Here is a 68,563-nt window from a genome sequence, read left to right on the forward strand (position 1 = left end):
TTTAGATTGGCTTCTGCGCGCGAATGAGCCCTGGCTAACTAGAAAGGCATTCTCAAATACTCGACAACTCAACTCAACTCGAACTTGAACTCGATTTCGACTCCAACTCGAACTTCGACTGGGTTTTGAGATTTTTTTTCAGAATTTATTAAAACTTAGGCCTTCGGCTGATCAGGCCCACAATGATCCAAATTCTAACAGAAGCCACCATCTAGAACTCCTATTCTGACTAATGGTATTTGGACCTTAGATCTGCTTGTTGTTGTCAGTGAACTTAGCAAATGGACTAAACGAGGGGCGGCAATACCAAAGGTTCCGGGTTCCGGCAAGGGCGACATGCCCAATATGCCTGCCTCCCGCCTGCATAACCACCTGATCTATAGCCATATGCATGATATCATATCCCAAGTTCCAAGTATATATACATACACACACCAATTATCATCATCAAACTCAGAAGCACAGCAGAAGTGAATCACTTACACAGTTCTACTCCTTACTAAGGTCAGCGTCCATGCATGCATATCCCTCTTGTTTCAGACAATTTTGTGGATTACTAATGTGAGCATCGATCAATTGTTGTTTGCAGATTTAAGTTCTTCGAGAGTCTAATAGTTAAAGCGAAGGAGAGATGAGCAAGACGTCTTGGCCGGAGGTGGTGGGCTGGCCGGCGACGGCTGCCGTGACGCAGATCAACGCCGACAGGCCCGACGTCGCCATCGAGGTTGTTCCGGCCGGCACCACCGTGGCCCCGGGGTTCAACGCCGAGCGCGTCCGCGTCTTCTTCGACGCGGGCAACGCGCGTGGCCCCGTCTTGTACACGCCCGTCGTCGGCTAGCTTAATTAGCCCCTGGCTGACCTTGCTGCATGCCAGCCCGATAGAGTTCAAACTGGAGACATAAAGCGCATAAAAAGACTATGTATGCTTGAACACAATAAGTTCTTGCAGAACCCAGTATAATAAACGTCTCGTTTGATTTCAACTAGAGGATCATTATATTATTTTTTGGGAGTTTTTCTGGAGATAATGGATCGATCATCCTCTTTTCTTTGCATCAGACAACTAAATTTTATTCGAGCGACGACGAGGAACAGAACAACCATATGACGACTAAAACAATTTTTTAGAACAATGATCTGGTTTTATTTCATAAAAAAAATACACTAGATCGACACAATTAAGACGATGAACATAAATAACGAAGATCCTTGACAAAACCAAAAGGTCCATCATGGTCCTTCAAAGTCAACGACACTACATTAATCCTTCCTATCTGACACTCATCCAGCTATTCGATGACGAAATTGAAGTACACCATCCTTGCAGAAGGTGGACTAACTTCATAGGTATTGAGAAGCCGCATGAGTTGCCCAGCTCAAATAGTGGGAACGTAAGATCATTGAACACAGCATAGCCGGGACACATCTCTTGCAAGGCAAGTTGTGAAACGGAGTAAAGATTACCAAAAACACCGAAAGGTGAGCCACGAGAATCATTGACTCCATGGAGTAGGCCAAGACGTCGACTACACCAGAACGATGACGGAATCATGACAACAATCTTCTAGACGATGTCATTTTCATTGTCAAGATGTCACCACGAAGAATACAGAGACCTAACAAAAATAAAAAAATAGATCCAAACGTTGATCCATTGTCCCTTCGCCTCTCAACGCCGGGTCAGCTGTCAGAGACGAGCAAAATCAGCGGAGATCAAAGCTTTCCTCAAAGACATCGGCAAGGGGATCTATGCCCTCAAGCAGTCAAGCTACTGACATTAAAATAGATAGTAACATACAAGTCTTCAACAAAACCGAAAACGTCTTCACTAAAACGAGGAAACCTTTTTTTAGAACATAAAACGAGGACACTTGTGCGTAGATATTATACGGGCCCAGGGCCCAGCTAGGATTGGGCCCCGTAAACTTTCCGAATTTTATGATCCGTATAAGTAGTCTAGGCCAAGTTTTTTTTTGTGACGGGCTAGCCAGGCTAAGCCAAGTTTTATGGGTTCATTTTTGCATTTTGCCCTAGGGGCTTACATGAAGCTGGTCCGGCCCTGATATCATGGCCCACCGTGAGCGACACTAGGGGTATCCCAAGTCCGAACACACCTCACCTGCTGCCCTTTCAATCTCTTTCCTTCCTTCCTCTTCTCGACGTTGCTGCCGTCAGTCTCCAAACGTCCTTGGGCAGAGGAACTGAGAGGATCCCTCGCATGTTTGTTCCGGGCAGAGTACCCTCAAGGCTTCTGTGGAAGCAATGGTATACGGAATACTTGTAATCTGGGTTGAAAATCAACAGTGTTTCGTTGGGTGTACTCGATCGATGGCTTACAGTCACAGGCATATCATCGATCCAGGCCTTTTATCTCTCGGAACTCTGATGGGCTCACATTTTATTCCATTTATGTTGTGACGCATACAAGGCCACTATTGCGCGCATGCCGCGATGACACGAGCCGGCGCGTGTCGTACGCTCGTACTAGCTAGGTCGATCGACTAGCCGATGACGGGGGTCTGGATGACGACGGCGCTGAGGTTGATGAAGACGCGGACGCGATGGTCATTGTAGTCGGGCGTCAGCGGCGCGCCCGGCGGGAGCACCTCCACGGCCACGTCGGGCCTGTCGTGCCCGATCTGCGTCGCCGCCGCCGTCGCCATCACGCCCACCAGCTCCGGCCACGACGACTTCCCGCTCATCTCTCCGTAACTGCCTTTGTCTCTCACGTGATTACCGATTTTTCGAAAAGGATATACGTAGGAGTATTACTTACTTATTCATGGTATATACTGTATGTCTCGTCTCGTATTTATAGGAAGGAGACCAACGCGCGCGACAAAAAAGGGCCATCGGCTTCGTCGTCGCATGCACGTCTGCACTGATCTTTCTTGCCTTGTTTGGTCAGCTCGCTTCTTTGTTAATTTTGCTGATGGCGCTAGCAAAGTTAAATTTTCGGGGGCATCAGGACAAATTACCGTCATAGGATTGGCCGTCGGAAGGTGCTCCGAAGAACAGGCAATCAGCTTCGTTGGTCGACCACGGACGTAAACACTTCAGTGTTCTTGGCTTCTGCAGGCGTTAGGAATCAGAGGAGTCCGGAGGGTTAATCATGTGAGTCGATCGTTCTACCTGTTTTTCTTCTTCTGTATCTGTATCTGTATGTTCAAAAGAGGGGAATATGGGATCAGCTAGATCAAAGGTTTTAGGCTAGTTTGTGCTCTGTGGGAATTCTGTTTGCCCAATCATGCTCATTTAGACCGATCGTTTGCTTCGGAAAGCCCTTGGGACGCAGGGGCTCCCAAGATCTCCGCTTTTCAGGCTGGCTCGCACGACGATCAGTTCTATGATCCCCCGTGTTCTGGAGCTGCGTGGATCTGCAGCAACGAACATTTAAAATAACAATTTTTACATGATATATATATGCCATTTTGCCGTTCTTGTATGCCTTTTATTCTCAGGATATGATGATATGTATGCCTTTTATTCTCAGGTCTTAAAAAAAAGGAGAGAACAACGGAAGCAGCACCCAATGACCCAAGCTCGTTGTTGGTGAGTGCCTGAGTGCTGAGTAGCACCCAATCCCATATTCCAATCTCTCCAAAGTCATAACTCAGTATCCATATCCATCCATATACAGGCCCAGAAGGTCCCTTCTCCCAGCGTGTTCCTTCCCGCGCCTTCCCCCCTCCCGCCTCTCCGGGAGCTCTCATCTCCGGCGACCGACTGCCGCGCCATCTTCCCTCAGATCAACGAACAACTCATCGCCCCTTGCTACCATACCGACGGCCACCCCGTCCTCTTCGCTCTTCCTTTCGGGAGGCCTCGGCAGATCTACGGAGGCGGCGACGCTCTTCCTCGGGGGGCCAGTACCCTACCGCCGGTCTTGCTTTTCCTTGGCGGCCCACTCTAGCGCCGGTTTACCCTGGTGAGTTCCTTGTCCTCTCACATTCGTATATACCCCCTCTCGATTCCCATTTCCTTGTACACCTTTTCTTTTTTGCGGGAAAACATTTCCTTGTACACCATGTCCGCCGAATTTGGGTAGACAATGTGTCCACGATACCAACACGACTAGGCCGATGAAAGGAAAGCTGGGGTGTTTTTTTGTTGTGGATTAGGTAAGTTGGTAGATTTAAGAATGAGAGTCTCCTTTCCAAGTATAGGCTATTATTTACTGCTGATCATATTTAAGGTATATTTCCCATTGTTTTCAGTTTATACTATTTCAGCTTAGCATGAACATATAGAAAAGTTACATGACATTTGATGAGAGTATATACAGCCGTGTCTGACTAGTCGGTATGTTGACGATTTTTAGAAAATGACGAATACCCACATATCATGATCTCGTCCATGGAGAACGTATCCGGCGTACCTAGCCTTGTGGTGTTATCCGTGCAACATACAGTTAGCAGTTAGTAGCAACAGATAGGCATTAGGCACTGGCAGCAAGTAGAACCCATTCCCAGTTGGGTTGGCACTCTGCAGTGACTTATAAGTCACATGGGTTGTTCTTGTTCGGCTATTGAGATACGCAAAGTAAAACTTAACCATATTAGTAAAATGGCACCCATTTTGATTTGTCTTCGGGGAAAAAAAATATGGCCATATTGTTTCAGAATTTGAATTGCAATCGGTAAATATGATATTTGTGTTAACTTTGACAAGTATTAATTGCCATCACCCTATTGTAGTGTTTTGGTATTTGCCAGTAAAAACTTTCTTCTGAATAATACATTATCCAATAATGCTAACTCTATATTTACTGAAGAGATCAGATGCACACTTAAGTGAAAATGGGCAAATTAAAGACTGTCGACGGTCTCGATATGTGACTGTGGCATTATTTTACCTTTCGATTTAGATTGCACGCAAGAACTGGGAAGGTATTATTTGACCAATCTATAAAATAATGTAATTATTTTACAGGAATCTTGATCAGGATGCTGCAGCTATCTCTGTAAGTAAGGAACGGTCAGTATTCTGGCAGTCAGTACCCGACCTTTCAATGGCACGGCCATCTGCTGGAAAAACGCAATCAGTCTATCTGTACATTCCTAATATCATCGGTAAACCTCCAAATGGTCGCTTGTTTATATATCAATATGTCACTGTGCACCATACTTACTGGCAAATGCTATTTTAGAAGAATTATAATTTCTTATGTTTATTAAGGGATTATATAACCCCACAAATACACATTCAATTTTGTCGGGTGATTCTATAATTCTATTATTGACATGCTGCTAGAAGAAATACTATCACTTTTGTACCACTGTCTTTTCTACCTCTTTAATCCAAGCTCTTATATCTATGCCATCTCTGTTGTACTATTGATACCATTTTACAGCAAGTGGCAATTGTATGGAAAACTAGCAATTAAATATAAAAAGTTGTATCATGATAGAGTAAAAACTAACATGGAAGTTTTCGATTACAATTATATTTGTTAGCATGTGGTTGAGAAGTGTATTTTGAACATACGAGAACTGTTATGTGCAGGATATTTCAGGATCATCATAAACTTCATTGCATTTGGTGTGTGCTATTCCAACAGACCACTCTTCGCTGTACTGTACTTCTTCAGGCTGGTGTCATAAATTTATCTATGGATCAATAGTATTCATTGTCGTATGCAATTGGTTTATCTCTAGAATTCTAACATACTTGGAACAATATCAGCTTTTTGTGTGATGGCTTGGATGGGTGGTTTGCACGGAAATTCAATCAAGGTAAACAAGTCACGTCTCCTTTATGTTAAACTCATGTAGCTTGTCCTTCTACAGAGAAGGGTAAATTGTTTTGTGTGTTGAATGCTACTTTATATGTTAATGAACTTTTTAGAAGGCAAATGGTAGAATTGAATATTGATCACAGGCTCACAGCCTAAATGTTTTATGGCCTGGTTGGATGAGTTGTGTTGGTGGGTGGTGGGTGCGTATAAAAGATTTTTGAAACATATGACCAGTTTATCTCATCCTGTGTATCAGCATCAACATTTGGAGCTGTGTTGGACATGGTAACCGATAGGTACTCCTTGAATAAATATTAAACTCTGTATATGCAGGGTGTAAACATTCTGCAGCGCTAAACTGCTTTACTTCTCATTTTGGTTTATTTCAGGGTTAGTACGGCTTGCTTATTGGCGCTTCTCTCCCAGTTTTACAGGTAAATCGACAAAGAGCCCAAGGCACTTCTATTATTGTATTTTTTTACCAGACTATTATTGCATAAGAAATCTTAATATCTTTGCTAGAATGTATGAATCACGATATCCGCCTTAGCTTCTTTTACAGACAACATTGTCTCTTGAAAGTGCTTCATCTACAATTTTTATTTTGCAGGCCTGGCTTAGTTTTCTTGATGTTGCTTGGGTTAGACATTACAAGTCACTGGTTTCAAATGTACAGGTTGAATATCTGATATCTACCATTTTGTTCAATCCATGCCAGTCCTTTGTTTCTCCTAGTAGCACCTCATCCTGTTTCATAATTTCATAAAAGTTACATAATAAATATAAGCACCAAATGCTAATTGTGTTAATACTCTGTCATGGTTTTCTGATGCATAAATTGTCTCCTCATTGTTCAAGAGCTGCTTATGTTCTATTATGTGTTGTATCTCAGTTACTTCTAAGCCAATACTAACTGTCTGATGACACAATTTATGTACTAGTTCTTTCTTATCAGGTAAGAGTAGCCACAAGGATGTAGAAGACAAAGGCAATTGGCTTCTGAAATTATATTACAGATATCGGCCGTTCATGGCTTTCTGCTGTGTTGCTTCTGAGGTACTCCCTCCATTCCCTAAAGGTGGACAGTTAGTTTCGTCCTAAGTCAAACTTCTCCAAGTTTGATCATGTTTATTGATAAAAATATCAACATCTACAATATCAAATCAATACCAACATGTTCACCATGAAGTATATTTTCCTAGTGTATTTATTATGTATTGTACATGTTGGTATTTTTATTAAACATAGTCAAACTTCAAAAAAGTTGTCTTAGGACAAAACTAAGATTTCATCCTTTAGGGAATGGAGGGATTATGTGACTACCCAGTGTCCACACTTAAAATGGCTTGCATGATTTACATCTAATAAGGAAATACAACATGAGTGTTGGTTGGTGTGAGCCGAACGATAGGGCGTAGGATGAGTGAATGTGTTTTTTAAGGGCTTCGTACATGACTTGTTTCTGTGAGCGAAGGAAACCCAAGGAACGAGTCCATTTTGCATATACAGTTTTGCACATGGAAGTGATATATAAAATGCTATACAGCCATTCTAACACCATCTAACACCATCCACAGATCCAGCACCTTTGTACACATCTGACCAGCTAGTCCTATATATTCCATCTTATAACCTACAATGTTTCCAAATCGCAGGTTCTGTACATTGTCCTTTTTCTCTTTGCTGATGAGAAGTTCAAAAGCTTGCTTTATGTAAGATGACATCATCTCTTTAGTTGCTTTCTCGAATTAAAATGCAATTTTCTTAGCATCTAGTATCTACGCATGCAACAGGTATGCAGAGGTATTATGAAGCAAAGTCCCCTCATTATCTTGGTGTTCGTTGCAAGTCTAGTTGGTTGGGCACTGAAACAAGTGATCAATGTCATTCAGGTATTCAAAAACAAGTTTAGAACTTCCATGATGTAGAACAGCTATCGATCAAGTAAATGTCTTTTTACACAGTTAGGCGATGACTGGTCTTATTTGTGGATCATAATGTCCTACAAATCGCCAAAAGAAAGTGATGGGTCTACGTGTGTTGCTAGGACAATGGCTTATTCTACATTGTTCTGACAGTAGCAGTAACAGTAACAGTACCAATAGATTTACTTCAGTATGAAGCTCAAAACTTACACGCTTATAACTTTCCTGGTTGCAGATGAAAACAGCTGCTGATGCTTGCGTTATGTTTGATCCGAAGTGAGGCAAGTGAGCAGAAAGGACCGAGGTTCCGTTCTTGTTTTTCCAGGCATATCCAAGAAAATCATACTGTCAGGCATAGGGCACATATAACCTGTTCATGTATCTTCAACATGTCTAAGATCCAAGGGTCTGACGTATTGTGGAAAAGCAGCATGAAAATTAAAAGGGAGAAATTATTTGAGGAAATATGTAATCTGTATGTCTTTTCTACATTGATGACGATTCTATGTCAGCGTGCTGTTTACTTACCAGCCAGCAAATACAGGAAGTTTGTGCTGGCCCGGTCAAGCCGGATGGTGGCTACCACTCTACATGGTCAATAGTTACGTGGTTGTCTTTTTTCTACGAATATTATTTCTCTACAAGTTTCATACATTTTTGGAGCATTACACCACGTTGAAATTCTTGCATTTTAAGCACGTCGCTCCATCCAGGTTCTCTGTTTTCCATGTTGGTTTCGTCCATTTATTTATAATTAGTTCCATTTGTTTTTCATATGTTGATTTACCATGATACATGCTTATGTAAATTATGCACTTTGAATACAAGTTTTCTAGTTCGAAACTTATTTTGTAACTGAAAAAGTATACATCGTGCTAGTGCAATATCAGGAGATTTACTAGTAACACTAGCCTCGTCAATGAAATTGCTTGATGACTGTCTTAACAACATGACGTGATAATTTTTGAAGATAAAAAAAGGACAATGGAATCCCGAAAAAAAGAACTTATCAAGTAAGCATGCTGCTGCTACATCCAAATGAAACACAAGCTGTAGGGCAACACAACATGTCAAATATGTCCACTGGGAAGACAAGATGTCTCAGGTTTTCATTGCAGTAGAAGATGGGGTACATGACCTTGCGATTGTCATCATGTTGGTCATGAAAATAACCAATAGATTGCCTCGATTTGAAGCAATTCACAGTGCTTTACATTAACAGCTAGACGAAAAGTTAAAAATTAGTTGTGCAAGGCTTTTCCATGTTTGCAGAAGTTAATTTCCAGCTAGTACACCTTTCAACCCCATGCCATCGATGATGCGTAATTGACCACCAGCTGCCCATCGATTCCAAAGTTCTGTGATGTAAGAAAAGTAAAATGTTTAACCACCTTTAATCGCATATCACATTTCAGTTGCTCGGATAATAGGTAAGGTGCGTGTGCTAAGTTTGTTTGCTTGACCACACATATACTCCCTCCAATCCTAAATTCTTGTCGTTGTTTCAGGATCAGAGGGACTAGAACGGATTGCGAACTTTGCAAGCACACTATTTCTGTACTTCTCTTCGAGACTGATAAATAGGTAGTTGTGGAAGGTCATGATAATATTGCAGGGAACATAAAAGTAATAAGAGCATTGGATCTTCCACTGTACAAATCATTTATCAACTCATCTGGATTCGGTGAAAATACACTGTTCACGTAGAGAAACTGTGGCAAAACACAGAGAGATTTATCAGTAAATTTCCAAGGCATGTTGGCTCTACAGATCCACTCCAGATGAAGTACAATCTTACCACTGTGTCCTGGTGAATTTGGCAGCGAAGAAACTCAATTACCTTTGCGAATTTCTCATTTCCACCAATCTGAAACATACAATCAGGTTAGAAAAAGATCACCAAACCGCAAACACACTGCAAACAGAGTCTGCCAAATTTTCATATTCAGGTTGCATGAACCATGACAAATTAGTTTATATCAGTAGCATTCATTTATTTATTAAAACATGGAACAGCATAGAACTCCACCAGATGACGAACTTAAGGGCAAATTATCTGGTTGCCAAACTAGAGCCTTCCATAATTTGATCACAAAAGGTAGTGTCTGAAGAACCAACAAAGACTAATGCATCTAAAGCTATGATGGATTCCAAAACTACATGATGTAACCTTCTACAGGGTATAAACATGTCTTTCACGCAAGACTAGTTAAATAGTTAAAAATATCGCCGCAATCCCTGGAAATAATCTGATTTGACAAACTAGAAGCTACATTGTCGAATTACTTCAATGTTTTCTTTTCTGCAGAACGTTTCAATTACTCTAGGTGGAAAGGGAGTACTAATTATGCAGGGTCGTGAATCGTGATCCTGATGCCTTGGTGTACACATGCTTCTTGTTGTGCAGTTCTAATGTTGGTGCTACGACATCAATCGAAGACTTCATGAGCCAATCACACCCTTTTTTTCTCTTCCGTTGGCTTACAATCAAGGAGACGTTGCTGCAAGACAGTCCCAACCAAAACAACCAATCGAGGTCACCAAGCTAAACAGGCCAGCACCCTACATGAACGCGGGATCTTTCACATGATAATAGACTGGGTGTAGATGGCTGAACTTGCTGGTCGCGCAAGGAAAGCAACGGCGAGAAAGACCTAACCTTGAACTTGGACTGCCGCAGCTTCGGCGCGTTGGCGACCGACTGGAAGTTCACCACGACTGCAAATTCGGAACCACGAGAGCAGCAAACTGAGAACAGAGGAAGGAGGGAGGAGGAGAAGAAGAAGAAGCGGAGGGGAGAAGGATCAAACCTTTCTTCTGGTTGGGCTCGGCGGCCATCGACGGAGGGGAACGCACGGGCACGAAGCAAGGAAGGGGGAGGAAATTTGCGTTCAGGCCCCTCGTGAGGTGGACTCTCGGGGATGAGACCCTCGAAAGCGGGTTTCGTTCGGAGAGTTGCGTGCGTTGGGTACGTGCAGATCTTGATGGATTTAGTGTCGTTTCTTACTCCCTCCGTTTGCCAGGCGCATTAGGGTATCTCCAATGCTCGATGCTAAGCAGGTACCAGTCTCACGTGGCAGAGAGATAGCTATGTGGTGGAGAGATAGCTATGTGGCGGAGAGATAGATAAAAAAGAATAATATGCGGGAACCAAGAACAAAAAGAGGATGAACAGTAAGTTTTGGATGAAAGTACTCCTACAAACGCCTCTTATCTAGTACCGTTGTCAGGCTAGATTATTTTTTGTTGCCCAATCAGCTGAGCTCAGTACGGCATGCAGCTGCTCTCAGGCTAGGCAATGCATGCAACGGCAATAGAATGGGACCTAGAAAATGAGAGCATTTTGGATCCTCGACTGTTTCAGAAGAGGTGGGCGCCTGCAATATCGGGACGGAGCGTTTCAAATAGTACGCCCGTTAAAAGAGAATAACTTATAATGGATCTTGATTCTTGAATCAATCTGGTCCGGGTAATCTTTGGCTAAAGAAGTCGTTCTAATCATATTATATAATATAAAAATAAAACGAAAAAATATAATTACTCCTCTTTTTAGAGAGGGAAATCTAATATATTTTTTAGAATAAACTGTAACTTTATTCAAACACGAAAAGTATTATAGGATGGATCAAAAACTTTAGAAACTAGTACAAGGTAACTTCTATAATTAAGAATACAATGAAATCTCTCAAAAACATCTTCTCCGTGATATCATATTTTGCAACGTGAAATTCTCTAAGACTTCAACATAGAGACTGCAATCAGACTATAGCATCAACATCGTTACTGCTATCCCTGCACGAACTTGACTACCTTTAAAGGTTTCGAAAAGCCTCTTGAGTCGCTCATCCAAAAAGATGAAAAGCCATGAGCGTTGAACGTACTTGGGTCGGGGATGATCCCCTAAACGTGCAGGTCGTCGAACCGCAAGATCTTCACCAGAACAGCAGAAAAGTATCCAAAATTATAAAAGATAAAACCAACAAAAGCACCATGACACACTAACAAAAACTCAACAGATACGTATAAACGAATCTGCGGTACACAAACCCAAGATCCACAAGATCGGATACACTAAACCCACAGGGATTAAAAATCTCTAACTCCGCAACAACGCCAGTTGAGGCACCACCACAGCAGAGAAAGAACCAAAGTACCTTTATTCGCGAAGGCATCACAACCTCCACCATTGCGTTGCTGATCGAGACCAAACAATTGAAATATGCAAAATATTTTTGGATACTCTTGGGAGGAACCGAGGTGAGCAGAACGCTAAATCTTCAACGGTGACGGCTAGGGCAGAGTTCTCGTGGAAAAACTAAAAAACGCAGTTATCTAATTACATGTCGTATGACATCTGATGTACCCGGGCATTAGGGCCCAGGCCTGGCGTCCTAGGTTGGGCTTGGGCTTCACTTTTCAGCACGATGTCGAGTCCAAAAGCCCAAAATGAATAGAAATAATGAGTTTTTAAAAGGTATAAAAATATTTGTAAATTTTGAAAATGATTATTTTGATAGCCAAATTATAGTTAAAAATGTAGTCGCGTTCTGAAGTGAGTTCTAGATTTAGAACTTATAGTTCCTTATGTTTAGGTATGGTAACTCAAACACAAATTGTTTTAATTTTGGATTCAAAAAAAATTATCGACATATCTAGCTAGGATCATGTTTTGAAATGGTAAAAAAGAGAGCTCAAAAGGCCTGTAAACAGACAAAATTGGCAAAAGAAGAAGACATGCACAAGTTCGAATCTTAAAGCATCATCCACTTTCTCGGTTGCCTGAGAATTAGCAAATTCGATTGAATATACGGTTTCTGCCATCATTCACATGGACTGGTTTTCCTTATTTCTCCTGTTACCTTACTCCATTTTTTTCGAAAAAGGGTGGAAGCCCCGGCCTCTGCATCGAATTGATGCACACATCCATTTTTATTGCAAAGTTATAAAGAGTAGGTCTTACAAGTCAACAACAAGCGATCGTGGATACAAAAATAAGCCATCTAAAAACATCAATCATGACGAATCTATAATTGAAGGCGTCTAGTACACCGACAGCCAACCCGGTTGAGAGACCGTCTACAACCGTTTGCATCCAATCCATAAGCCCCCGCAAGTGCGCAGGAAGCAGGAAAGCCTAAAGATGGATCCAATGCGTAACTTTGAATATAACCTACAAAAAAGTTGGAAACTCTGGATCGATTAAAACCCGCATCATTTCTGCAATTCCGGATCGCCCAACAAAAAGCCGAAAACTCCTATCCACATGTGAGTTTTAAGTTTTTTTTCTACCCATTAAACCGGTTGTCAAACAAATTAGTAATTACCTTACTCCATTTAATCACATGCAGGTTGTACATGGACTATTACAAAGACATACATGTGCGCATACATGCAAATACACTACTACAGCATCCTCAGATGAGGCACAACGCACGGCTGGCATATACTGGCATTTCGTATAGCACCGACCTACCGTGTTCTACGAGCATCCAAATAACATAATTTGCAAAAATCTATTATATACTAAAAGTAATATGAGGGGTACTGAGAGAAAGCTCCACGTTGATCCACATAATCTATATTATTACAACCGTTTGGATCTGAGAGATCCTAAGAGTTCTAGAGAATGTTACTTGTGTCACGCTGCGTCACACTGCGTTGACAAAAAAAATAACGTGCTGGCTGCTAAAAGGGAACAGAATCCCGGTCCAAACAAACGTGTTAGCTTTTGGTAAAAAGAAAAAGATACGACGAAGAAACCGAGTCCTCTGCTCGCGTCGCCGGTCGCCCGGCTCCTTCGATCGGCTCTACTGCTACGTGCATATCTGAGTAGTAGTACACCTCGGCGGCTGCAATAACGTCATACGAAACAAAATCTTGCATGTATGTTCAACACCAGATCAATTAACACCACACCTAAAAAAGATCAATTAACTACAGCTTTGCATGTAAGTTCTTGCGGCCAATCTCAAGGCTCTGCGTCGCCACCGCAGCGTGCAATTCCGCCGCGGCCAGATGCAAGCCGTCGCCGCCGGTCTCTTGCTCCCAGCGTTTGGAATTTGTGGAAGGACCGCGAATTTAGGTTGCTTCTCGTTCTAATTTTACTACCTAAAAAAAATTATTTTTCACATAGATCACTTTTAGATCGAACGACCAGAATAATTCTGAATCTTGCAGGTATGTTCAACACCAGATCGATTAACACCACACTTCAAGAAGTTCAATTAACTACAGTTTTGCACGTTCTCTGACAGAGATTAACACAAATCACGAGATAGATTAACACCACGCGAACGAGAGGTCTTCCAGCGAAGATTCACATCCTCTGCGTCCGACAAATCAATCAGTAAATCAAGTATAATTATTTTCTCACTGCAAATTTGAACAAAACTAATAAGCAATGTTGATCTCGGGTGGTATTTGATTTACTATTTGCTTCTTCGCTAAATTTGTACCGAAAGCACAATGAGGTGTACCGAAGGAAAGCTCTATGCTGATTCACACCATCAGAATTATTTAGACCGATGGATTTTATGTTTGATGCTTAAGATGTAATGAGGTGTATTTATTTGATGGGCTAGGAGGAATGAAAGTAGTTTGCGGTCCACATAGTTCAAATATGCTACGAGAATAAGCCAAATATTTGTTTGCATGGTAGGCACAATATGGCACGAGAGCCTAATATTTATTTGTACGGTGTCAAATGCAGTATGACACAACATATTTGTGTTAGATGATAAATATGCAACGACATGAAAAAATCATTATTTTTCACGGATCACAAGAATTTTACGTAGCAAACTCACCTCAATTCGTCATAATCTATATTTTTGCATCACATATGAGCGACTCACTAGATATTGAGTAAAAAACACTTAAGAATCAAATATCAACCTCTAAAAACACCATATATTTCATACTTAATGTGATTGGTTAATTTTACTTTCTAGATGTATTTTTTAAAACTGATTCCTTTATAGAGACCAATCTCCGAACTTTATCTGAATGTAATGTATATATGTATTTTCGCCGTGACGCATATTTTAATTTCTTATTTTACAATGGTCTAATAACACATACAAATGGCAAACATCTATTATCAATTTAATGCTTCTAAAATATTAGAGTGATACATATATCCGTGAATCATGATCTTAAAGAGTGTCCCGCTAGTTCAATTCTAATTTCAAATAGTTTTCAACAGCTAAGCAGAACCAAATGGGCGTAAATGATCAGATACCATGGTGTAAAGATTGCCGCTTTCTGCCCTGGCTTCCGTTCCCACGGCTCCTCCAACAAAGAGCACCTGCCGTGCCCGTGCTAGCTCTCATGTAGTAGTCAAGTCATGGAGTGGCAGCTCACCGTCCCATCTCGATCGCGCTGACTAGCAGCTCCCCCAAAGTTGAAAACCTGCCGCCCTCTGCCCCGCAGCGCGAGTGATTTCTTTCTTGGCTCGCCCACGCGCGCGGCAGCGTCAGGTGCCAGCAGCCTGATGACCGCCTGCGCCGCTGCTTGCCTGCAGGGCTCTGCTGCTGCCGCTGCTGCCCTTAACACTGGCCGAAGTGACCCATCCTCTGCGCCTGCCACCCCCCCTACCTCACCTTAATTCCAGCGGAACCCCACGCACTGCCCCCGCCTGACGCGCCCTCAAGTGTGTGCCGCGTCTTTCTTTCCGCTGCTGCTCCCCAGCCCACCTCAGTCCTCCTCTGACACTCCAGCACAATGCGAGCTGTAGTAGCTAGCCACGAGCATTAAACACCTCACGCACAGTGTGAGTCCCTCCTTGAGCAGCAAGAACGTCTGCCATTGCCACTGAGACCTGAGCTCTTGTAACACTTGTGCTGTGTTTTCGGTTGAGGTTGAGGCCGGAGATCGAGATGATGCTGAGAGGGGCGCAAGGCGGCGGCGGCGGCGGCGGGAGGTGCCTGTTCACGGCGTCGCAGTGGCGGGAGCTGGAGCAGCAGGCGCTCATCTACAAGTACATGGCCGCCGGGTCGCAGGTCCCCCACGAGCTTCTCCTCCCCTTCCGCCACGCCGCCGCCGTCGACACCGCCCCCTCCCTCGCCTGCTTCCCTCCTCCTTCTCATCCCTCCCGTACGTTACTTCCATACACCCATGCATCATCTTGCCCACAACACTAGTACACTGTCCTCATCTTGCTTCTTCTTCTAATAATAATAATGTTGTCATGGATAAATGCAGTGGGGTGGGGGTGCTACGGCCCGGCGGCGATGCAGTACGGGCGGCGGGCGGAGGACCCGGAGCCAGGGCGTTGCCGGCGCACGGACGGCAAGAAGTGGCGGTGCTCCAGGGAAGCCTTCGGGGAGTCCAAGTACTGCGACAGGCACATGCACCGCGGCAAGAACCGTTCAAGAAAGCCTGTGGAACCCCCAACTCCCCCTTCCTCCTCTTCTTCTTCCTCCTACCGCCCGTCCGCGCTCTCCATCTCGCCGCCGACGCCCGCCGACGCCGCGCCCAACAGCAACAGCTCCTACGGCCACCAATTCCTCCGCCCCGGCCCCTCCAGCGTCAGCCCTCTCCAGCTCCACCTCGACGCGCCGTCTCCCCCGCCGTCCTACCACAGGTACGCGCAGCCGCAGCCGCCGCAGTACTCCACCTCGTCCTTCTTCCCGGCCGGCCACGGGTACGGGTGCGAGTTCAAGCCGGCAGCGATGCTGGAGCAGCACGAGGAGGCGTTGTTGGCCAGGCGCCGGCTCGGGGCCGACCTGAGCCTGGACAAGCCGGACGCGGCGACGTCGGAGGGCGAGAATAAGACGAAGTCGCTGCGGCGGTTCCTCGACGAGTGGCCGCGCGGGGATAACAACGGCGACGGGCGGTCGTGGATGGACGAGACGACGCAGCTCTCCATGTCCATCCCCGCGGCCTCGTCCCCGGCCGCCGACCTCGCCATTGCCGCGTCGCGTTACCACCACCACAACGGTACGCACGCACGCAAAGAATCGCCGGCAAAAGACGGCAGCCTTTGATTACCGCTTTTCTCGCTTAAGAATGCACGTTGTTCTGATTGGATTCTTCTCGTGGTGCAGGAAATGAATAAGCTGCGCGCGGCTAGAGAATTTGGTTTGAGATCATCTGAAGTCGGAAACCAGTGAGTCTAGCTAGTAGTCGTAGGGTGCCCTGGTTTGATCTTGTTTGTTGTTGTTGTAGACTTGTAGTCGATCTTTATCCGGTCTTGGGGTCATTTATTTCCGTGTAACCGTTTCGTTCGACGACAAAGAAAGAAGAAGAAAATCCGACTCCGTCTCTCTGGCTAGTTTGGAGATGAACCCATGAGGGCAAGAAAAGCAAGTTTGGTGTCGCTCCTGCTGCATGCATTTCTGTTCTTTCGATTTCAGCCTGGGTGCGATTGGGATCCACTGCGACTCCTTCCTCTTTTCTTCATCCTGCCTGCCTTGGGTAGCTAGTAGCTTGTCATGTCTACGGATTCGATACCATCACTTCCATGCAACGCCATGTCCCTCTGATTAGTGATGCCTATGAATCGCTCAAAGACAAGCACCAATATATTTAAAACTGCTCCCACCTTGTGCAACCAAACGAATCCTTACTGTTTGCAGAGCCTGTAGGCTGTGGCTGCCAGCCAGTGAGTAAAAAACGAATCTTTATTAATCGGTTACTAACAAATTTTAAAAATTGCCAGCACTCAGTTTTAAAAGGAATGTTAGCGTGATATCTAGTTCCTAATCCTATACTGCAGTGGTTAGAAAAAGGAAAAACAAGCATCAAAACCTTGCAGGTTTGCACGTGAGGCAATGCTTAGCTGCTGTCGGGGAGCGGCGTGGCAATGGTACAGTGCGGGTCAAAAGGGCTAGCTGCCTTGCGCAGGTGAGGCCATTATTCCACTGCACCACTGAGGCACACTGACGTCGATGCTTACCGGCAGGCAGCAGCCTGACGCAGCTCAGCAGCTGGGTACCTTTACCGTAGGACATGTCGCTCGTGTCGACTTCTCGTGGGAACCGTACTACGGATACACGAGGCAAGGCAGGTTGACGTTTCCTAGGCAGACTGCGATAAAGGTCGGACAGTCGTGCAGTCGTGCTTGAGATTGCATCTCCGCGCGCTGCAGTCTTTCGTAGTTTGCACCGGAGGACGAAAATGCGACTGCTAACGGATGCGCTTACACGGATGATTTAGATGGAGAAAATTTCGGTGCGGTGCAAACTTGTAAACTATTTATATGTATCATCGGATCTAAAATATGTTTTTCGTATCACGACGGTTTTCATTTTTGATCTGCATCACATGTTTTAGATCTGACAGTCCAGTGGTAATTTGAAATTTTACCAAATGAAGGTTTACAATGGTTGTCACCAATTTAAAAAAGAAGAAGCAAATGGCACATTGTTTTAGATCTGATAGTCCAGTGGTAATTTGAAATTTACCAAATGAAGGTTTACAATTGTTGTCACCGATTTAAAAAAGAAGAAGCAAATAACACTAATCAAAAAGCACGCAACTGGTTTCTCAATTCATTTTCGTATTTACATTTCGTCCATCAACGGTTGAATGGACGCTAATGGTACCTTACCAGTGCAGAGCGGTATTAGCGCTCACGTGTCATGATTTTGGTCTCGAAATAGCCATGTTGACTTAGTTTCTTTTGGGATTTTTTGGTGAAAACAAATTGACTCGAGGCCTAAAAACAAAATGGTGCCGACTTGTTAGGCTGACATGGCACTTTCGAGGCGAAAACCTTGACATGTTGGCACTTATACCACTTTGGTTTGTGTGAGGACAACTGATGTCAGATTTTATCAACTAAGGAATGAAAAATATACGAAAAAAGGATGAGAGATCATTTGCTTACTTTTCATCAAGTTGGGGGACAAAAAATATACTCTTTTTTATAATTATATGGGTGTAGCTATGTCTCAGATTTTAAGCAAAATGGTTAAAACTTAGTCGACTTATCGGAATCATTAGATTAAAATCTAGGTGGCATTACCCTCTCCCTTCTTCCATGCCTTGTAGTTGGATAATCCTACGGCCAAACATGCCGACCAATATCTAACTAAAAGACATGCAACTTTTCAATAGCAAATAGTAACTATACTTAAAAGTTTGTACAAATCTATATGTTTTTAGGTTACTTCACAATGTATACTATGCACTTGTAAATTTCTGTGAAGAAATATGATAACTCGTGATAGGTGTCAAAAGTCGCAAAACATATGGTATCTACGCATGGCGTCATGGATAGCTCCTTCTTCTGTTGCGGACGGCTCTGTGTGCTCTATAGCTAGCGTTGAGTGCGTGGCAGAGGTATGGATCTGGCGCGGCGACTCTGGTGGTCCGCAAAGGTGGCAATAGGGTCAGGTTTTCGAGGTTAAACACATTTTCGATTGGAAGAGACTATATACACTATAGGACGGGCATCCATGCATATGCATATTTCACAAATTGCAATTGTGTGTGCACTGCAGAAAAAGACGAAGACAACCACTCTCACATTTTCAGTTTATGAGGTCCATGTATAAAAGGAAGAAGATACAAGCAGTATCCCGCATATGTCTTGCTGCTAGTCCAACCTACAAATTTTCAATTTGAACTTTAAGTAAAAAAAAATGAACTAGCAAGTCAATTAATTTGGATCTCACCCTATGAAAAAATCATATTAACCGAGAAAAATCATAGTAATCGAGAAAATCATAGTAACCGAGAAAGTACTGGTACACCATGTTTTAATGAAAAATGCATCTGTATGGCCTTCCTTCATGCATTTTTAGCTCAAAACTGTAGATGCAATCAATGTTTGCCTATTTTCAAATCGAACAGGTCTGCAAACTTAAAATTTGACTATTAAAACAGACCTAGTAAACTAAAAAAAGAGAAAAGTCTCTGTTTCAACCTCCACTGTGTAGACGAAGTCTAAATCAGACCCTAACCTCTTGATCCCTGAATTTCGGACCTCAACCTTTCCAATTCCGATTAATTCTAACCTACATTCACTAAAATCATGTTTGGAGGCCTGGGTTTGCCTGAAGTGCATGGGATTGCCGAAAGAGCACAAGGAAAAGGCATAAGGATGGGATTTTCTACCTTTTTCTCTCATTCTTTTTGGGCGCGCTCCATGAAAATTACGAGGAGAACAAAATCAAGATTGGATCAGGGAGTGGGAGGAGAGCGCGCTACCAGTACGTGCGGCCACGCAACAGAGGAGGAGCACCCTCGCGAGGACAGCCTGACCTTGAAGCGACGGCCCATGACGGTGTCCACGACAGTGCCCATGGCCTGGCATGCAGGGCGGCAGGAGGTCCAGAGAGAGGATCTCTGCCGCGACGGCGACGCTGCTCTGAGGCCGCCCATGGAGCACGGCGCCCGTTGGGGCGTGGTGTGGCGCGAGCAGCAGCTACGACCACGACGAAAGCATTCGGGAATTGGGAATTCGGGATCTAATTTGCGACCAAAACTATGACCATGGCTGGATCTGAAACCAAAGCTCAACTTCCTGCCACGATTGCAAGCACGAGGGAATGAGTTCAGTTGAATTCTTGATCGAAATAGAGGAAGGAAAGAGAAGAGAGATTTTTGCTCTTTCTATGTTTATAATCAGCGATGCCGATGCTGCCCACGACAGCTAATCCCGGATAACCAAACACCATTTTCGGGATTGTACGTTAGAATTGATCGGAATTAGAACGGTTAGGGTCCGAAATTCAAGAATTAAGAGGTTATGATCTAATTCAGACTTCGTCTACGAAGTTAAAGGTTGAAGATAGACTTTTCTCCTCGAAAAAGGGTTTCTCTACCAAACGCGTACTATCATAATTTAGTGCCAAAGCAACATGTCACATGCATGACCCAACGATAAGCTAGGAGGTTTCGAATGTGCTCACGAGTATCTGTATATTTTTTTTCTTCCCAGGTGTACACCATGAATTCTATTCGGGACAGGTGCTCTCCGCCTAGAACAAGAAAGAGGAAACAACGTGACAGGTGTATGGCGCTCCTGGAACCCAAAAAGGCTTCCGTGTGATGCAATCAAAAGCGGCGGGGGCCATTCTCCCACAGTCCCATGGCGGGCCCACCCCACACGGATGCCATCGTGTCGAGTCGAATATACTACGGAGTACTCTACTAAAAAAAAGAACTCTACCACGCCGCCACCGGCGTCCCTTCTCTCGGCCTCGCGATCCAGCCCACGCCAGTCGTTCCATCACTCCCCCGCTGGTTCCCAACAACGTCGCGATCCAGACCCATCCAGAAGCTTCTCGAACCCACCTACCCCCGCCGGCAACGACCTACCGACCGACCGCCGCGCCGGCGCCGAGCGGAGATGGGGTACATCGGGGCGCACGGCGTGGAGACGCTGAAGCGGTACAGGTACAGCGGGCAGGACCACTCCGTGGTGGCCAAGTACGTGCTCCAGCCCTTCTGGAGCCGCTGCGTCACCCTCTTCCCGCTCTGGATGCCGTGAGTCCCTTCCCCCTCCCCGCCCCCCTACTCTGCTCCTCGCCCGATTCCCATCTCTGGTATGTAAAAATCACTGGTTAGTGGTTACTACTACGGCGAAACGCGATTGGGACAAACTGCTGCATAAACTGTACAGCGTGCAAAATTGCTACTAGTAATTATAGGAAGGCTGAGGTGACTGAATTCTAAAATTGTGTGGATCGGAAATTTATTTTGTATAGTTACCTTAACTTGTCATGTCACAATAGTCAGTAGTGTGCCATGGCAGTTTCTCCACACAGAGAAAATTTAGTTCCATGCCTGCTTACTTTAGAGTTTAGAGCGTTTACGTTTCTTCTGCCGATGTTGTGAGGATTATGGTAGTCAGGATTTTTGTTAGTTTGCAGGTGTTGCAACTTGCAACAGCCTTTTCCTGGGGGCTGTGAAAGTGTTTTTTTCTGGTCGTTTGCCGAGTCTATGCTGTTGCCTGTTTAGGTTGAAACACCTATTCGTTTGTTTTCATTTAGAGGAAATCACATTGTTGGTCCATTAACTGGGCAGGTGGGAACACATTAGTCCAACAACTTGAAGACACTGCATTTGTACCCCTAAACTTGGCGGGCGGGAACAATTCCGGTCCAAATCGTGGTGTGCAACTTAATTCTGCTGACGTGGCATTCGCGAAACTATGGACGGGAGTTTAGCTTGTTTTTTGTAGATTCCCCCATGAAGACTCCTTCTCTCCCACGGTCCATACGTCATACCATCTCAATTCGCCTGCCCGAGACCTCCCAATTCCCCGTTCTCAATCAAATCCCTAACCTTATCTCCTGTGTGACAGCCTCTGGGAAGCTTTGGGTCAACCTTGATGGTAGTATAGGGTTTAGGGCCAAATGAGGCCGTCGTGCGTCGGAGTGAGGAGAAGACGAGAAGGTTTCTAAAAAACCCTCCCTCCTGCATGTGCGTTGTTTGGTACGCGACAGAAGAACAGAAGGTTGCGCGCGGGGGGGGGGGGGGGGGGGAGTTTCAAGCTAAAAGCTTGCTAAACCCCCCTCCAAAGTTTCCACCTCAGCAGAATTGAGCTGTGAAACGCGATTAAGTGTTCCCACCTGCCAAGTTAACGGATCGCTGATGTGATTTCCTCTTTCATTTACTGTAAGATCCTGTTGTTGATGTTTTTTTTAGAAATCAGAGGGCAAATCCCTCTCTTTAAAAAAAGAGTAACGCATGCTTCATTTGACGGTTCAGTTTTATGACCAATGGCCTGGTGGTTTATGCTCAAACACCTTGTAGAAAGCATGCAAACTCTCAAGACTGGTCTTACGTCTTCCTTGTGCTACATATCAATGATATATAGCCAATAGGACATTACTTAACTTTTTCTCTTGTGCAAACAGCAAGTAAAGGCTTTCCAGTTCCATTTTTATTTTATTTTTCACGAGAACTCCTGAACTAATTTATAACTTTCTACATTTGCATGTATGGACTGACGTATAGGCCAAATATGGTAAGTGGTTGATCAGTATGTTGTCAATTCTTCCTTGGACATTTCATCCGGTGCATCGTCGGTGATCGGTCCCAAAATTTCAGATCACACTCACAGGATTTGTGTTTCTAGTTACATCGGCTCTGCTTAGCTATGTGAGTGCCCCATTTTGCTTTATTTTGTTCTAGTTTCAGAGAGTTGTTAAATATGTTTGCTTCTACTATCACAAAGTTGACACCTTATTATGGCAACGTATCAGGTGAAAACCTTTATTCGGTGAAAAGTTCTAATCCCAACTACTAGATCTAAAAAATATGGCTCCGGTAAAAGGTGGAACCTCTAATCACTAAGAGGCGGATTATAGGTTTCACCTTTTGTCTCATCCGTTTATTTAAGATCTATTGGCTAGGATTGAAAGTTTTCAAGTTTTCACTTAATAGAGGTTTTCACCTGATACGTTCCCTTCCTGTTTAAGGTGATATTTTTTCTTTTCTTTACTTATAACTATGTATCACTCTAATTTCACAGATATATTCACCCCGCCTCAACACAGCTCCACCTCGGTGGGTCCATCTTGCCCATGGATTACTTCTCTTCTTATACCAGGTATGTGAATTAAGCTTGAGACTCCAAATGGATCACTATCGCTTGTTGCGATATTTGTAATTTGCCATGTTAGATTAAAAAAGAGTACTATATTGATTTCTTAAGCAAGAGTGCGTTGAGATAAATTTTGTAATACTTTAATTATTTTTGACTGTGCACTGCTTTAATTTATTTCCATGACATGTACAATCCACAGGAAATACAGAGCTCACGTTGTTATTCATATTAGAGTTCAGTATTTGTGGCTGGATTTTTAAGAAAAAAGGCATAGCTGCCTGCTGTATAAATTATTTCTCTAGGTAGTTGAGTCTAGAGCTATATGCCTACTGTGGAATAGTTTAGCTCAGTAGCAGATGCATAAAGTTTAACCTGTGTGATCAATTGCATTTGAATCCTATTTGCTGAGGTCATTTCCTTATACTCGCACAGGGTTCTATGTAAATATCAATGTGTACATGGCAACCCCTTGTTTCGTATAGCAGAATGAGAGAACTACTCTTAGGGGGCAGCTTCGTTTAGCATTAAGCCTGTCATATCTCTACAAAAAGTTGCTTCGCTCTGAAGATGTGATCGGAACAATGAAGTATGTGATTTGTAAACTGGTTTATCCAACTGATTGAACTATTCACGAAGCATCTGCAGTGCTAATATCAAAACCGTTATTGTTTTTCCATTGTTTTTTCGATAGTTCTCTACCAATGGACGGAGTTTTAAATAGTTTTGATAACCATAACATGTTTCGAATTGTCCGATGAATGTTTTTGCGCCATGTTGCTCTGTTTTTCTTTATCACCTGTATGAATTAACCCCACATGTCTAGGCAAACTGGAAATTATTATGTCAGCTAGTTCACTGTTCTGAATTGATCAACTATATTGTACTAGACTTTTGATGCTGTTGATGGTAAACAAGCAAGGCGCACCAGCTCGTCAAGTCCTCTAGGAGAACTTTTTGACCATGGTATTTGTTTTTCCATGCTTTCTCTCTCTCTCTCTCTCAATGATGTCTCCACCTTACAATGTGCAAATTTGTCATTTGGCAGGATGTGATGCCCTTGCCTGTGCAGTAAGGATTTTTTTAAAGCCCTTTCACCTTGTCCTCCTCCTTCACCAAGGAGATATTTGTCTTACCTACCTTGACTGGGTTCATCCTTATGCCGTGGTTAGTTTGAAGCCTTGGCCCTTGGAAGCACATTGATGTGTGGAAGATTGACGTTCTGTTACTGGGTAGTTGCTGCTGTCCCATTCTATCTCGCAACATGGGAACAGTAAGGCCCTTCAAACTCATTTATTGTGTGCATACCCCATGTTAAAAAGTGCTCTATTTTTGCCCGAGAAGTTTTTTATTATTTTCTTGGCCATTTTGTTACAATCTTGCGTTCTTCCTTAGGTAATAACTTATTCAGATTTCTGGGTAAATAATAATGGATTCAGATTCTGTTTATGCTGCAGCTTTGATACATCATGAAGATATATTTAATTGGACAATACAGCTGAATCTTGTCTGTGTGATCTTCTTTATATTAGGGATTCAAGTGGAGCCGGATCATCCCGTCCACCTCTGATTTACTATCATCCCGTCCATCTCATTTACTAATGCCCGCTGGGTTACCAAATTCTCCACCCCCCTTTAAAAAACTGTCCACTGGGATTAAGATTTTAAGTGGGCTGCGCCCACTTATCCTGCCGGCTGGCTTGCTGCTGCTTCATTTGTCTACCAGCTGTTGCTTTTTGCTGCTGCTGCTGCCCGCAAGCTACAGCTCTGGGATGCCCTCGCAGGAACAAGAAGGTGGCGAGTGCTTGCGGCGTATGCTTGCGGTGGCTGTGAGTGGTTGAGGCGGCGGCGACGCCCTCCGTGTCTGGCGGCACTACGTCAGGTGCGGTGATGTAATAGCCTAATATGAAGAAGACGTTATAGGTGGGTTCCCGGTGGATTTAGTGGGCTTGTCGCCTTGTCCACTTCGGCCCGTTCGGAACATGTGGGCATATCTAGGTGGGATAGGTGGGGTTTTTCGGTGGGACGGGAGACGGGATAAGTGGCAGGCTCATCCCACTTGAATCCCTACTTTATATGCCACCGAATGTATGGGTTACATGTGGGTAAATCTCAGTGAGTCATTTCAGAAAGGTTTGGTGGCATAAAATGGTAGGTGTAGCGTGAGTTTTGAGCAACTAGCTCGTAATGTTTTCGATAGTAGACTACTTTTCTATTTATGTGTGTTGACCATACACCATTGTAACAGATACCTTATTAGTAATTCTTGTTATAGTTGGGGACCGAGTTGGCATATTACATGCGTCCATTTGCCTATCACTCAGTTTATCCTATCATTTCTTGTACTAAAGTAAATCGTTATGATGGCCAATGATTTCACATAAGAAACTTAGTGGCTCAGCTTAAACATTTGCTTCCTGAACTGTCAGACTGATATCTTCTTCACATTTGCTAATCCACTTATCTCTTTTTTTAAGAAACTAATCCATTGATATCTAGAAAGCTCTGCTCGCTGTTTATTGACGCTTGCAGTTCTTATGTTGCCAGCTACTTTACAAATACGCTCATTCTTCCTGTCATAAATGGACCGACAGAAGGCCTGATGCTGATCTATGTCTCACACTTTTTCACCTTTCTTACTGGTAATTTCCCTAAGCAAGGCCTGATGTTCACAAAGCTTGCTGTTTCTGTCGGTTTTATTACATTCCCAGAAATAAGCATTTATGTTCCCCAATCCAGGTGCTGAATGGTGGGCACAAGATTTTCGGAAATCATTACCCCTTGTTAATTTGGTTCCACTTCCATTTATTCCAGGTATGTTGCTTTAGAAATGTCCAAAGGCCTTTTCCATGTTCTGTGAATAGGATTGCATATTGATTATTTACACAAATACTAAACATGACTACAGAAACTGTTTCTGATTTTCTTGTTTACACTTGTATCAGAAATCCCCCTGTACGTTATCGTGCTGATTCTTATGATCCTGTTTGCTGTGATCCCGACAGTTGGATCCAAGTGAGTTTAAATCATTCATATTTTACTTTTTGAGTAGCTTTTGTCACAGTTCCATAACATGAAGTTAACAAATGACTGTTTCTTATGCCTATTGTGCAATCGGTTTGCGCCTTTATTACCCAAAACACAATGCCAGAGCAATAAGCCAATAAGCAGCACGGTGCTACATGTCTTATTACTGATATTCTGTGCTTAGACATGATTGAGTTTCCTGTCATGCAGTGTTGGTAATGTCCAAAAAGTAGTTGATGCGCGAAAAGGAAGCATGGAATTAGCATTAGCGATGGTAAGCTTTTGTATATTCCCACATGTAAAATACTTGAAGCTTGTAATGTTTGAAGTTATAGAAGCTATCCTGGGCTTGCTAGAGTTCTTCTGCAAATTCTAGGCCATCCATCCATTCGAGTCTTTAAGACTCTAAGCAAGCAATTAAGTTTGCTCATTGTATATATATATGTATATAAAGTCAGGTCTTAGCTATTTTTATAGGGATTGGTTTATCTTGGACAAGGGCTAAACCTTTCAAATAGTGTACATTTGGGTTGTCCAGGTTACATCTGACTATTTATATAATTTTCAGTCAACCTTCTTTATTACTCCCTCCGATCCTAAATTGTTGTCGAAATATTACATGTATCTAGACGCTTTTTAAGAATAGATACATCCATATTTGGGCAAATTTGAGTCAAGAATTTACTCCCTCCGTTCCTAAACCTGCAAGTCAAGTATTTAGGAACGTAGGGAGTAGAACAAATGGCGCTTTCCATGCCTTTAATGCTTGCATTTTTACTTCTTAATATTTGGCTTGCAGCTCCTTCCATTTATTGCGCTGTTAGCTGGAGTTGCTGTCTGGTATGGGATATGAAGTTTGCTCATTGTTTATTGAATACAATATACTCTTTAAATGGAACACTAGCTTTATTTATCTTTGTTTTAGAGAAGCTTGTTTATCTTGTTGTACAGGTGTTATCTTTCTCCTTCAGATATCATGAGGAACCAGCCACATCTGCTTGTGATTGGAACTGGTTTTGCTTTTGGATATTTGGTTGTAAGTGTCATTTTTGTCGTTTGGTTCCTTGACACTGACTGAAATAGATAATGATGTTTCTTCTCCATATTTATGCTGCTGCTAAATGCCTAAACTGCACACAAGTTTTTTTTCCTTAGAACGCAGTCGACTGCAATTGGCTGTTTTGTATGTTGTAGATTTCTTTTGTTTTTCTTTTATTGTGGCCCTGCTAGCCTGTTTTAAAGAACGACTGATGCCCCACAAAATCGACTGTGTTTTAACCAAAATGAGTCAACTGTGGAGCAGGCAGTATCTTATTTGTCCCTGCTATGATGTACGGAGTAATTCGAACTGGCTATTGGCTAAGCACTTAAATAACCAGAAGAAAGGATTGTTTAGGTGTTGATCTGACTCTGGTTGCTACTGGTAGAAGATAAACGAAACTACACACCTATCTCTTCGACTACAATTGCCATGATTTGTCTATATGCTTCTCAATGCCTGGTACTCTGTTCCTAAATGTAAGATGTTCTAGATTTGTCCTAAGTCAAACTTCTTAAAGTTTGACCAAGTTTATAGAAAAATCAACCAACATCTATAACTTTAAATAGTTTTATTAAATCTGTCATGGTCTGCATCTCGTGGTGTATTTATTTGATATTGTAGATATTAGTAGATTTTTCTATAAACTCGGTCAAAGTTGAAGAAGTTTTGACTTAGGACAAAGCTAGAACATCTTACATTTAGGAATGGAGGTACTAAAAAAGAAGGATTGTCTTATTTGACATGGGTAAGAATTCCCATCAGCACATTACAATATTTTTTTTTTAAGATCTGAATTGGGCACTTGATTTCACAATGCAATCTCAATTCCTTGTTAAGCAAAATACCTAGAGTTGGATCCTTTCTTGTTCTGTTATCATAGCTAGTGGAAGACAGAGGATTTTCTTCAAAACTGTTTCAGTTGCGCTTGATGTTATTTTTGTTCTAATTGGAAAATAAACTACTAGTATATAATTTTGTGCATCAGACAAGTTTTTAAAATTAACCTTGTTTTATGTAACCATAATTCCTACAAGGATCTGGCATACAATTCTTATGTGATAAATTTAACTAAGATTTGTGTATCTATGATGATATTGCTATCAGTCTATCAATTATTCTGAAACTGATTGTTTTCAAAACATTCACCCTCTGTGGTTTGAGATGTAAACACTGAAAAGTTCACACATGGCTGCAAGTTGAGTTATGTGAGGGAAACTTTCCTTTATGCACCTGGATATACGGATTTCATGAGTACAACATCTAAGGAGTTGGGTATGAGGGACTAACATGGACCATGAAATCACCTCCTGACTGGCTGACTAACATAGATAACAGACTGAACTGATGTGCTGCGTGCGTGGCACTCAGTGACGGAGCTTTAGCATGATCTCGGAAGGGCTAAAAGGCTAGTGAACAAAGCTGACAGGGCCAATGTAAAGTATTGCGTGTTGTATGAGCTAAAATAGTAGATCTGGCATCAACTAACCCTATTTTGTGAATAAGTATCTGATAACACTCAGTTCCTCGATGTTATTTGTGCTCTTGTGGGTTGCTTTTCTTTGATGAAGCAGTTTTCTATGGATTTAGTTGAGAACTGCATGCATAGCGAAAAACTAACATATGAGTATCTTTGGTTTCTTTTACCTGGAATTTACTTGCTGCTGCCCATTTTATGAATGAAATTTTCATGCATGGACAGGGAAGGATGATACTTGCTCATTTATGTGACGAGCCAAAAGGTCTAAAAACTGGAATGTGCATAGTACGTATGCTCTATTTGTCCTATGTTTTTCACTCTGCTGCATACATTGAGTACAATAATAATTCAAAATGTTGACAAATATCTGTTATTACAGTCTCTGGTGTTTCTTCCATTTGCTATAGCTAATGCTCTCACTGCAAAGATTAATGATGGGTAAGTTCTTTTATGTTCGTGGTACCTAGTAATGCTAGCATCTCAAGTGTACCTCTGTGCAGTTGTGCTAAACGGTGTATTGTGATTATTGACAGGACTCCTTTAGCTGATGAGCTTCTGGTTCTTCTTCTGTATTGTGCCTACACAGGTGAATTACTTCACTCCAACATTTAATTTGAAATGTTGACTGAAGTGTTTGTCCCACTCGGTTTGATAGCTTTCACGTCTTGAGACCTGAAGTGCAACATAGATTTTAATCTACCTGTTGCATATCTGGTGACAACAAGCATTTACCTCTCATCGTCTTATTTATTTGTAACAGTGGGCCTTTACATGTATCTCGCTGTTTCGGTTTGTCATGAAATCAAAGATGCTCTTGGGATCTATTGTTTCAGGTATGGGAACCTCCCCCACCCTCTCTCCCTACCTTACCATTCTTGAAATTACCATAACCGAACACTGTTTTTGCTGTTTGACAGGATAACTAGAAAAGAGGCTTGAATTCGTATGTAGCATGGGATGCATTCAGCCACCTTATTGCTTTCAAGGTGGGAATCCTAGATATTGTCTGCCAATCACAAGGATAGCCTTACAACTCATTGGCAATGCCGTGCATGTGGGAATCTGATCTCCAGAACACCTGACCACTATAGTCAGCAGTCATTCCACTTGTTTGATACAGATAGATATTTTGAGTACTGTAACGCAGAGTTATCTTAAGTAGCGTATGTGCGTGTTATGTGGTCGGTGTAATATGTACATTACTTTATGGTTTGGTAGAATGTATTGAGAGCAATAGCAGATAGAATGAACCGCTGTAAGATATGTTGAAGTCACACTTTCCGTGAACTTTAGACCAGCCTTTATATGAAGGTACAATGTAGCCAGTTTATGCAAACTAGGGTTTCTTTTATGTGAGCTTTCTGGTTGGTACCGGTGCGCCTGGTACTGGGGTGGTGCAGCGGACTCGGCTGTGACAAAGAACCAGAGCGGCGGAGCTCTCCTGGAGAAATTCAGATTCTATAGCTCGTTGTAGGCCTGATGGCCCAATACGGTTGACATGGGCCTGTTCATTTCAACTACGGAGTACATCGCTCGGCTCGGCTACTCTGAGTCTCTGATGGCCCAAGACGGTTGACATGGGCCTGTTCATTTCCTTCGAAAACGAATGGCGTGTGGGCCGGGAACCCTGCCAGTATTCGCGTACGAGGGTGCACCCACGACGCATTCCAGCCCACTCCCGAATCCCGATACTCCCGGCCTAGAGCCCAAGATACAGGTGCGTTGGATGGAGGCGTGGCCGCAGTAATGGGTCCCTTTTTAGATGGGCAGGCAGAGTAGTTGCGGTAGTTTTCCATCGTGCGAGTTATTTATACGCTTAAAAGTCAACAAATTACTTTCACAAACTATTTTTTCTTTCCAAGAAAATTTGAATTCCTTCTGTGCCATCTTTTCTAAATCCTCTTTTATTCTCTCTCTCTCTCGAACTCATCTTGCGCCTTGCATTGTCTCGTAACTACGTCTATTCCACTTTGTTCTAGGTCGAACTTCTAAAAGTTTAATCAAGATTATATAAAATATATTAATATTTACAACATCAACTAAGTATATGACGCATTTAATAAAACAACTTCAGAATTGTAGATATGTCTATCAATTGGTCAAACTTTAAGGACGTGTTTGGTTCCGGATCCGCTCAGGCCCGAGCGAAACGGTCGGGGACCACACGGTTCCGCAAAATCTGATGAGCGATGCGGATCAAATTTTTAGGAAAAAAATCCCACGCAATAAATTGGTCGGAGGATGTGTTTGAAAGACTTGGAGTATCGGAAAAATTTAAAACCGAGACATAACCTTGATGTTAGACTAGTCATAGTGGGAGTAACAAAGGTGGTAACTAAAGTGCCAACTAAGCAATTTTGATGATGTGTCATGTTATTAATGAGGAAAGAGAAGGTTGGGATGACTAGATATGTTATCATCACATCACACTTTTCAAGATACAATGAGTCTATAAAGCTAACAAATGAGGCTTCTATGTTACTGCGTACCACAAATATGCTATTGCCTCTATTTAAGTAGTAACATAGACTAATAACATATGCATGTTACTAGCTTATGTTATTCTCCACTATAACCAGCCTTACACACACTGAGAAGAACATTTATGAATCCCTCCTTAGAACAATTCTTGATATGGATAAGAAGACAAGGAAACGAAACTCCAAAAAAAGTACTGATGTGGCCGCCCCAACCCAGCCGGCACCGTAACCAAACGCATCTTAAAAGGTTTGAGTCAAGACGATCTTTTGTGCAACCCGTTTAAGTATTTGAAATAGCGAGTTTATAGAAATTTTGAAAAAAAAATTGTAGGGTCTTTAATAAAATCGTTACTCTTTGTTCTTTCCCGAGAGAAATTTTGCAGGAATTTTCAGTAGGTCTCGTATCTGTCGTTATGATTTTTCCACTCACAGATGACCACTGATAAACACGTCAGGATCCATAAAATTAAGGAATTGACAAAATGCTTCGTTTTAACTTGCATTTTTTTAAATAAAATGCTCCGACGTATATCCCAGACAGGTGGCTCGGTACCTACTCATCCGTGTTGAACCATTTTATTTTATCGACAAAAAAGTTCCACATCGATTCCCTTTTTACGCACAGTGCACAGATCCGGGGTCCAGGACGAGAGCAGCTTCCAAAACCTGTCCGAACAAGCCAGCAGCCGAACACTGTCAAAAGATTCTCTTCAGTTTTCACCCTCCCACATTTCACCACAAAATGTCCGTAAAAGAAACATGTGTACCGTCACGTACCTTTGCCTGCTGCGCCCCGGCGGGGCCGATAAATCGTCACCGCTTAGCTGCATCAGTCGGTCGGCCAGGACATGGTAAAAAAAAATCACAAAGGCGCCGATCGACCTAGCTTCCCCTGCGTGTCCTGTCGCGACGAGGCCACGAGAGATGCCATAGCGAAGCCATGCAAAAAAAAAAAGCGCGGAGAGCGACGGGTGAGAGCTCGATCCGGTGTTTCTGCGTGCCCCCACCTGAAGCTAGGAACATGTTGACAAACGGCGCCACGGCTCAACGCCTGCTCCTTTTACTTGCACAGTGAAGTGAAGAGCTGGAGATAAAACCCAAATCTCGCCCCCGAGCACCGACCTCGCGTCGGGGCGTGTGTGTGGGCAACTGTGGAGTCTAACGCGAGCCCATCCCGCCCGCTCTGCACGGGCCATGCCGTGCCACTCCACTGTACGTCTCCGGTGCCCAGCCCGAGACTGTAGCATAGCCAGCTCGATCGAGTCGTCCCTCCACAGATGTGCAGCGGGGCGGCAAAAACCAACAAGATGAAACGAGACGGGAGCGGCAACGGGATGGGCATATGGCCGCGGAGCAAACGCTGCTGCCTGGCTAATCCAGTGCTCAACTGTACCTGACCCGTACCCGGCTACCCGTAGCCATACCTATACGTACGAACCACGAGACAAAGCTCAGGCATGCTTCGGAGATCGGCATGCTTTGGTTGGGGACGTACGGTACGGGCGTCGTCGCATTTATGAGATGCGCCATTATGCTGCTTGTCCGACCCGACCCGACCCGGCCGGATCCGGCCGGTCGCTCCAATAATTCACTCCGGCACGAGGAACGTCTGAGCGCTCCACCGCCCGCCGTGCCATTGTTCCTGCTCCAACCGTGCGAGCTGCATTAAAGAGCAGGTTTTAGCCGTTGATTTGACCCGCAGGGTCGATCGTCACGGGCGAAACATGTGTCATCTAAGACGCATATATCTTGACGACGTACAGTGAGCTTTAGGGGCGTTAGGGCCGTATACAGGATGTGTGATGAGACTCGTACGTATACCGACACGCATACTTCTGTGCACGTAGCATCAGTCGGTTCTTCGTGAGGAAGTGAGCAGTACACCCGTCTGATCTGCCCCGACACAAGTTTAACCCCGCGAGGATCGTAAGCTCATGACCTGTGACCTGTGTGTAAACACATCCATGTTTTCCTTAATCTACACTTTGACCAACACGGTTTGTGATTAATTGAAACCAGAGATCATATTTGTCTTTAAAATAGAAAAAAAAGTCTATTTTTAACCATGACCTCAGAAGCAATTCTAAGATGAATCTTGACTTCTTAATCTCCTAAAATCAGAACATGATCTTATTAATCTCGATTAATTATAACCTTAAAGTTGTTTTGTGTACGCGGAAAAAGATGACCCCGACTAGTATTTCTCATTACTGTCACAGATGCAGGCCGTGGGGCAAGCAACACTTGTCGCCTCCCGCATCGAGCCCCATAGGTACCGCACACACTCCCCAGGCATGCTTGTCCTCACGTCCTGCACCGACGCTCGTTGTTGCATAGTGCGGCACCATCGCGATGGCTAGAAATCGCTCTATTTGTGGCCGCGCGTGAGCACCGTGAGATCAACAACAAGCTCTTTGGAGTTGAGAATTAGGGGTGCAAACGGGATCCCGCGAAAGTCTCCCTTCTAGTTCATTTTCAAATCTTCTATTCAAAAAATTTCTCAGAATTTGAACAAGAGATTTGAAAATTGAACTAGAAGAGGGATTTTCGCGAGATCCCGTTTGCACCTTATTGAGAATGTTGCCGGAACTACAGATGACGCGCATGTGGAATGCATCCATGCTTGGGAAGAAGACGGCATTGGTGTCAAATAAGAGGGGAAGCAGCCAGCACCCGGCATCGACGACTTTTCTGGATAGCTATTGAGTTAGGAACAAGAAACGACATAAGAGAAGATTAGGGCTCAATATGAGTGCGAATGGAGTGTTACGATAGTAATGAGAAAATCCCAGCTGGGATCATATTTTCCTGATTTGCCAAACAACATTTAAGATTAGGATCAACTGAGTAGTAGCGAGTTTTGTTTCTTTTGTCGGAGCCTTATCAAGGATTACTTCGTCAACATGTGACTTATGTGATACAAACCATAATCATAAATCTTTAAATACGAATGCAATGATATCAATTTATTTTATAAAAAAGTATTACTCATTCTGATTCTAATTTTTGACTCAAATTTGTTTAAATATGAATATATCTATTCTTAAAAAGTGTTTAGATACATGTAATATTTCGACAATAATTTAGGATCGGAGAAAGTAATACACTATCCTTTTTTCAAAAGCTTGATCAAACGAGACAAAACAGGTCACCCGCATTCCCATGCGGTCACTGTCTGTAGGCAACTTCTACGAATCGGGTTGATTTCCATCTACGTGCACTCGAGATTGCATGAATTGATTTCTACGAGAATCGAGCCGGAACTTCAGACGTCTCAGGCCGCGCCGAATACATCCCCACAGCACTGCCCGCCCAGTGTCGCAGCACATCCTTTTTGCCAACCGCTACGCTCCATTTCCTATCTAATCTCCACCGCCCGAAACCCCTGAAAACACTCCTGAATCCCCCCCCTCTCTCTCTCTGTGACGCGACGCACGTACGTCGGATCAAAGCAGAGGGATTCCGGCGGTGACAACTCGCGCACGGCGGGCGTACGTGGCTCCGTAAACCTGCGCGGCGCGATGCTCCGCGCCTCCGCAAAGCTGAAGCTCTGGGGTTGAGTTGACTTATGCCTGCACCGTACTGTACTACTGCACTGTACCCGCAGAGATGTGCTCACGCTAAGCTGCAAGTACCGATGCCTCGCGGCGACCGGAATGGACAGTGCAGGGTGCCCCGACTGCCGTGACCTTTTTCTATTAGGAAATACAACAGTATATACTCTGCAAGGTATACGTACGTACGTAAGACAAGATGCTGATTAGTTTACCCAGAACGTGCACACCCAGGACCATTGAAAGTTCGATTCTTCTCCGGCACCGGCGAACCAGATATGCATCCATGCGGAAGCGGCAGGATGATGGCGATGATTAGCTTGTGGAAGTGGAACACTGTCCTTGTCGATGGCGAGTCTTTTTAAAATCATGGGTGATGGATGGAGTACTGGCAGTGCCACTGCCTACGCGATCCCCTCCTGCTTTTCGCGCGATCTCCACGTGGGAGGGCGGAAAGGCGTCGGTTACTCTTTTAACGGCGTTTTCCCTGGTGCGCGCTTCCTCTTCGGACCGGAGCAGATCATGTTTCCCGTTTAGTCAAATCCGTAACGGCGTTAGGGGATTTGTCTTAACTCGAAAGATTAATCTGACTAGATAAAAGCACTTGCGTTGCTTCGAAAGTATTACTCCTTCGGTCAGAATTACTGTCGCGTTCTCAAATTTTGTGTCGAATAACAATTATAAATATACACTCGTTTTCTAGCTTATATACTGTATGTGATAGTCCCACTTAATCCCATTTAAGTGAATCGACGACCACCAACTCAAATCTTTATAAGAAGAAAATATTATAACTACACGTAATGCTATAGTCACACGTGGGATCACAAACTCACGATATCCCCCTTCTACTTATATAGCTAGCCAACGGGACGGGATGGGCCGGCCCGCTCCACCGCTAGCCAGCTTACCCCGCTAGCCAGCATACAAAAAGGTTGGCGTTGTATCTTTCGTCTGAAATTCCTTCAATTTTGTTTTGAAGAACCCTTCAAAAAATCTTCCTTCCGAATTCTGTTTAGTTCCGGTTTCAGAGCTACTTTAAGCTCCTAAACTCAACGAAGTTTCAGCTTCCAAAAATCAAAGTTCTTTTAATTTTAACTTGAAACAAAATGGAACTTGAACAACTTAATGGATTTTATCCATCCGCTTCTCCACCTGTTATCGAAAAAATCGACCATCGCATACATGACGGCAAAAGAAATTACTCCATAGAGAGTTCATCTGGAGTAATTTTTTTAAAATATATAGAGCGAACATGTGAAAGAGAAGGAAGAGAGAACGAGTCAGAAGGAGTGTGGACTTTCAAGCCGCGCAAGAATACAAAACACGAGATTATGAATGCACGTGGAAATAACATAAAGTGAAAAGTGAAAGGCCACCGGTTTTCAAAACAGTGGAATGAAAATAAATATTTAAAAATCTTTGGTCTAGGCTAATGTTTTGTTCATTGAAAAGCATAGTAAATTCTTCATTTCCTACTGAACTAGCGGGTCACTTCAATTTGACATAATTTAGCCTATAGACTATAGATTTTTCTCGTGATTTTCCTCTCTCGTGTAACCTGTCACTTCAATCTGACATAATTTAGCCTATACGTGTGAACATGAGGCTTCTTTTCTTCTTGTTTTAATATGCAGGATTTCTTTTATGTGTCTGCTTGATTCTTTGTTGGCCAAGCAATATCTTGATTATTCTTTTTATTCGACCTTCCAATCTAAATCACTACGGAGTATAACTTGGACCCACACGGTGGACTCCTATGTTGACGAACAGGTAGATTGAAATTGTTTCTTACGATATCCAAACACCAATAGACCCCCCCCATCTGGATGTAGATACCAAAGCTTATTAGAAGAATGGAATTTGAGCCTTGTGAATTCTGTATTTATATTTCAATAGAACCAAAAACTGGAAATGGACAATCAATTCTTTTGTATTGGCTTCAAACTAAATTAGCCCCATCCTAACTCGGAACCTCATCCTTCCGAATTGGTTAAAATTGGATTATGGCTGCCCTCACCACCGCCGGCAAACACGATGGCGAGCCCCCCGATCTCCGACAATTTGATCGCTTATATGCAATGGAGGGGCTTGATATGAGTGCTTACAAAGAAGAAGAAGGTTATTCAATCTTCATGCGGCCGATTCTGCGCTACAAATTCTCGAGTCCATATTTCCAAGAACCCCGTAGGATGGTGGCGTCTCGCGTCAGAATACTGTACGTGCGTGCGCGAGGATCCGGGATCCCACCGGCCCCTCTGATCGCCCGGGGGCCGGACCCGCCGGGACAGAAACACGCGGTACTGCAAGGGATCGTCAGTTGGATTTGAGGTGATCGTTGCACTGCCCGAGGTGATGGCACTGGCGAGAGAGCTAGTGCATCGATATTTTTTTGTTCTGCTCGACTGCTGGTGTAGTACTGCAATCCTTCCCAATTCCTCCTCTCTGCGTTTTCTCTTGACGCGCCTGACCCATCGATCTATCTCACGATGTTTTGCACCCGCGACCACTCGATCGAACTATGGAAGTGCTGATTTGTCTTTCCTAGCATTTCTTGTAAACGGGCGTCTGCTATGCTCTGCGCTGCAGATGTATATTTCTGCCGCCGCTTTCGCCGGTTTTCCTAGATTTGATTTCCAGTTTCCAATCTTGATGTCGCGTTGGATTTGTTTGCGCGGTCCATGGCACGTCATAATCTCCCCCCTGGCAGCAGTAGTAGCAGCACACGACCCCTGTGCATGGCATCGAGCTGGGCAGAGGAGGAACAGGAAAGCGTGCATGTGAAGAAGGATGATGAACGAAACGAGCCATCTCGTTACGCGCCCATGTCACGTATGTCAGAAGGCGCCATGCATATGCCTCCTCGCAGTCCTCTCTTCTCTGGCAAAAACCGAAAGGACTGCGAGAGTTGCAGGGGATGGAACGCTGGAAGGCCGGAACCGGAAGGAATCCATGCCACGCAGTACAACCCAAGCAAAGAAGGAAAACGAACGGCCGAGATGAAGGGAGATAGATGGAGGAGCCGTGGAAGTGTAGAAAGTGCATCTGGACTTCTGGAGGCAGAACTGAGCAAAGCATTAATAACTACGTGGAGTAGGGAAAAGAAAGGGAGGGCACTGGCAATGAATGGAGGCCGCTACGCTGGAGTAGTACTAGTAGTAGCTGCTGCCATGCCAAGCCGATGGCAACCCCTGAAAAGGTCCTGTCCTCGCAAGCAAACGCATCCGCACATCCCCATCCACCACTCATGTGTCACGTCCCCGTCTCCTCTCTCTCTCTCGCCATGCAGTGCTCACCTAGTAGAAAAGGAAGATCGTCACGTGGAGAGAGTCAGGCAGGTAAAGAAAGCTGCACAGTTCGCCAACCTCCGGCTCCGGCCGGGGATATGCTTTCCCGGCCCCGTGGTGAACAGCAACAACGTGGTAGTCGTACACGTTTGCTTCCGGTTAGAAAGTACGGAGTACTTCTCCGCAGTTCTGAGTAAGATGCGAGGATCAACGTACGTGCTGCGGTGCGGCGGACGTACGTACGCACGGCTGGGCGGGGCTGGGCCTGGTCTAAGCTGGTGCGCACTCTGCCGCACAAGCAAGCAGGCCCAGCGGGATCCCGGACGGCGGCCGGGCGGGCGCGGCTCTGCCAAACGGCGCCGATGGATGTGCCCGTGTCCGCGTGACGTACATACGGGAGTAAGACAACGCTGCTCCATTAGCCGTGGCACAGGTACGAGTGACTTTACTCTTTTTTCGGGTGCTTCGTGAATACTCCCTCTGGTTCAAAATAACTGAGACACTTGTTTTCTGCAACACTTATAAACCTTAAACTTATAGACCAAGTCTGAAACAAATCCTGATTTTTTTTCGCCTTAAATCAACACCCTATCCTTATTAATTCCTTTCGTCGGAACAAAACCTTGTTTGGGATTGACAAATATCGGAATTTTTATCCAACAACCCGTCAAACTGGAGATAACTTGGATTTTGATAATTTTAGTAGAAAGGCATTACAAAAAAAATATAGGTACATTCATTTTCATCAACACCACGCCCCCACAAGCATCAATAAAGCTATGCGCATGTGCAAGTGGACGAGTATTTGTGTCGTTTCAGACGTGCTCGGGAAATAAAAAATAGAGTTAAAAACAAAAGTAAATCATCAAAGTGTCCAAGTAAACGGAACAAATGATCAAATACAGAGACTATAATAGGACACATAATTAATTGCCAAGTAACACGAGACATATGATCAAATTCTCTGCATGCATATGCAAAATTAAAAATAAAATTATATGACTAATCTAACTATAGTTGACGAATTTGGGTACCAATAACATGAACTGAGTTAGTCAACAGATCCCAAATTTTAACCGCTACGTCAGAAATCCCATTCTCCCAAACGGCATTTGATTCCTGAAGGTTGAGGTTAGACGGGATTAACAAGGACAGGGTGCTGATTTCAGGGATTATAAAGTTAGGGTTCGTTTCGGACTTGGTCTACTGAGTCAAGGTTTAATATGAACTTTACTCTATTTTGGATCGGAGGTGGTATCAATCTTGATCCAACATGACAATCTGGATAACCTGCCTCCTTTCCTTATGTCATTCAGGAATATTTGACCTTCGATTTGTTGAGAGGCCAGACAATAATCTCGCACACTTGATTTTGCCGGATGTCATGACGGATGGGCGAGTGCCCCTTCTCTTTGGGTCAGCAAAGAAGAAACATATTGCACCTGAACCATCCTGCTCCCGATGAAGGAGAGACTTGCAAAAAGCTCAGCTCACTGCCACTTGTAGTGATAAACGTAGCACCCTACTCCTCGTTTTACCCTTCTTTCATAAGCACACAATTTACATGTGCCTGGTTGCATTCTTTTACGGGTGATACAAGCAAAACATGGAGTTCAACATTATTCAACGTGCCAAGGACCTCCAGTCTTTGATGAAGTGTTATGAGCATGATCTTGCATCCATTATCTCCCATGAGTACACGAAAGCGATAATGAGCCCAAGTTCAACCTCCATGCTAATGCTTCATCATCCACTCGAGATGCATCATCACCAATGTCAAAAGTCTCAAAGGGATGGCGCGCCTCGATCGAGTGGATGATGGAAGCATCAGCAGGGAGATTGAATGTGGCTTTCACGCTCTCACTCGTGGTATCCTAGCCGGACTTGAGTGGAGGAGAGATGAGGGATGCAAGATCATGCTCTCTATTTGAGCTTGGAGGCATTTGTCACGTCGAATGATGCTGGACTCCACGTCCTTCTTGTTCGTAAAAAAGGAGCACAACCGATCACATTTAAGTGTTGGACTTCTCAACGATGGATAAAATTAGGAGCAAGGTTCTAAGTTGTTGAGTGATACATTTTGTGAGTCTCTCGTTCATTCGGAACGAGAGGGTCAAGTGCAACACATTTTTTCTTTTCTTTTCTGACCCGAACAACAAGGGGCTTCCTCTGCGTCAACCATGGACACATTTGGTGATATCAAGTGGCAAAGATTGTTGCCAGACCTCTGAGATAGCTCAGAGGTCAGTTTGCATGGTGGCCGATATGTTCGCATTCGAAACGGAAGCAACCACAACAGCTGAAGATTGGCGCAAGATTCACCCTCCTTTCTAGGAAGCGGGCAACGACAAGGCGGAATCGGTGGTGCAGCTCTTTGCCAACTAATGCGATGACAACAGTGACTAGCATATACTTCTTTAAGTAAGTTTTTGCACAAAAAAAATAGGCTGTGGGATATCTAAGTTGTCTGATTTTTAAGAAAAGACTTAAATCAAAGCTGACAAATCAAAGCCGTTGGACTAGTATCTAGATCTCATTTTATCTTTTATTTTCATCATCTGCTTCGAATCTTAAAACACAAATCGTATCCAACATTTGAGGAACTAAAAATCAGTCAACTTTGTAATCACATTGTTTCTGTTGCAAAATTTCGTGTTTTGAAATTGATTACGCTTCAATGTGACATTACGTTCCTTTATGTTTCGACACGGACACCTGCAAGGCTGCAACTCGCGAGGCAAAGAAAGGCTTCGGGTCAGGGAATGCAGCAGGCCAGGGACTTGGGTGCCGGATCACGGCAGCAGCACAGCACACCGCCGGCACGTACGTGCGCGAGCGAGAGGAGTCCTAAAACACGAAGGGATAGGAAGCAAAATGCAACGATCTGTCGATCTGAGCGCGCTCGAAATATAGCAGCAACACAACGGCAGCATGGTGGTGGCCTGGCCCGCGCGGCAGCCGGAGGGTGGGTACAGAGACCCTACCGAAGCTGGGGGGTGGCAAGCATTGGACACTGGCAGGCCGTTTCCTTCTGCGGGCAACGAGGTCGGCCAACGGTGCGACGCAGCTTCGATTCCTTTACGGGTGAAAGGTGTGAAACGCCACAGATGCCATTGCCTGCTTGTGAAATTTTGCAGTTTGGTATCTCTCCCCCTCTCTCTCTGGTGCTCTGTGTGCAGGACAGAATCACGTGGGGATTAACGAGATTGGCAAGAGCATGGTCTGTCAGGAGCTCCTTTCCCTTTTTTGCTTGAGTTTGTTTAGGGGCAATTAATGTGAATTATTATGACATGCAGTCTACTGAGAATCGTGACTTTTCTAATAAATGTGGCATGTGGATGTAGGAATACTTGGTGAAGGCCCTGATCTTTTGTCCGGAGATGCTTCTCAGCTTCATGTGTAAACAGAAAAAGTGCTTTTGAGATTGCTAAAAGCATCAAAAGCTGAAACAGAAGTCCAAACAAACAGGGCCGAAGAAAGCCAAGTTGGCTCGAGGACAAATGACCGTCTTATTTTATGCTTTAGTTATGTTCCAAGCTTGTTCTTCGTGTATGCTAGTAGTTGTTAGCTTGCGTTCACTCCTCCCATATTTATTTGTTCAAGCCAAGTGTGAAGTCCAGGGGTTGAGCTAAGTGTAAAAGTCCAGGGGTTCCAAGCATTCGGTATTGGTTGATAGGTTGTTCACTGTTGTGATCTAGAATGCACATCTATGTAAACGGTGATGGTATTATCTCTATAAGTTCAGAACTTTAGATCTCTTTCCTTGCACAGGAGAGCAAAAGGTTTGTAAATGAATTTGGTACCGATGTATCCATGGACCTGAGTTGTTTTTTTAGAGAGAGGTTACGTCATTTGAATCAAGTTCGGACATTTGGCATCCGGTTTCTAGGACTCTCTATATTTTGAAAAATTCAAAAGTTATATTAATGAGCGTTGAATTTTCTTGAGTTTTTATAGGTGTACAATTATATATTCCATACATATCCATGAAGAGAAAATATCAGGTGAAAACCACACTTTCGGCGCAAATTATGCAAACTTCATAAAACCATGTTTAGAAGTTACATTTTTTCTATAAAAAATGTGAATATTGGAGGTGCGATGTTCTACAAATCTGCAAATTTTTAAGTCAAAACTCATATGCATTTGGAAGAAACAAAAGACAAAAGAGGGAAATTTGAAAATGAATAGTGTCAAATGGTGAAGAACCACTATTTATGGTGGATTTGTTTTTTCCCTGCGCCAAATACAATCGAGTTTGGACTTGAACTTTTACGCATATATAAAACATCACTTCGATAACACAAGCAATTTTTTCAAGAATTTCTGAACTTTTTCCGATGGTTTTCACGGAGTTTTCAACGTAGAGGTGGTTTCACCAGATACGCTGCATCTATAAATATTCATTAAGAAACATGTTAATTTTTGTGCTAAATAAAAAGCATGCAAGTCTATAATAGCATCCATATGTCTTTTTTATGCAGTACATTTTTAACAAATGTCCTGGGGATTTTAGACCTAGTAACTTTATAGGTAAATGTGGAAAAGAAAGAGAATTTCTTAAGCTCCATTTTTTTAATTCGAAAAATATATAGAGTGACCTCTTACCCATGAGTCAAAAGCACTTTCTGCATTTGAATCACGCAATCCAAAACTGCAATAATTATCCAACATACTATTGGCAAAGGGAATGCACAAATACACGGGGTATGGGCAGATTCGCCCTAGCTACAGTACATAAATGAATCAACTGCGGATTTATCAATCTCAGAACAGGAATTTATTTATTTTTTGGAAGAAACCTAAAAACCTGTCGGATCAGCAGGGTCTACACTCTACAGTGCATGCTCTTTCTTTCCTCTCGAAATCAGACGAACAGTATTTGATGTACGTGTATAAACCACACCACACAGCTTTACTACCACAACAAACAGAAGGCCAGGCATGGGAGCTCATCTCATCTCCCAGGTGACACAGTCACATGGCACGCACGCCGCTGCCATCTCATTCTTCATCACCATCGTACACATCGCGTCTGCTGAACAACGAACGCCATATCTCATCACTGTACCCTCTTCGCAAAATTACAATGGAACACGTCGTTTTCTGTTTGCAGTGGTCTTTGCCGTGGATGGATTTTTTTTTACAGCAAAAGGTTTCCCGAAACTAATCCCCAGAAAAAAAAGATTAAAGAGGGGGAATAAACGGACAAGCGGATAAATAAAAGGAGGTGAAAAAAGGGGGCAAAAGCTAAAGAAAAGCGCGGTTCTGACATTTGCTGCGGCCGCCTGCGGAGCATCACGTTTCGTGTTGGATCAATCATGGAGCGCTGACATGTGGGGACAGGGAGAACTGTGGGGGCCCACACGTCGGTGGACGGTGCCTCGTGGGTGAATTGTTGGGTTAGGTTTTATTTGAGGGCACGTGTTTAGTTTGATAACTCTGGACATCTCCAAAGTCAAGATTTCTCTTGGCATTTTACTTCAAGTAATTACTTTCACTTTCACTTTCTTTGCCTTGTTTTTACCCACGCAGTTACTAGTACTGCTGTTAAAAAAACACGCAGTTACTATTTAAATTATGACTACACTCCTACGCAGTGACTGTTGTGGTGGGACCAACAATGGCGCAGTTCGCACCAGTGAGCATTCACCCATCCGGGCCCCACATGTCATGGGCCGGGCCACGCCTCTCTCTACTGTGCGTCTCGAGCCCTACTCCTCCTCCTCTCTAGCTAGACCAACCAGATAGAGAGAGAAAACCAGTACGACACCGATGTGACCTCTCGGTGTCCATCTCCGCTTCCTCCCTCGTCCCCACAACGAACCCCTCCTCTCCCCTCGCTCCAAACTCTCCCTCTACAACTCCTACTAGCTAGCAGCAGCCTACTCGCTCCCCCACGTAGGCCTGCCACTCTACCACCCAGCCATACGGCTACTCGCTGTCACCGAGCCGGCAGCTGCTGCGGCGCCAGTGCGCGCAAAGCCGCCGAGCCCGAGAAACCAACCGAGAACTCCTCTTCTCTTCTCTTCTCCATCTCTCCCCCACCTCATTAATACACACTTCACTCCTGCACCAGTCGCTGCCGCAGCACGCGAGCTCCGTACTTGCTGCCCTCCTCTGAGCCCCTCTCTCTCCCTCTCTCTGTGTTTGTGTAAATGCCACTGCCCGGACTTTGAGCCGCAGCTCGGCAGCGACCATGGCGACGACGGCGGCGGCGTCCGGCGCCCTCATTGCCATCCTTCTCCTCCTCGTCGCTGGCGCCGGCGCCGTCGGGGACGACGGTTGGTTCCCTTCCCTCGTTGGCTTTCCTTTCTTTTTCTGGTTCTATTTGGTTTGTTTGCTGGGGAGCAGAGATTCGATCAATGGGGGGAAGGTTTGGCTTGTTCGGGATTAGTATTTTATTTAGCGCTGCGAGTACGCGCTTTTGGGAGGCATATGGGGATTCTCCGGTGCTTCGGCTCCATTTTTATATTGCCGTAAGCGAGGTCTAATGCTTAACTAATCCTGTCATTCGAGAAAAAGAAATACTTAACTAATCCTTGTGAGTAGTGCCCCCCTTCTCCTATCATCTCTTCCCTTTTTTCCTTATCCATGGGGACACAGTTCTTTGATAGTACTGCTATCTTGAGGAGTAGCAGCATCTGGCCAGTTCACCAATGTTCGAAATGAGATTTTATTTTCCTGTTTTGTTCTGGTCCACCCTCTCTAGTATCACCATGTTGTTCACAGGAGCAAATGATGCTGATACCAAGAACTTAAATCTTTTGCTCTTTCTTCAGTTATTTCGAAGGTGCAAGCTTGGTTTCCCCCCCTCTTTTTATTACAGTGTGTTTTCTTTCACCATGGTTCTTTCCAATCTGATGGGCACAATGTTGCTAACCATCAGGATTAATGCTAGTACCCCTATACTGTACTTTTCTTTTTGTACTTTCTAAATCCCATGTTCTTGAAACCCCAGTAAGTTTTCTTGCCTTGAAGACTAAGAAAGATCATTGATGCCATCGCGACCGGCTCCCTTTTGATTTTTTTTTGCTGCTTTCTGGGGGATTAAAATCACCACTTCAGAGTCTACTGATCTTGAATCTATTTTTCTGTTGCCATTTTCTTGTATTTGCTAATGTGGCTGTTGTGGCATCCAGGCTCGACGCTCCTGGAGATCAAGAAGTCCTTCCGCAACGTCGAGAACGTGCTCTACGACTGGTCAGGCGATGACTACTGCTCCTGGCGCGGCGTCCTCTGCGACAACGTCACCTTCGCCGTCGCCGCGCTGTAAGAATCGAATCAGCCGCCCCCATGAAATTTTAAGTTTTCTTCTTCCGGTCGCTGATGCGGCGTTGATTCGATTTGAGGTGCGTGCAGAAACCTGTCCGGGCTCAACCTTGAGGGCGAGATCTCCCCGGCCGTCGGCAGCTTGAAGAGCCTCGTCTCGATGTACGTACGGATAATGCTTTCCTTTGTGGTTTGATTGATTGGAATGACGTAGCATCGGGTGGTTGGGGTTCGCTAACTTGTATCTTTGGTATGTGCGGCAGTGATTTGAAGTCGAATGGGCTTACCGGCCAGATCCCTGATGAGATTGGCGATTGCTCGTCGATTAAAACACTGTGAGTGTGGACTATAAGAAGAGCTCTTCAATGTTTAGGTCGCGGGAACTATTCATGATTTAACCTTTTTTTCCCTTGATTCAGTGATTTGTCCTTCAACAACTTGGATGGCGACATACCGTTCTCGGTATCCAAGCTGAAGCACCTTGAAACCTTGTAAGGCCTATTCTTGTCGAGAAGCATTTTAATAAAGACATCCGTTGAAGAATGATCCTTTGAAAGTTATAAGCAATCATGTCTGCTCTGTGTGATTTTCTAGGATATTGAAGAACAACCAGCTAATCGGTGCGATCCCGTCTACACTCTCACAGCTCCCTAATTTGAAAATCTTGTAAGCAAAAATACATCTAAATATGATTGTTCAATAACTGTGTGCATCAGTCGATGCAGTTTCTGGGGGTGTTCCCTCCTTTTTGATTTTTTTTGACAATTATGTTTTTTCGAAATTTCTAATGTGATGTGTACCTTAGGGATTTGGCACAGAACAAACTCAGTGGGGAGATACCTAGACTGATATATTGGAATGAGGTTCTTCAGTACTTGTAAGTTGTCCTTAACTTTGTGTCCTTATAAAAGATTGATACTAGTGCTACTTATGCAGTTGCATTGTTAGTATGTCATGGTCTTGGGCCCAGCAATAGATGGGTGAACTTATGCACCTCTTTGGTTAGAAGGATGTTCAACTAGGGTTCAAACGATGGAAACAGTAGTTCATACTCCCTCCATTTCATAAAGGTTGGCGTATTTTGTTTCGTTAAGACAAGCCTTTGATCGAGAATTACTCTATTAATATGTAAATTATACAATACTAAACCATATATGAAAAAACACACATCAATAGAGTTTTCATCAGTCAAAGTCTTGTCTTAACGAAACAAAATATGCCAACCTTTGTGAAATGGAGGGAGTATTTTTGTACCAGACCGGTGTCTCCCTTTGCAATTAATGAATTTTGATGAACTAGCCTACTTGCTGCCATTTTCAGTTGTTCACTTAAAACCAATTGAGAACACCCTTATTTTTTTTTAATGTCAGCCCCACTCTATTGATCAACCAAATGAATACCCTTACATGCCCTTAGTTAAGAACAATGCAGTAGAACACCATTCATGCACATGGAGTAAGTGTAAGTTTATGTTTTCCTATATTCATTTGGCTGAGCTGATCATACTTAGGGGATTGCGTGGCAACCATTTAGAAGGAAGCCTCTCTCCGGATATATGCCAGTTGACCGGCCTTTGGTACTTGTAAGTATCCTGCCTAGCAATCTTGCACCAGTGTTGTGTATCCTCTATCTAACTGTAACATTGTACTCACCTGGCCAGTGATGTGAAGAACAACAGCTTGACAGGGGAGATACCAGAGACGATTGGGAACTGTACGAGTTTTCAGGTCTTGTACGTATTTACGTTCTTGCCCCTATCATATGTGGTTTTATTTTTGTGATCTGTGAAGTTTTCCTAACTTCCTTCCATGGTAGGGATTTGTCTTACAACCAGTTCACTGGATCAATCCCGTTCAACATTGGTTTCCTCCAAATTGCTACACTGTAAGCATTTTAAAACGAAACTAATCTACTAAACTTGTATGATTAAAAGATTTAGTGCTAATCTGCAAAATTATGCCTATTATCTATGTAGGTCCTTGCAAGGAAACAAATTTACTGGTCCTATTCCCTCAGTTATTGGCCTTATGCAGGCACTCGCAGTACTGTAAGTACAATGATGTATTCTACACTTCTAGGTTATGGTCTGTTTAAATAAAGGTGGAACTTTCTCATTCTATCGGTGCAAAATATATAACTGATATGGCATTTAACTGTTCCAGGGATCTGAGCTACAACCAGTTGTCTGGTCCTATACCATCAATACTAGGAAACTTGACATACACTGAGAAGCTGTAAGCTTTCTTTATGTGCTTAAGATTTAACCGATAGGGAAATTCAACTCCATGAAAGTCGGGAATATTTTCCAGTCTGTAATATCATATTTGTTGGTCTCGGATCTTGTAGATACATGCAAGGCAATAGGTTAACAGGGACAATACCACCAGAGCTTGGGAATATGTCAACACTTCATTACCTGTAAGTGGCAACATTTCTGTTATTTTTATATTCAAAAGTCAGGTTATTTGGCATTGTAAGTTTGACGAGAAAATGTCTACATTCAGAGAACTTAACGATAATCAACTTACTGGGTCCATTCCGTCAGAGCTCGGAAAGCTTACTGGATTGTATGACTTGTAAGTCCTTTTCAGGCCCCCTTTAAAATCTGATAGGATTTCCTGAGTGTGTTAGTAAAACAACCAGTATGTTTTACTCTTGTTTCGCAGGAACCTTGCTAACAACAACCTAGAAGGACCAATTCCCAACAATATAAGTTCTTGTGTGAATCTCAATAGCTTGTAAGAATTGCATCTTTCTAAATTTATTTTGATGCATGTGCAGTTTTACAAATATATATGTAATGTGTTGATTTTTCTTTGCAGCAATGCTTATGGCAATAAGTTAAATGGGACCATTCCACGGTCGTTGTGTAAACTTGAGAGCATGACCTCTTTGTAAGTTATTCTATTATTTTTAGAACTAGTTATAATGGGTTTTTAGCACTTAGTTGTGCTATTGTGAAGTTGACAGATTATTCCGCTTTGACTTTTAAATACTTGTTTTGGTATGCATAATTAGCTGTAATCTTGGTAGGTGTTTTGATTATCCGGTTGTGTTCATATTTTTATTCAGGAATCTCTCATCAAATTATTTGACTGGCCCTATTCCTATCGAGCTATCACGAATCAACAATTTGGATGTCTTGTAAGTCCAGTTGTATCTCATAGTTCTTGAGTATCTATTTTACGATGTTACAAATAATGAAGATAAATGTATCAGGGATTTATCCTGTAACATGATTACGGGTCCAATTCCATCAGCCATTGGCAGCTTGGAGCATCTATTGACACTGTAAGTCTTTGCCATTACCATTGTTAGTTTCTTTCCAGCATTGTGTGTTGACACTTGGAACCTTTTTCTCTAGTAACCTCAGCAAGAATGGCCTGGTTGGATTCATCCCTGCAGAGTTTGGGAACTTGAGGAGTATCATGGAGATGTAAGTACCTGGTGGTCTATTTTCGAATACTTTTAATGATTAGCTCCTTGGATGTTACTATTCGATAACTTGCGTTTTGTTTCAGTGATTTGTCCAATAACCACCTCGCTGGTCTGATTCCTCAAGAAATTGGAATGCTGCAAAATCTGATGTTGTTGTAAGTTGCTCCATATTTAGTTTCATGCCACATTTTTTGTGAATTCACAAGTTCAGTAAAATGTTTAATACATAGTCTTCAACCGAGTATTGATTCATCGGTCTATTATTCTCTCTCGCAGAAAACTGGAAAGTAACAACATAACTGGGGATGTCTCTTCACTGATGAACTGCTTCAGCCTAAATATCTTGTAAGTTATGAAAAAGTTATAATTTATAAGCATGTGTGGATGTTTGCTTTTGCTGACATTATCTGCATGTACAGAAATATATCGTACAATAATTTGGTTGGTGCTGTCCCTACAGACAACAACTTTTCACGGTTTTCGCCTGACAGGTAGTTTGCTCAATCATTCCAATTACTGTTCATCCTTTCAATAAGACTAGGAAATAGTAGTCTAACGATCTGGTCCTTTCTCTAGCTTCTTGGGTAATCCTGGACTTTGTGGATATTGGCTTGGTTCTTCATGCCGTTCTCCCAACCACGAAGTGAAACGTAAAAATATTGATCAATTATCAATGTCTTTCAAGTATAGATATACTTTCTTCATTTCTAACATACCATCACGTTCCCCTCCCCTCCTTGATTTTCTTTGCAGCACCAATCTCAAAGGCCGCAATACTTGGCATTGCTGTTGGTGGTCTTGTTATCCTCCTGATGATTTTAGTAGCTGTTTGCCGGCCACACCGGCCTCATGTTTCCAAAGATTTCTCTGTAAGCAAACCAGGTAATGCATCTACAGGAGTTCTAAACCTTTTGTTTCAAATCTGTTGTTTACCTTTTGGCATGTTTAATGTTGCCATAAAAGGCATGTTTATTTGAGTAATATTTTTTATATTAAACTACAATTTGTGTGAGCTTACCTTGACCCATCACCCATAGATCATAGTTGATCCTCGAACAGTAGTTGTCTGTTGTAATAAATTTGCATGTTGTTGCAGTGAGCAATGTCCCCCCCAAGCTAGTGATACTTAATATGAACATGGCCCTTCATGTCTATGAAGACATAATGAGGATGACTGAAAACTTGAGTGAGAAATACATTATTGGTTATGGGGCATCAAGCACGGTTTACAAATGTGTTCTGAAGAACTGCAGACCGGTGGCAATTAAGAAGCTGTATGCCCACTATCCACAAAGCCTCAAAGAATTTCAGACTGAACTAGAGACTGTTGGTAGCATCAAACACCGGAATTTAGTCAGCCTTCAAGGATACTCCCTATCACCTGTTGGGAATCTTCTCTTCTACGAGTACATGGAAAATGGCAGCCTGTGGGATGTTTTACATGGTAAGTGCACATTGCCAACTCTTTGTCAGTTTATGGAATCCTGACATAGTTTAGTGTAACAATGATCAATACCTTGGACAAATATGCTTGCGTTCAGTTCTAACTGGTCACTCCCAAAATACTTAATGTTTTGTTACATTTGCAGTTGTGCTTATTCATTGATTGCAGATTGTTGTATGGAATTTCTTTAACCGTATTGTGATCCTATGTTCTTTTTAATTCTAGAAGGTCCATCCAAAAAGAAAAAACTTGATTGGGAGACACGACTTCGGATCGCTCTTGGTGCTGCTCAAGGCCTTGCTTATCTTCACCATGACTGCAGTCCGCGAATTATCCACAGGGATGTAAAATCAAAGAATATTCTCCTCGACAACGATTATGAGGCACACCTTACGGATTTCGGCATTGCTAAGAGTTTGTGTGTCTCGAAGACTCACACATCGACCTATGTCATGGGCACCATCGGCTACATTGATCCCGAGTACGCACGCACCTCCCGTCTCAACGAGAAGTCTGATGTCTACAGCTATGGCATTGTTCTGCTCGAGCTGCTGACTGGCAAAAAGCCTGTGGACAACGAGTGCAATCTCCATCACTCGGTAACCATCTATCATTCTCTTGCAGTTCTTCAGCTAAATGTGTCATTTTCTTCAGCTTATTTTGCTTTGGATTCTGGTAGCCTCAATAATTGCTGAGTGAGACCCATTAGGCTTGTGTTCCTCCAAGGGGCCCAGCAACATGAAACCTATCATGTGAGTAGATCTATCTGCACTGTGGACATGTGGTGGACTGATCCATTGCATATGGCCATTGAAAGCTCCATTATACGTTTGCAGTGCTTCGTCCTCTAAAGCCTGCCATTTTTGTCCCCCTGGTGTCAATCATGTAGATGGAAAGCTACAAATAACACTGTCACTGCCAGATGACATTTCTCACAAACTTTTCATTTGCCCTTACCATTTTGCATTTAACTCATCTCTGATGCAGACCAGGTTCTCATGACATGATAAGGTTAACAGCTCCAGTAATTTACTCGTTCTTAAAATCAGATACCCTGCTGCTTCTTAGGAAGGAAACCATTTAACTATTATTGGTCAAAGTGCATGTAGACAAATTTCAAAGTTTCTGCATTTCGTCCATGCTATCAAGCACAGATCATGTTAAAATTCTTTAAATTTTGTAATGCAGATCCTATCAAAGACAGCGAGCAACGCGGTGATGGAGACTGTCGACCCGGACATCGCCGACACATGCCAGGACCTCGGCGAGGTGAAGAAGGTGTTCCAGCTGGCACTCCTCTGCACCAAGAGGCAGCCGTCGGACCGGCCGACGATGCACGAGGTGGTGCGTGTCCTGGACTGCCTTGTGCGCCCCGACCCGCCGCTGAAACCTGTGCAGACGTCGTCCTCGCTGCAGCCCGTCCCGAGCTATGTCAACGAGTATGTCAGCCTGCGGGGTGCCGGCGCGCTCTCCTGCGCGACCTCGTCAAGCACCTCGGACGCCGAGCTGTTCCTCAAGTTCGGCGAGGCTATCTCGCAGAACACGGAGTAGAGCCGCAGGATCTGCAGAAGTGGTAGTTGCAGGCGTCTGCCGATGCTGGGAATCTTGGCGGCGGACGATGCAGGTAGTCAGAGTAGCGAGTGGAGGTTGCTCACATTTTGCCTGTCTAGATATGTTTGGGTGCCCGGAGATTTAACAACAAAAAAGACTCGGAACCGGTGGTGTTCCTCACTGTAAAAATGCCATGTAGTCTCCTTCCTCTTCTTTTGAGCTCTAACTTAGTAGTACCTAGTAGGTTCTAATGGATCTCTTCTCCGGTCGGGTTCTTCTTTCCTGTGATCTTTCTTTTGGATGGACTGACTCTACAACACTGCAATGCCATTGTGTTTTGTACACCATCTGGTAAACTTGGTGCAATAACTAGTTCACTGACCTAGTGGCCTCGATGTCCCCAGCTGCCGGCATGGCCACAGGAGCCAGGGAGGTGAAAATGACCCGAAGCGGCGGCAGGCTTCGGCTGGGCTCTGAATAGGGCTGCAAACTTTTGATGGGGCCGCAACGTGCTTTACTTGCGGCAGCCGGCAAGGTGTCTGGACTGCCCCTATGAGTATTTGATGATTGACTGTGGACAAGTGGGCATGGGCTCTCTAGGCGGTGGGAGCCAGTGCAGTGCAGTCCTCGTGATTTCGAGTAGAGTATTGAAACTGAACTTTGAACACCACTGGGGCCGCCTCGCTTATGTGGGATCAGGTCTCAGAGAGTCATGGAGACGATGGAGATGGTATGGCAGCCAGGAGACGGCCTGACTTTTTTTGTTGGGCTGGGCCGGGTCCCGACAGGGCTTCGAAAAACATGACCAACAAATTTCATGCCCGAGCCGAGCCCAGCTGATGCGTGACGGCGACAAACTTTTAGCGGCAGAGGAGTTTGCCAAGTCAGATTCTGCACATTGGAGAATTCACCGCCCACATGGCACCCAAACTGACCATACTAAAAACCATCGAAAATTTGAAGTAAATATCGAAACTACTACTCCGTACTGGCCAAGGAATACCCCTTGTCCTCAGCTGACAAGAAATGCAGAAGGCAAAACGAGCTAACAATTGCTGAAAAGTTCAGACTGGAATATGTACCAGACATCAGGACCTATAGGTTCCTCAGGCTCCAAATGACGCAGCAAACCTAGTGTAGGCCCGGCGACCTACAATGCTTTCTATGATCCTGATTTGATCTCAGGCTGGCCGCGAGAATGTTGATCACTTGCTCTCAGGTAGCCGGCCATTTGAGAAAAATCAGCTCTGGTTCTAGGACGTCTGTATACTACGTAGTACTGCATGCTCCAGTTAGCAGGCCACTTCGTATGGCCTGCAGGTGCACGGGTGACAGGCCCATGCACTGTAAACCCCACAGATTGCTTCAAGAATATATCAGCATGACTCATTCTTTTATCAGAGGATTCTAGGACTAACTGATCGAACGGGAGGAAAAAATTTGCTAGAAGGAAAACTCTTGCAACATTCAACCACAGCTTGAAGGGCCAGCCAGAAATGAAACAGAGCCGGCACCATGGCAGGCAAGAAAAGGTGCACCAGATCAGGAACAATTGATAAACGCTCATACTTGCCTATTATATAAGCATACTTACTTTCTCAATTCCACTGTCTCTATTATCATTATGTATCGAGGAGAATAATCCCAGCAGGCTAGCTCTACACAAAATCGTCACTGAACCTTGTGAAGCATTGCACATTTGCACTGGATATGGGGACCAACAGGCCACTGGATTCCGCAGTCTAAAATGGGCACCAGTGGTTGACCAGTAAGAAATGCCGAATCAACAGCACTGCTAATTCTTCCTGCGTTTTTCCCTAGGAGAAACCTCAGCAGTCGACTCCACCACATCCTGCAGATCAACTGTCGAGACAGACCTCATCTGAACTGAGATCAGTTGAGTTTCAAGAGTAACAGGTGGAGAAGCAAAGGGATCCATGGCACCGAATTTTCTCTGCAGGCAATGGCAAGGCAGGTTCTTGCAGCACACGTGGTCATCGTCTCTCCTGCTCTTGGATGGAGAACTGCTTGTAACAGCTGGATATAATGACTTCCTGCAATTTGTTGTGCTGTTGGTGACATCCCCAACAGGGCTCAGCTTTTTGCTCTGCAACTCATTCTTGTTGATGCCGAATGGAAGAAGACCCTTGCGTTTCTTAGGGGATGGGTTTTCAGTATTGGCGATGTCTTTTGCAGGTTGAAATGAGGCCATATCATCCCCAGCATTTACCAAAGAACTCAACTTGCTATTGTTTGGTTTGGATACCTCTCTCCTATAATAAATAAGATGGTCAGCAGGTATATGTAAGATGAGTTCTTTGTGTAGACACACCATGTCCTAGAATCTACTACTAGTAAATATACTGGAGAGAAGGACAGTGATAAACAAATTCCAAACAGTTAGATAGGGAGAAAACATGAAGTTGCCAAGGCAGACAAGTATTAAACTATCAATACCTGCAAAAACGTACAACTCGTTACAAATAAAAAACAATAAGTGTTCACCAAACAAGCAGTCTATGTCATTCAAACAGATTATCAAATATGGACAGTCTATCAGTGATTGAAGCTATCCATGATATGAAACAATCTCTTGATATGCCTTTATTTATGGAGACAATTATTCCGGCATCACAGTACATCTGGATAACAAGAGATGAGAAAATGTTCCACGATGACGATACTACATTTATTAGCTGGAAACAAAAATTCAATGATGCACTTGCTATGGTTATCCGCCAAGCAAAGTTTTTTCTTTCTCAGTTAGCTGATTGGTTACACCACCTTGTATAATCTTTTCCCCACTTTTTGTAGATAAACTTGTAATTTTATACATGCGTAGGGCACTCTCCTATTGTATTTACCTACAAAAATGGATTAACTTGACTCCTTGTAATTGAAGAAGAAATAACTCATGTCAATCTTAACACAAGAACATACAAACACCTATAAACAACAAAGAAGGTACTCCTGCCAAAAGCTGGAATATACCAATGATATCGCACTGGCCGAATAAACAGGAATTTTTACTACCTGGAACATTTCAGTTGTGGTTGTGGATACCAAATTTACTACTCGTAGTGAACTTGGGTCTTCATGTTATGTTAATGTTGATTGAATTAGAAAAAGAACAACATGTATCCTGGAACATGTCTACATAATAAGAGCATGAAGAAACACTACTAAAAAGCAACAGCTATCCACAATAATAATAATAAAAAAAAAACAACTAGAACTGCAGAGTTTACACACTAAAGAACAAATACTCAAGCAAGGTTCATGAAAAATAGCCTGACAACAAACATAGGACAACAGTTAATTGCTTTAATTAGCAGCGATCATGTGTAGGTGCACCGACTAGCATTTGCATTATGTTAGAAAATAAATTTAACATTCTACAAATCTAGATTAAGAAATGCTGAATCACATATAGAGATAGTTTGAGAATTCGTGTTATTTGTATTCACAAAAATTTCTCTGAAAAACAATTGCCTAGATGAATTCTTAAAGGTGCATTACAGAGTTTTCAAGATCATTTATGGCTGGTTACTATTTTAAGTCAGCCAGAACAAACTAGTGTTACACTTAGTAGTTAGTACTACCAGTGTTAGGTTCAGGATAACATCATATCACAATCAACATAAGTTTTAGACTCTTGAGCATTTATACCTGTGCTTCGTTATTATGCTTGGCGAGGAACGATGCAAAGAAAATCATAGCCAATCACTGTGCATATTTATAAAAGAGCACCTAACAGTATTCTAGAAAAAAAAAGAGCACCTAACAGAACAAACAGCCAAACAGAATTCTTGACTAAAAGCACGCATCCTCATGCTACAAGCCTGTGAAACAGCTGGAAACCAACAATCTCCAAGCTATAGTACGATTATGTGAGAGATTTTTTTTTTCTTGAACACATGAGAGAGTCAATTTATCATGGATCAAAGCTACCCACAAACTGCTTTCAATACTGTGAGTTCCTCACATGACTAGCACCAACCAAAAGTTCAAGCTTCCCAACCACATTGTATATCTGGCACCAAATATTGCAAGTACTAACTACGAACTACTAAGAATAGAAAATCTTCTAAAGATCCTCAAATGCCAACCTTTGCCACTGATGATCACATCGGAAGACCTTTCAGCATGCACATTCAGGTAATTTACCCATCAAAACAATACGCACCAAATAAGTCACCTCATCACCTCGGATCACCCAAGAAATCCCCATATTTTGCAACAGAACCGGGATGAAAAACCTATTCTGTCTCACACTACTACTTTTGCCTAATAATTCTATTGCATTACTCAATCACCCAAGATTCCGCCTGAATGACGCACCCTAGTGACGAAAAATAAATGAAAAATCACTACAACCTGTATTGCTCGATAGCACCAATGTATTGCAAAACCCAACGAGACAAATTTCAGCAGATCAATAAACGAAATTCCATCTAGATTATACAAAACGACTCACGAAGAAAACTAGAGAACCAAAATTCCGGCACAACGAAGGTCGATGGAGGCGTAAGGTTTGCGGCAGATTGGGGGACAGACCTGCGGGGCAGGGCGTCCTGGAGCGCGTCCATGGTCTCCAGGGGGCCTCTGTAGGAGCTCTGCACCTCCCCATCTCCCTCCTCCGACTCCTCGCGGTGCACCGCCGCCGCCGAGCTGTCGCTACCCCGCCCCGCCGAAGAAGTGCCGCCGCCGCACGCCGGCAGCGGCGCCTGGTGGGGCACCGCCCCGCGGCCGAAACGGGCGCCGCTCTCCAGCGCGATCGGCATTGCTCTCCCCACCCGCATCCACGGCGAGCGGCGCCCTCACGCGCGCGCGCAATCGGCCGGGGGAGACGGGAGGGAGGGACTAGGGAGGAAGAAAGCCGGGGGCCCGTGCGCCGGCGTCGCGTCGCGTGTTTCTTGCTGTGGCTTTGCACCAGGTAGGTCGTTGGGGGGAGAGGGGTTTGGCAGCTCGGCTTCTGTTCGGATGACGTGTGGGTCCGGGTTTAAGTCGGAGGGCAGGTCTGGCTTACGGGGGAAGCTGGCTGTTGCCCGCATCCTAGCCGTCCGATTTGATAGTTCCCAACTGCCGTCTTCCATTACTCCGAACCTTATTTTTTCCTTCCGACACAGCTTGGGACTTGACGAGTTACTTTAGGGTCACCCGCATGGTTCTTTCCGTGCTGTTTGAACTTTGAACTATCCTCTGTCTTCCAAGATTTTTGGCCGACCTTCAGAAATTTGAGCTTTGAAATACAATCCCCAGAGAACTTCCAGAATTTGGCTTTTTAAATTTTTTGGAACTTTCAGAATTTGCTTCTACAAAAATTTCCAAAGAACTTTTGAAAGTGGTCTTTCAAGAATTTCAAGCGAACTTTCAGAAATTACAAGCTTTCAAATATTTCCAAGCAAACTTAGGAATTTGAGGTTTAAAAAACTTCCAGAAAATTTAGAATTTGAGCTTTCAAAATTTCAGAGAACTTTCAGAATTGAAGGATAAAATTTAAAACAATTCAAGAACATTCAGAATTTGAACATTCTCAGATTGCGGTGAACTTCAAGTAAACCAAATTCAACTTCCAAAAAATAGCCTTCATTATGCTTAATATGAGCCTTTTCGAATCATTGAACCGAAGATTCGAACAAATAAAATGAAAGAACATAAAAGTAGTTCGAGCTTAGCCTGTTGATGAGACACAGGGCAAATGCCTCGGTGCAGCGTTGATGCAGAGTCAGAGTGCCACTGCTCGATCTCGTCTGAGGATCAAGGAAGGAGGTCAACCCGATGAAGTCATGCATGCGTGTTCCTGAAAATTCTCACAAATTCACAGTACCAGAACATGTTTAAACACCCTTCCGAAGGCAAACTGATGTGGAAATTTGTCATGGCCGGATCACGTGGCTAGCTACTGCCGACAAATGCTGAGAGCAATGAATACCCAGGTGCCAGGGGTTTCTCTTCTTTTAAAAAATAAAAATAAAATGAATACCCGGGTGTGCTGGGCCTTGGCTAACCACTTTTATCGCTTCTTCAATAACAACGCTCGAGGTGTTAGCTTGAAATTAAATGTTATGTAAAGCTAGCCATGCTCGCCATGCTAGCTGCTTAGACCCATGTAAGAAGATGAAGAAACGGCTCAATCATATGGCTGCATCCGTGAATCTGTCCCCAACACGTGTGTATCCGGTTAATGCTGCCAACAACTAACACCGCCATTCTGCAACACCTGGGCAGTCTATGAACGAAAACATTCCGCAACACCTGGGCAGTTTATGAACGAAAACTGAATTCAGCAGAGCAGACAAGCATAGCAGAAGGACTCGCCCCACAAATGGCGGCCCCAGCGAAAAGATTCGAAGGCCCGTATTTTCCTCATGGGAGAAGCATCCTCAATTCCTCATGCATTACAACTTGAGACTCATCTACAAAATGGCAAAAGGCCCATCCAAATCAAAAAGGAAGGAATGGAGGCCCTTGCACAGCAGGCAGATGCTCATCTCCCGTGTGTGTGTGCGTGTTTGTGTGTGTGCGCACAACCGTTTTCTCTTTACAAGTTACAGATCTCTCACCATATATACACCCAAGATTCCTCGCCTAGTTTCCTATCCACATTTGCCCACCCCTTGCTATAATACAAGAATGAAAGAATTGTCTGACCGGCTGCCCCCTCTTTCATCAGCATCTGCTGATGAGCCCAGCCACGTTCCGGGCAACTTCTCTCTTGGCCTCCAATGAGACAGGCGAATCGCCAATGTACATGTCGAAGAATGCCCCTGCTCATCAAAAGACTCGTTTAAAACTACAAACAGAGAATATCATAGAGTTGATCTAACGTAGGGGGTGCTTCTTGAGATGCAACTTATGAATGCTGATCCAAGTGAAGTGGAGATATTAAGATTGCAAATAACAGTAGCTTCCAAAGGTAGCGACTAGAAGAAATGTACTCACTGCAAAGGTCTTTACTCTGAACAGCACTAATTTTCCTGCCATCAACTGCAAAGAGAAGTTCTTGTCAAGATCCACCTGGTATTACCTAGATAACATCTCGGAACAAATAAATTGATTCAGATACAGCCTACAGTACTTACTTTCCGTTATTAGCTGGCCATCAGACGTTTGAGAGAAGTCAATCTTTGTGCCCTGCAATAACATTGTCATTTAATCACTGAAGCCTGAAAGTTATTACAGAGTAAAGACTACAAAATACTGTGTTGAGCCTTACAGCAGGTATTGGAATATCTTCGGTGAAGCAAGAACCAAAGGTCTTCAAGCAATGATAATCAGTGTCAGGATTCATCTGTTGAATAAGCAAAATGCAAACCTCTCCGTAAGTTTACAGGTCTAGCCAAAAAAAAAAGTAGCAGCTGACGCAGCAAGTACCTTCTTCAAACGCAGGCCAAGTGACTTCTCGAATACACTGCAGACAATAAATAAATGTTAATTCAGTCTGGAGGATATTTTTTTTTGCAAAAAGGAGCAAACTCCCGATTTCATTAACGAAATCACAATGTACAGAGTACTTAGAGGTTTGACAAGAAAAAAAAACTCCCCTGCAACAGGCAAAACCTCCTGTGCAGGTCAGAAACACACAGCTCCAAAACTTACAGACCCTAAGGCACAATAAATATGATACTTCTTCCCATCAAAAATAAATAAATAAATATGATACTTACTCTCTCACTGCACCAATGCTAAGGCCATTGTAGTTAACCACCAACCTAACTCTGATATGAAGGTTTTCCCTGAAAAATTAAAACATGTTGTTAGCGCCAGATAAATATAGAATGTATGAGAAGTATCATGTTTCTCAGCATATTTTAACAACATATGTCTACTCCGAGGATTTAGTGATCTATGGACATGTGTGTGAAACGTGCAATCTATACACCACTAACAGAAACCATCTACTCATCAAGGCCAGTAACATATATCCAACTCAAGGAACAGTCCTTGTACCCTAACCTTTCTCGAGAAGATAGCTGGATTTTGTGGCACTACATTAGTGCATGCTAAACCATACACAGCGCACTTCAGAAAATCTATTAAGAGCATACCTCAGAAGATCATTATAGAAATCTGGGTCATCCTTCAGTTTGGTGGTTGGGACAGAAGCATACTTAGGACCCAGCTTCTCACAAATGGAATTTGGTTGCATATCTATGAAAAGATGGCATCAGAAACAAATGGAGGAATTGCCAGATAAAAAGTTTTTGTTAGCAAATAAACACAATCAGCATATTCAATTGTTTTAAACACAAATGAATACTCACATAAACCAAAAGCGTACAGATTCAAGGTTTTGACCCTCATTATTCTCATGCCTTTGAAACCAATCCCAACTAGTACCTGTAAATTTAGTTATCAAGGAGCTGTCACACAAGGCCATCAACCAAACATGAATTGAGAAGTGAGACATTACTTAGTAATTAACTGTTTTTTAGGAATACTTAGTACTCCCTCCGATCCTAACTTGTTGTCGAAATATTACATGTATCTAGACGCCTTTTAAGAGTAGATACATCCATATTTGGGCAAATTTGAGACAAGAATTTAGGATCGGAGGGAGTAATTAACTGTGACATGAAGGCTGAACCCATCCACATAACAATTGGAGTCAGTATAATATTTACTCTACATGTGCACTCTAACAAACTTGTATGGATGTGACAAAAGAAGCTCCTAAAAACAGATGGGGAGGGGGGTAATACCGTCGTAGCTGGGCTCGAGTCATTTTCGAGGATTGCGGGGAACTTGATTCCAGTTTTTGGTTCAACTGCATCTTCTTGAAAGATTGGAGTTGGCACAGCAACAGAAGGACAACTTAGTTGTTTCCCGTCCAAGTAAGGCTGATCCACTGGTCTGTTGATATAACCATCAATATTTCCCAAGGCCATCAACTCTGCAAGCATCTTCGGAGATCTTCCCCGTTCATGCAAATATACAGTGAGAAAAACAATAGAAAAATCGCAAATGTAAACGGAAATATAAATGGGAAAAGAGAGCGCATGAAGGGCGAGTAATCTGTATTGAGACTTACATATTTTCAACTGGTGGTACGATAGCAGCAAAACTAGCTACAGTAAGAAGATTGCTGGCATGCTGCTGCTCAAAATCATTCCACAGTCGTCCAAGTGTTGCATGTGCAAGCCTAGCTAAAAGCAGTTGCACAGCATGCTCTTCTTTCAGAGAACGGAACTGCAACCCCACCAGATTTTGCATGCAAGATTTCACTTGCTTTATATGTGAAAACCCGTGGAAATTTTTGGGATCATATGCTCTAGAAAACCAGATATAGAAAGCTCTGGCAAACTTCCTGAGGCAAGTGAATGCTTCCTGAACCTTCACATTTCCTGAAGAACAAATCTGCCTGCGATGTTGAAGAGAACTCCCCAACAAACTTCCAACATTTGTAACAAAATTCAACCCAAGATCATGAGACATTGGAAACTCTGGTGGAAACTTGTACATGTAGTATACCCCACCATGACCAAGATTGGTGAAAATTAACCGATCATTCTTCATACTTGAATGAATATAAGAAGTCTTTCAAGCAAGCTTGTGAATGTACGACGAGGATAATATAGTGATCTACAAATAGAGCAGAAGTAAAATGAATCAGCAAAGCAACAGCACCCAGCTGTTCAAACCAGATCAAAAAATGAGTTACTCTTCATCAACTTTAATGCTTGTTGCTGCGTGGGTAAGTTCGAGATTATTGGACCAACATTGCAAAAATTATAAAGTAACCTTTTGCTGTCTTTGGGAATACCTTCACCTTAGCCTTATGCCTATTAACTAAGAAAAGGTTCACCTGAAATAGTACTAGCAACATTCATGTTTTTTCCTACAAAACTATCACATCAACACAAAAGTCCTCCATGAGGCCATGATAGCAAGAACATATACATATCTTGATGAAATGCACAGTGCTAAGCGCAATAAATTATACTCAAACTCAGGAATTACGGCAGCCAAGCACAAATCAATGCGTCCCAAAAAATCCCCCAAGCTAGCCTTTAACCACCCCCAAAATTCTCACGATTCAAACGGCAGGCCTATTATGTTTATGTTGCTAAACAGCAATTTGAACGAAAGAGATTTATCCTCGCTGCCTCCCTCCCAAATAAACAAAATGAACACTAGCATTCACAACTCTGCCACCAAACAAAACAAACCAGGAAAGCTCAAGAAACCACCAAACCTGTCCGCGCCGCGTCGACAGATCACAGAGAACCCCGCGCCGGAGCACCCTAGGGGCAGGGAGGAACCGAGGAGAAGCTCGTGATCCCTACGGATTTGGGGAGCGCGAGATCAAAGATCAACAACCAAGCCGGAAATTCGGAGGAGATGGAGAGGCTAATTAACAAGCAAATTGGAATTCCTTGCTCGATCAGCCTCCCCAAATCCAATCTCCCACCTCGCGTCGCCTCGCGCCCGCCTCGCCTCCCGTGAGGTGAGAGGCGAAGAACGCGTGCTCCGCTTCGGGCCTTGGGCGTCGTCTGCTGCCTTCTTTCTCCCTCCCTCTCTTCTCTCCTCCCAATCAATGGCGAAATAGGGGTTCAATAAGTTGGGTTCCCTCCTTTCCACTTTTACTGGACAGTCGCGTAAACATATAATATTTTAGTATCGATCCTTTCCACGTTTAACTGGACGTACGAGTGGAGTTGTTACAGATACATGGAAGTATCGAGGGTGTTTCTTGACAAATGTCCCGACCTTTTCTTGGAAGGTGCGGGTCCTGGCTCGTGGGGAACCAAGGATATTCGGCTGGGCGATCGGACGGCCACGAGGAAGTTTTAGGTACGCGATCGGAGGTAGCCGACCGTTGATGTGACGCGACCGCCGACCGGGTGAGTTGATCCGCGTTGACCGCGGAGAAAGACGCGGACCGCGAATTCAAATCCTGGAGCACGTGTAAAATGGGCTGTTCCACACGGAGAGGCTAAATACTCAGAGGTTGGATTTTAAACGTGGTAATAAATAAAAAGTAAAAATGAAAAACAAAGATTGCCAGACTGTTTCAAGGGCTGTGTGGAAACTTGAAGAGAAGGCCGGTTTACGAGATGCCATGGTGAGTTTTCTTGTACAAGGTGGAGCTCATTATAAAATTCCTGCAAATTATAATCGATTTATACTAAATCTGCGACAAATGGATCGGAGATAGTACCACCATTTCATCACCTTCACAAGTTTCTGGATTCCGAAGGAATTTAGAAATGGAAACTCATCTGCGAAAGTGCGAGGGCCGCGTCATCCAGTAGTACAGTTCACACTCAATGCAATACTACAAGCATGCATCAGCACAGACTTTAAACTTTAAAATGAGAGTATTTATGCAACTTGATTGTGAAGAACAATGTATCATCTGCATAACCAGAGAAAGACATGAACTCTAGGAGGGTAAGGACTGACCAAAGGAGGGAATATGTTGAACACCATTAAAGTTTATTATCCTATATAGAGGGATCAGCCGGAAGAATATTGTCCAGAGGCAGTATACTGCCAAGGAGTCCATATCATCTCTAAGAGCAACACTATTGGCAACCTTTTCAAGAGCATACCACGATTCCATTATGAGGTGATCAAAGGTTCTCCTAAAAGTGAGTTTCAGAGTGTGCCCATTTCAGACCTCAACAATAGTGGAATTACATTCATTACAAATAATGTAAAGGGCCCAGAATTGGACAACAAGGGAGGAGGAACCAAACCACACATCTTCTCATAACTTTATTTTGGTACCATTTCCAACTATCCACTTATAGCCAAACTTAGCAGATTTGGCAGCTCCACATGACACCTTTTTCCAGAAGTTAGAGACACCCATAGTTTTGCTGTATAAGATATTGGGGAATGGGTGCCATACTTGTTATCTACTATTGTTTTCCAGGATTTCCCTTCACTGGAAATGTATCTTAACCCACGAAGCTAGTAGGCACAAATTAAGATCTTAGAGGTTGGGAACACCCAAACCACCAAAATCTTTTTTCATGCAGATCATAGGCTAGTTGGGCAGATGAAGTTTCCTATGGCCTTCAAGATCATTCCAGAGGCAATGCGCCATCTGAGTGTTTAATAAGCGCAGGGCCCATTTAGGGAATTTAAGAAAGGACATCAGGTAGATAGGAATGTTAGCTAGGCAAAATTTAAGGAGAACAAGTCTGCTTCCATAAGAGAGGAGGTTCCTCTCCAACCAGCAATCCTTTTAATAATTTTGTCCACTAAGAGCTAGATATCATCTTTCCTTAATTTATCATAGTGGAGAGCTACAAACATCTGCCCTGGTGGTGTGATCACCTTACTATAGGTGGATAGTTGGAAATGGTACCAAATCAAGTTCTGGGAAGATGTCTGGTTTGGTTACTCCTCCCTTGCTATCCAACTCTGACCCCTTTACATTATTTGTAATGAATGTAATTCCACTATTGCCGAGGTCTGGGATGGGCACACTCTGAAGCTCGCTTCTAGGAGAACCTTTGATCACATCATGATGGAACCATGGTATGCTCTTGAACATGCTGCCAATAGTCTGGCTCTTAGAGATGATATGGACTCCCTGATCTGACAGTATACTGCCTCTGAGCAATATTCGTCTAGCTCCCTCTATAGTACAATAAACTTTAGAGGTGTTCAACACATCTTTATTCCCTCCCTTTGGTCAGTACCTATCCCCACTGGAGTTCATGTCTTTCTCTGGTTGGTCTCTCGTAATAAAATCATGACTAGAGACAACCTGAAAAAGAGAAATATGGGGAAACGTGATCCAAAAGGGTTTTAGGCCCAATCTTTCACGGCGATCGACGAACAAGCATATCAGCAACCCAGCGAAATCAATCTGAAGTAATCCAGATCAAATCCCTTCAATTTCTCACGTCGGAACTGATTAGAATCAAATCCACCGCAGGGCATAACATCAGATCTTCAAGATCAGCAAGTAAACACGACGATATGCGCACCCAAACATTGGGACTTTTCTGGTCTATTCTTAATCTCGAAAATTCAACTCCCTTACAACGACGGCTATCAAAAACCCTTTATAGGGTGACTCTAACCCTAATCGGGTGGGATAGGGCCCACGTCACAACTACAGCCCAAAGGCTGACTCAAAGTGGTTTTAGACAGGCCCAAAAAACCATCAAACAAAAGCAAAGTAAAACACTTCAGACTTTAAGGAAATAAAAGACTCGAACAACTAAAACCCTAAACTGAACCAAACTTCAAAACTGGTGGTGTTCTAAAATTGGGCTTCACCTCATCCTTAGCGGAAATTTCAACGCAAAAAGATCCAAACTTCAGAATGTATGGAGTTGATGAAATAGCAGGGGTAGTCGATATCCTCCCTTCATCACCTGAAGAACGAGCCTTTTGTTCTGAGAAAGAACCTATACATTATTTTTTATTGTGTAGTTTCTAGAGCTATCTGGGAAGTTGTTTCTTCCTTCTTTCATAAATAGCTAGGCACCGATCTTGAGTCATGGTGGGGTATACTACATGTTGCTCCAAACTCCATTTGTTCTACTGTTCTGTGGTGTCTTTGGAAACTTAGAAATACCATTATCTTTAATCATGTCGTTTGGTTAAGTACTAACTAGCTTTGGTGATTAATTCTCCAAACTGTCCAGAAATGGAAATGTATCTACATGTGGGAAATGACGGAGCAGGTCGAGGGTTTCTATACCCTCCTCTGCTCGGTGCCGAAGGCACCCATCGCTTGGGCTGGTGCTAGCGACTTTCGAATCTACAGATGGTAGAGTTCTGCCGCTCTACCTGGCCTTGGTGATGATCTTCTGGGAGATTACGCTCGGCTCAAGATCTCTGACGCCCTCCAGTCGTCTCCGCCGAGGTGTGCTGACATGCTCGCCAGGCTCCCCAACTGAGCCCAGTATCTCCACTGGACGTCAGCAGCTCTTCCCCGCAACCCTCGCCCTTGAAGAAGAAGAAGCTGACTGTGCACTCAATCCTGACTGCTAAGCCCTGTGTAGCTCGCTGAACCGCGTGTTAGCTATAATTGGAAGTATTTCATTTTGCGCAGATGTTGCGACAAAACCTTGTTTTGCTACAATGTTCGACTGGCTTGACATGGTATTAATGAAAAGTTGGGACCGGGGACGATGTCCTGGGTCATCTGAAAAGCTAAGCGTAATTGGTCAAATAATCAAGTTTTACTTTTTGACCAAAAACTATAGAGAGGCTCCAAAGTATATATAATGGTCAAACAGGTAGTTGCATGGAGAAAAGTGGTGGAAGTAAAAGAAGGAAAAATACAAGAGATCAAGCTTAACTCAACTCAAGCATATGCAATGCACGTGATCAACCACGACATCTCGGAGGAGGCGATCCGAGACATCAAGGCAGTGTGCAAGGAGTACTTCGCGATGCAAGAGGAGGACCAGATGTGCTTCCACTTTGATGACAATGGCAAACCCAACCGCTTCTTCGTTCTCGAGAAGCACCTACGAGACCAGTGGCGCCAAGTACTACTTCGACTCAAGGACGGAGCCAGGAATTCTACATGAGGTGGGCGAGTTGGGATCAGGGGGAGGGATTAGAGACTTCACCTATTTTAAGTGATTTTTAATGAGCTAATTAGTAAATATCAAGTAAAATGAAATTTCTTGGGGGGGGGGGGGGGGCGGGGGGGCGGCCCCCCTTGACTCCATCCCTGCTTCGACTGCCTCCGCCTCTCCTCCACCTTCCCCATCGACGACAGCAAGAAGGGCAGGCCGGAGAAGCCCCAGAGGCTTCGGGAGACGTTCGAATGGTTCGCAGTGCTGACGAGGGGCATGGGGATGGAGTTGCTCTGGCTGTTGTGTGATACCATGGGGCTACCCTCGGACTACTTCGAGAGCAGCCTCGGAAGCGGCAACATGACCATGAACTTCTACCATATTCCTTGCCCAGACCCGACCGCCATGATCGGGCTCCCGCCGCACTATGACCGCATCCTCCTCAGCCTCCTCCTTCCCAGCCCCATCCTCGGCCTTCAGTTCTCCTACAAGGGTATGTGGGCCAACGTCGAGACCGTTACTAACGCTTACATCGTCAACTTCGGCCTCCCGCTCGAGGTGATCCAACCAAAATTGAATTAATTTTGGAATTTTATTTGAATTTCGATTTGAAATGGTTGGCATTTCCATGGTAGGTGGTGACCAACGGGGTGCTCAAGAGCATCAGCACCAGGTGGTGACGAACGGACGCACGCACGGAGGTCCGTGGGGGTGTTCATCACGCCGGCGCCAGACTGTCTTATCGACCCCGCCAAGGAGTTCCTTACCGAGGGGGAAGTAGGCGCGGTACCGCGGCGTCTCTTTCGAGTTCCACCTCATGCACATCGTCATCAAGGACTCTACAACGTCCTCACCATCAACAACGGAGACCAGAATGATGAGATCGAACAACAATATCCCAACAAATGCATGTGGACTGGACTTGGAGAAATAAGATCTATGGTTGGTCTTAATCTGAGTTTGTTGTATGTTATATGTCTGTGTTCAAAGGCTGTTACTTGTGTTGGTTACTTGCATCTAGTTTTTCTAGATGTAAAAAAAGTGGTACTTACATGCATCTAGCTTTTTCTAGATGTAAAAAAAGTGGTGCTTACATGTATTGTGTGGATCTGTGATGACAATCAATCAATAAAGAAAGAAAATACGTTAATAAGGGATCCATATACATATGATATCAAAGAAGTTTATTATTGCCTTCTAACTGAATACCAGTACAAAGTGTTCAAAATTTCAGAACATCCTGCACTCGTCAATTATTCATGGTCTCGAATCACGAAACAACAACAAAAACAGGGATAAGTTAATCAAGATCATACCCATCTTAACCAACGAACGACTTTCCTCAATCCTGTCCTTCTCTTGGGTTTCACACCTCTTTCTGAACATCCTTGAGATTGGTCGTAAGATTGAGCGAGGCCCCCAAATTCACAACATTATAGATCCGCATGAAATCAGAGAACACAGTGGTCCGATACCCCACGGGGTTCTCCTCGTTAACAAACCTCTCATCCGGCCCAATAACACAGTCCTCCGTGGGCATGATGAACGTGGCCACCGACGTCCGCGCCTTAACCGAATTAGTCACCGCCCGGTGCTCGACGCTCTTGAGCAAGCCATTTGTCACAACCTCCAGCTGCTGCCCGAAGTTGACAACGAAGGCATTGTCAACGGGGTTGACTTTGATCCAGTCGCCATTGCAGGCGACCTCGAGCCCGTTGACGGATCCCGGGAGCAGGAGCGTGATGAGGTTCCGATCGCAGTGAGGCGGCTGGCCGAGAGCTTTTTCCGGGTTCGGGCATGGCGGGTAGTGGTTGACGTTGAGGATCACGTCGCCGCCGGCGATGTCGCCACAGAAGTAGTCTGGCTGGAGACCGGTGCCTTCGCTTAGGAGCTTGAGTATCTCCATCCCCACGGATCTTGTCTGAACCGTGAACTTCTCAATCACGGCCCTGTAGGAGAGAAACAGAGTGCCAGAATTCAGATTAGACAGGAAATAGAGTGATTCCCAAAATTTAGACTAGACCGGAAACAGAGTCCCAAAATATATTGGGACAGACTGAAAACAGAGCAACCCCAAAATTCAGATTAGACTGGAAACAGAGTGATCAAAAATTCATATTAGACTGGAAACAGAGTCTAAGTCAAAATTCAGATGAACTGGAAACAGAGTCCCAAAAATTCAGATTAAACTTGAAAAGTGTCCCAAAATTCAGATTAAACTAGAGACAGAGTGATCCCGAAATTCAAATTAGACTGGAAACAGAGGATCCCGAAATAAATTAAATTCAGATTAGACAGTTACTAGTATTTGGGAGAAGAGATTGGA

General features: G+C 43.6%; 8 protein-coding genes across 10 annotated transcripts in view; 4 read left to right on the forward strand and 4 right to left on the reverse strand.

Annotated features, from left to right (window-relative positions):
* Positions 1-2,961: 2,961 nt before the first annotated feature.
* On the forward strand, positions 2,962-8,314 carry LOC100832116 (probable CDP-diacylglycerol--inositol 3-phosphatidyltransferase 2). 2 transcript variants are annotated; one of them, XM_003564080.4, is made up of 13 exons: positions 2,962-3,114; positions 3,494-3,552; positions 3,641-3,928; positions 4,933-5,072; positions 5,506-5,590; positions 5,686-5,735; positions 5,994-6,033; positions 6,127-6,171; positions 6,348-6,413; positions 6,679-6,793; positions 7,393-7,449; positions 7,531-7,629; positions 7,898-8,314. In XM_003564080.4, the coding sequence occupies exons 2-13, from the start codon at positions 3,533-3,535 to the stop codon at positions 7,940-7,942; spliced, it is 1,050 nt and encodes a 349-aa protein (XP_003564128.4). In that variant the 5' UTR covers positions 2,962-3,114; positions 3,494-3,532; the 3' UTR covers positions 7,943-8,314. The 2 variants fall into 2 exon arrangements, with proteins under 2 accessions (XP_003564128.4, XP_024313397.1); XM_024457629.1 differs by lacking the exons at positions 5,994-6,033; positions 6,127-6,171; positions 6,348-6,413 and having other exon boundaries at positions 6,693-6,793.
* A 374-nt stretch (positions 8,315-8,688) lies between these two features.
* Positions 8,689-10,628, reverse strand: LOC100832741 (ubiquitin-like protein ATG12). Its single transcript, XM_010229581.3, has 4 exons — positions 10,473-10,628; positions 10,322-10,380; positions 9,461-9,529; positions 8,689-9,374 (listed from the first exon to the last, which is right to left on the reverse strand). The coding sequence occupies exons 1-4, from the start codon at positions 10,498-10,500 to the stop codon at positions 9,261-9,263; spliced, it is 270 nt and encodes an 89-aa protein (XP_010227883.1). The 5' UTR covers positions 10,501-10,628; the 3' UTR covers positions 8,689-9,260.
* A 4,243-nt stretch (positions 10,629-14,871) lies between these two features.
* On the forward strand, positions 14,872-16,949 carry LOC100835287 (growth-regulating factor 2). The gene is made up of 3 exons (XM_003560908.4): positions 14,872-15,756; positions 15,865-16,602; positions 16,710-16,949. Exons 1-3 carry the CDS (start codon positions 15,540-15,542, stop codon positions 16,718-16,720), a joined length of 966 nt encoding a protein of 321 aa, XP_003560956.1. The 5' UTR covers positions 14,872-15,539; the 3' UTR covers positions 16,721-16,949.
* A 3,819-nt stretch (positions 16,950-20,768) lies between these two features.
* Positions 20,769-30,061, forward strand: LOC100833363 (choline/ethanolaminephosphotransferase 1). Its single transcript, XM_003564084.3, has 18 exons — positions 20,769-21,099; positions 22,576-22,585; positions 22,669-22,719; positions 23,093-23,170; positions 24,055-24,130; positions 24,213-24,235; positions 24,337-24,437; positions 25,712-25,806; positions 25,904-25,978; positions 26,110-26,179; positions 26,402-26,465; positions 26,991-27,031; positions 27,143-27,227; positions 28,933-28,995; positions 29,090-29,148; positions 29,244-29,296; positions 29,471-29,543; positions 29,628-30,061. The coding sequence occupies exons 1-18, from the start codon at positions 20,963-20,965 to the stop codon at positions 29,647-29,649; spliced, it is 1,176 nt and encodes a 391-aa protein (XP_003564132.1). The 5' UTR covers positions 20,769-20,962; the 3' UTR covers positions 29,650-30,061.
* Positions 30,062-43,873: 13,812 nt separating this feature from the next.
* On the forward strand, positions 43,874-52,083 carry LOC100833666 (LRR receptor-like serine/threonine-protein kinase ERECTA). Of its 2 annotated transcripts, none has more exons than XM_010229582.3 (27): positions 43,874-44,315; positions 45,174-45,303; positions 45,394-45,465; positions 45,567-45,638; positions 45,723-45,794; positions 45,898-45,969; positions 46,109-46,180; positions 46,814-46,885; positions 46,964-47,035; positions 47,119-47,187; positions 47,279-47,350; positions 47,466-47,537; positions 47,650-47,721; positions 47,808-47,879; positions 47,970-48,041; positions 48,126-48,197; positions 48,376-48,447; positions 48,523-48,594; positions 48,668-48,739; positions 48,825-48,896; positions 49,018-49,086; positions 49,161-49,232; positions 49,318-49,391; positions 49,495-49,623; positions 49,838-50,185; positions 50,414-50,784; positions 51,374-52,083. In XM_010229582.3, the coding sequence occupies exons 1-27, from the start codon at positions 44,231-44,233 to the stop codon at positions 51,734-51,736; spliced, it is 2,934 nt and encodes a 977-aa protein (XP_010227884.1). In that variant the 5' UTR covers positions 43,874-44,230; the 3' UTR covers positions 51,737-52,083. The 2 variants fall into 2 exon arrangements, with proteins under 2 accessions (XP_010227884.1, XP_003564133.1); XM_003564085.4 differs by having other exon boundaries at positions 43,878-44,315; positions 50,411-50,784.
* A 1,109-nt stretch (positions 52,084-53,192) lies between these two features.
* LOC100834888 lies at positions 53,193-57,290 on the reverse strand. The gene is made up of 2 exons (XM_003564089.4): positions 56,294-57,290; positions 53,193-54,009 (listed from the first exon to the last, which is right to left on the reverse strand). Exons 1-2 carry the CDS (start codon positions 56,536-56,538, stop codon positions 53,532-53,534), a joined length of 723 nt encoding a protein of 240 aa, XP_003564137.2. The 5' UTR covers positions 56,539-57,290; the 3' UTR covers positions 53,193-53,531.
* A 751-nt stretch (positions 57,291-58,041) lies between these two features.
* Positions 58,042-62,282, reverse strand: LOC100834584 (fatty-acid-binding protein 2). The gene is made up of 11 exons (XM_003564088.4): positions 61,935-62,282; positions 60,771-61,321; positions 60,442-60,652; positions 60,004-60,079; positions 59,788-59,890; positions 59,407-59,475; positions 59,114-59,150; positions 58,956-59,030; positions 58,822-58,873; positions 58,682-58,726; positions 58,042-58,506 (listed from the first exon to the last, which is right to left on the reverse strand). Exons 2-11 carry the CDS (start codon positions 61,253-61,255, stop codon positions 58,409-58,411), a joined length of 1,251 nt encoding a protein of 416 aa, XP_003564136.1. The 5' UTR covers positions 61,256-61,321; positions 61,935-62,282; the 3' UTR covers positions 58,042-58,408.
* Positions 62,283-67,366: 5,084 nt separating this feature from the next.
* LOC100834289 (2'-deoxymugineic-acid 2'-dioxygenase) overlaps positions 67,367-68,563 on the reverse strand; it is a 2,289-nt gene continuing 1,092 nt past the window's right edge. Inside the window, exon 3 of the mRNA XM_003564087.4 lies at positions 67,367-68,186. Coding sequence (XP_003564135.1) covers positions 67,604-68,186 — 583 coding nt within the window. The 3' untranslated portion in view covers positions 67,367-67,603. The remainder of the gene's footprint in view (positions 68,187-68,563) is intronic.

This window comes from Brachypodium distachyon, chromosome 1 (assembly GCF_000005505.3).
Source record: "Brachypodium distachyon strain Bd21 chromosome 1, Brachypodium_distachyon_v3.0, whole genome shotgun sequence".
Taxonomy (NCBI): Eukaryota; Viridiplantae; Streptophyta; class Magnoliopsida; order Poales; family Poaceae; genus Brachypodium; species Brachypodium distachyon.

Excerpts from the sequence above, each read along its gene's own strand:
- LOC100832116 (XM_003564080.4), top strand. The coding sequence starts at position 3,533 with ATGACCCAAGCTCGTTGTTG. Across the intron at positions 6,034-6,126 it reads TTGGACATGGTAACCGATAG|GGTTAGTACGGCTTGCTTAT; the intron begins GTACTCCTTGAA and ends GGTTTATTTCAG. Across the intron at positions 6,414-6,678 it reads CACTGGTTTCAAATGTACAG|TTCTTTCTTATCAGGTAAGA; the intron begins GTTGAATATCTG and ends TTTATGTACTAG.
- LOC100832741 (XM_010229581.3), bottom strand. The coding sequence starts at position 10,500 with ATGGCCGCCGAGCCCAACCAGAAGAAAG. Across the intron at positions 9,530-10,321 it reads TGCGGCAGTCCAAGTTCAAG|ATTGGTGGAAATGAGAAATT; the intron begins GTTAGGTCTTTC and ends TGTATGTTTCAG. Across the intron at positions 9,375-9,460 it reads AAATTCACCAGGACACAGTG|TTTCTCTACGTGAACAGTGT; the intron begins GTAAGATTGTAC and ends GTTTTGCCACAG.
- LOC100835287 (XM_003560908.4), top strand. The coding sequence starts at position 15,540 with ATGATGCTGAGAGGGGCGCAAGGCGGCGGCGGCGGCGGCGGGAGGTGC. Across the intron at positions 15,757-15,864 it reads TCCTCCTTCTCATCCCTCCC|TGGGGTGGGGGTGCTACGGC; the intron begins GTACGTTACTTC and ends GGATAAATGCAG.
- LOC100833363 (XM_003564084.3), top strand. The coding sequence starts at position 20,963 with ATGGGGTACATCGGGGCGCACGGCGTGGAGACGCTGAAGCGGTACAGG. Across the intron at positions 26,180-26,401 it reads ATCCCGACAGTTGGATCCAA|TGTTGGTAATGTCCAAAAAG; the intron begins GTGAGTTTAAAT and ends CCTGTCATGCAG. Across the intron at positions 29,544-29,627 it reads CTTGGGATCTATTGTTTCAG|GATAACTAGAAAAGAGGCTT; the intron begins GTATGGGAACCT and ends GCTGTTTGACAG.
- LOC100833666 (XM_003564085.4), top strand. The coding sequence starts at position 44,231 with ATGGCGACGACGGCGGCGGCGTCCGGCGCCCTCATTGCCATCCTTCTC. Across the intron at positions 44,316-45,173 it reads CGGCGCCGTCGGGGACGACG|GCTCGACGCTCCTGGAGATC; the intron begins GTTGGTTCCCTT and ends TGTGGCATCCAG. Across the intron at positions 49,624-49,837 it reads TTTCTCTGTAAGCAAACCAG|TGAGCAATGTCCCCCCCAAG; the intron begins GTAATGCATCTA and ends ATGTTGTTGCAG.
- LOC100834888 (XM_003564089.4), bottom strand. The coding sequence starts at position 56,538 with ATGCGGGTGGGGAGAGCAATGCCGATCGCGCTGGAGAGCGGCGCCCGT. Across the intron at positions 54,010-56,293 it reads CAGGACGCCCTGCCCCGCAG|GAGAGAGGTATCCAAACCAA; the intron begins GTCTGTCCCCCA and ends TATTTATTATAG.
- LOC100834584 (XM_003564088.4), bottom strand. The coding sequence starts at position 61,255 with ATGAAGAATGATCGGTTAATTTTCACCAATCTTGGTCATGGTGGGGTA. Across the intron at positions 60,653-60,770 it reads GTACCACCAGTTGAAAATAT|ATCTCCGAAGATGCTTGCAG; the intron begins GTAAGTCTCAAT and ends TGAACGGGGAAG. Across the intron at positions 58,727-58,821 it reads TGGCCAGCTAATAACGGAAA|TTGATGGCAGGAAAATTAGT; the intron begins GTAAGTACTGTA and ends TTCTCTTTGCAG.